Source organism: Coenobita brevimanus, unplaced genomic scaffold (genome assembly GCF_032717465.1).
Source record: "Coenobita brevimanus isolate Jiangsu-jjx unplaced genomic scaffold, ASM3271746v2 jjx.HiC_scaffold_475, whole genome shotgun sequence".
Lineage (NCBI taxonomy): Eukaryota > Metazoa > Arthropoda > Malacostraca > Decapoda > Coenobitidae > Coenobita > Coenobita brevimanus.
Genome location: NW_027644874.1, coordinates 94,774 through 166,862, shown reverse-complemented (window position 1 = coordinate 166,862; position 72,089 = coordinate 94,774). Strand labels below are relative to the sequence as shown.

The 72,089-nt window shown below is 35.1% G+C and overlaps 4 protein-coding genes and 1 pseudogene across 4 annotated transcripts; 1 reads left to right on the top strand and 4 right to left on the bottom strand.

Annotated features, from left to right (window-relative positions):
- Window positions 1-11,832: 11,832 nt before the first annotated feature.
- Window positions 11,833-28,491, bottom strand: LOC145390310 (thymidylate kinase-like). The gene is made up of 6 exons (XM_080265281.1): window positions 28,359-28,491; window positions 28,189-28,285; window positions 28,003-28,105; window positions 27,692-27,880; window positions 27,074-27,177; window positions 11,833-11,890 (listed from the first exon to the last, which is right to left on the bottom strand). Exons 1-6 carry the CDS (start codon window positions 28,489-28,491, stop codon window positions 11,833-11,835), a joined length of 684 nt encoding a protein of 227 aa, XP_080121407.1.
- A 15,477-nt stretch (window positions 28,492-43,968) lies between these two features.
- LOC145390309 (dnaJ homolog subfamily A member 4 pseudogene) lies at window positions 43,969-45,075 on the top strand (annotated as a pseudogene).
- A 983-nt stretch (window positions 45,076-46,058) lies between these two features.
- Window positions 46,059-46,938, bottom strand: LOC145390308 (uncharacterized). Its single transcript, XM_080265280.1, has 2 exons — window positions 46,288-46,938; window positions 46,059-46,205 (listed from the first exon to the last, which is right to left on the bottom strand). The coding sequence occupies exons 1-2, from the start codon at window positions 46,936-46,938 to the stop codon at window positions 46,059-46,061; spliced, it is 798 nt and encodes a 265-aa protein (XP_080121406.1).
- A 776-nt stretch (window positions 46,939-47,714) lies between these two features.
- LOC145390307 (uncharacterized) lies at window positions 47,715-48,332 on the bottom strand. Its single transcript, XM_080265279.1, has one exon. The coding sequence runs from the start codon at window positions 48,330-48,332 to the stop codon at window positions 47,715-47,717; it is 618 nt and encodes a 205-aa protein (XP_080121405.1).
- Window positions 48,333-49,133: 801 nt separating this feature from the next.
- Window positions 49,134-50,064, bottom strand: LOC145390306 (uncharacterized). Its single transcript, XM_080265278.1, has 2 exons — window positions 49,849-50,064; window positions 49,134-49,688 (listed from the first exon to the last, which is right to left on the bottom strand). Exons 1-2 carry the CDS (start codon window positions 50,062-50,064, stop codon window positions 49,134-49,136), a joined length of 771 nt encoding a protein of 256 aa, XP_080121404.1.
- Window positions 50,065-72,089: the final 22,025 nt, after the last annotated feature.

The following is a 72,089-nucleotide window of genomic DNA, read 5'->3' as shown; positions in this document are numbered from 1 at the left end:
GGGAAGGTCTGTCTCATTTATGATCCCCCCCAAAAAGTCTACTGTATAGTAGTAAGATGTAAATATAAAATATTTAAAAATCAACTTTATTTATAATAACCTAATATAGCCACTTACCAGCTAAAGGATGCGAAAAATGATTATGAATTCTGGAAAGGAAATGAAAGAGGGGTTTTGGTTGATTTTTTTAATTATAATTTTGAATGTTTGGAATTTCATTTTATATTTTATGATTTCTATTTTGGTGGAAACTAAAAACTATATTTAATAACTATTTTTTTTTATTAATAGGTCATCTGAATCAAAATGGAAGAACATAGGAATCCGATGGTTTTAGGATTCTGCCAAACTGTTATTGAAGAAAAGAGTGACGAGGAAGGAAGTGTTGTTGGGAATTCGGCCGGAGATCTCCGCTTCTGTGATCAATGTGGTTATCTCTTTAAAACTAAATGTTTATTGAAGATTCATAAAAAGAGAGACCACTTGGGTAAAGAAGTGCACTCCTGCCGCTATTGTAATAAGTCGTTCTTTTCTAACACAGGGCTTAAAAGACACATTAGAATACATACAGGTGAAAAGCCATTCCAATGTAAGGAGTGTCTTAAATGTTTTAACCGTTTGACGACTTTAAAAGATCATATGACCACACATTGTGACGAGAAGCCCTATAAATGTGACCAGTGTGATAAATGTTTCAGAATAAGAAAATATCTAACATATCACCAAAAAAAAAAAAAAAAACAAGGTTTTATCAGAAAACAAGAAATCTCCACCTCTGTGATAAATGCGGTCTTCTCTTCAACACTCGATCTTCATTCCAAATTCATAAGAAGAGAGTGCATTTGGGTAAAGAGTTGGACTACTGCCACTACTGTGCTAAACCATTCTTGAACAAGTATTCAATGAAAGATCATCTCAGGACACATACAGGTGAAAAACCGTACCAATGTGAAAAATGTTTGAAGTGTTTTAAGTCTTCTTCAAATCTAGCACAACATAGGTTCATACATTGTGACGAGAGGCCCTATAAATGTGACCAATGTGATATGTGCTTCAAAAATAAGAAAAGCCTCAACACCCACTTTAGGAGGAGACATGTAAATGAAAAGCCGTACCAATGTGAAAAATGTTTTGGATGTTTTAAATTTTCTTGGAATTTAAAAAATCATATGATTACACACGATGACGAGAGACCCTATAAATGTGACCAATGTGATATGTGCTTCAAAAAAAAAGGAGCCCTCAAGAATCATATTAGGATCGTGCATTTAAAGGAAAGGCCGTACCAATGTGAAAAATGTTTTGAGCGTTTTAAAACTTCTTGGAATTTAAAAGATCATATGATTACACACGGTGACGAGAGACCCTATAAATGTGACCAATGTGATATGTGCTTCAAAAGAAAAGGATCCCTCAAGAATCATATTAGGATCGTGCATTTAAATGAAAGGCCGTACCAATGTGAAAAATGTTTTGAGTGTTTTAAAGCTTTAAGGACTTTAAAAAATCATATGATTACACACAGGCCTTAACTCAGTGTTATATACGACTAAACCTTTGTTTTTTGTTTTACAATAATATTTCAACCAAAACGGACTAAAGTGGACGGTGCCGTTTTTGAGCAATATCCAGAAAGGCTCCACCAATTGGACAAAAAAGTAGTTGTTGTTGCTGGTGCTGATGGAATAGAATATATAGAAATAAAAAATATTCAAAAACCAACTTTATTGATAATAACCTGATATAGCCTAAAGGGCTAATTGTAGAAACATTCTATACATAATGGACAACATAATTCTTTTCGGATTGTCCCAATTTTTTTACAAATTGAATTCATTATGATTTGATGTTTTAATTTATCTGTGAAAGCGTATTTATTTTTTATATCTCCTATAATAATAATAGGATAATATTTTATTTCCATATTATTATCAAAAAGTGAGAAATTTTCACCTAGACTACATTTGATTATATATTGATATATATAAATAAATATCAGAGATTTAAAATGTCTGTTAAAGGCATTGCAGTTGTGAGTAATATTGGCTAAAATTGTGTTGAGCTCTCGATCCTGTAATGCCATTTTATCTAATATCATATGAATGTGATTACACGCATACTGATAGTCTAGAAAAGAGTATCCCGAGTGAAAGGTCCGATGAATGAGTTCGGCGACTGAAATGTTACTGGTACCACCATTTGATATAAAAAAGGGAATAAAAATGATCTCCTCAAATGAGTTGTTATTACCCTCTCTCAAATTTAGCTTAAGTATACTGGGATCGATTAAGTCTTGCCTAATACACTCAACGTTTTTATATTTATAACTCATAAGAAAAAATACATTATTCATAATTTTCTCCACATCCTTCGAAAAGTTCATAAAATTGTTAGCTATTCCAACCCTCATTGATTCTATCTCCTTAGCATTAGTTAAGCAGTACTTATAGCCGTCCTTATCACCTCTCAGCATAACTGTGGCGTAGACTGTAAAAAACGTCTTCATGGAATAGCCCACAAGAGATTCGTTGACTGAAAGTTTGGGGAACATGGCGTTGCTCCTTATAATTTGCACCAACCTTTCCAAATAATTACCATGTTTTTCATCGAGCATAGTGTTGGAAATTTCTTGCAGTTTCACCAAATCATCTTCCTCACCTATTAAAACATTGATAAGAGCTCTCATATATTTATGAAGATTTTCACTGAAAGATTTTGAATCATTCTCGGTATTAAAACTGAAATTCATAATTCTCTTCTGAAGGGCATTATCGATATCGAATTCTTGTTCAAAACTATTGGAAGATAAATAAGGCGTGCAAGTTACGGATATATCCTGCGAATTTTCGTACAGATTTCGCACATTCATTTTACTGTCATGGGAGGCCACCATTTTCATTATTTGTGGGGTAAATTTCTTTTTCTTGCCTTCTTTAACAAATAATGGAGATGTATCTAAATCGTTAATTAAATGAGGGCAGTCCTTCGTGAAGGAATTCACTATAATACTGTAAGCGCCATCATTTTTACATTTACCTTTAGGAATCAATTCTGGCTGAGATGTTAGTCCCAATACGACTTCTTTCAATCTATCACCCCTTCCTACGAATTTCAAAACATTGATCTTTTCTCTCGCAGATCTCTCTAAATCCGCCCTCTCTTCAAAATCATATCCCTTATCTTCTTCTTCTTTTTCTTCCATATTTACCTGTTCGAAATCTAAATATATTTCGCTTTTATCATTTGTAATATAAACAAAATTCGTGCTTAGATTTCGAAGCTGATTTATGGTTAGGTAACTCCTATCATCTCCGGTGGCGTCGCACTCAAAACTTGAAAACCTCGGAGAGAAAGACAAACCTATTGAATCGTTCAATAACGTTTTCGAGTCGAAAAATATATTAGAAAGTGAATAATCTCGAAAACCCAGCCACTTCATAAAGGAAGTTACATGTACATGACGAATTTTCACGCCATTCTCCCACAGTAACAAAGACCGCAGACAAAGAAGTTTGGAGGTATTTCTAAAAGTTTTTTTCGCCTCATCCTTTTTCATTTTCTTCCTTTTAATTTCTCTGTTTTCATTTTTTTTCTTAGAGATTAAACTCTGAAGAGTTCTTTCGCAGGAACGCAAGAAGAGGTGGTTGGCATTTTGCTGGTTATTCGCCTCATCCACAAAAACACCTATACATGTACCCAGAAAATGTAGATTGGGCGTGGCAGCACTCGATCCATCACCACTCATGTTGAAAACGCTAATGTTGGTATTGGCAAAACTGTCTCCAAAAAGGTATTTTTTCAATAGGGATATGAAAAAAGATTTCCCTTCATTTCCCATTATCCCTACGAAGGAGACGATGGTTTTGCGAATGAGATTGAAAGCCGTCTGAAATATGACAAAATGTAAGTGAGCCGTAAACTCATTATCGCAGGTCGAAAGGACTGCCGTATATCCGGTATAATAAAGTAAATGGTGGAGGAGTTTAAGACAGTTTCTTTTCTTTTGGATAAGAAGAGACAATTTCTCTAATTTTGGCTCCCTCTTCAGACATTTTTCTAAAAGCGACGGAGATAGTAGATTTTCCAATCCCGGACAGTGACTCAAATAGAAATGTAAAATAGCCAGTCCTAATAAGGTTTCGGGGGGGTTCAACAGATGCCTCAACATTATCAGTAAATCGGATGGTTGAAAATAATGCATAAGAAAGACAAACTGATCAAATTCTAATTCATTCTTTAAAAAAGTTTCTAGATGAACGTCGACGTTTCTCACAAAGCCCACCGAGGCATAATGTACACCATTACTTCCGTGCCCTAGAATAAGTCCTGGACTCAAAGAATGTAGCAGACTTTTAGAATTGTTACGGGACTTAAGGAGCGTATCTCCGAGAAAGCGGGCGTGGTGGCTGTTGAAGATGTCTTCTAATTCTGCGTTTTCTGTTAAAACGTTCAACTTGTCGATATTTCCACCTCGCATTTCGCGAATCTCCTTCCTCTTATTTCGATTGACGTTTTCCTTTTTTTTGGTAACTAAGCTGCTCATCACGATAATAACACTCTGGGAATATTCTCTCTGTGGTTGAGAAAATAAATCTAGAAAGAAAAACGTTTTCTTCGAGGGTAGGAAATCTGAACACTCTCCAATCTTAGCTCTGTGGCCAGATTTCACTCGCTCAGATCGAAAAATGTAAAAAAATTTCGGATGGAGGCAGGCGACCCACCTTTCACTGACCAAATCGTTGACAAGAGACTCGTATATTTGATTATTGTGGAGAGTCGAGACGTCATTATTATCGTTAGCGGTATCTCTTCGGACGAGAGTTTCTCTCTTACCACGACGCCATTCATTTTTCGAAATGAGCCACCCAAAATGAGAACTCTCCGACATTTCCAAGACTAGCTTCCCGAAATAACCATTCACACATCTTTCCAGGGTGTCCGTATCAACGTAAACCATTAGTTTGAAAAGTTCAACCACTTCCGCGGGATTATACAGATGATCATAGAAACCGGGAACGGTAAATCCGTTACCGGACTCGGGGGTGTGAACGATGTTTGCCTTAGGATGCAGTATTCTACCGGCGATAATATTCTCAACTCCGAATATGTCTATGTATTTGGGATTGTACAACCCCTGACCAAAATTTTTACACACTCTGATTCCCGGAAGTCGATCACCTCCACAACTGGTGGTGTTGTCAATATTCTTGTTGAATTTCGATAACGGTGATACCGTATACATATCCATTGAGCAGTCGTCACCTCCTGTTATAGATTTCTTCTTTGCTGTCTATAGCTAAATAACCTTTCAGAAATTCCCGAAACAGAATAATTATCATAATATTGTTCGATGTATAGACTCAACCATCTTTTGTTCTCTAATGCAGATATTCCTCTGCTCTCGATCTTTCCAATTTCACCGCTTAACAATCCGGTGCAATAGAGTTCGGCGTCTAAAAGAAACACGTTCCATTCGTCGCACCCCTCGATTCTCAGTAAATTTCTCAGAATGGCGAGCTGCTCGCGGGGTGCTCTGCAGTGGATGTTCTCAGAGGCCACAGCTGCTGGACGAACGTTACCTACAAAGTCTCTGCTGGTATTGCAATTCTTACTGTAATTATCATCGGAAAATATAGCTTGGACTCTCTCCTTTTCAGATTCACCACCTTTTTGAAACAAGTATTCGAACACCAACTTGACAAAAAGTAACCTTACAAATCTGGTTTTTATAAACTTTCCAATATATATATCAATTATGTTATTTTTAACGAATCCCAGCCAAATATCCCTCATTTCGGGGACGGCAAGCATTTCAAGATCTAGCCTATTTTTAAAACTAGATATATTTCCTGTACTATAGAAAATGTAGCCAAAAAAGCGAGCTTTGAACTTGTCCGTTATACGAGGAAGAAGTGTATAGTCTTTATAGTTAGTAAATTCTCGAACAAAAAGCCAGTTCGAAAAGAGAGCAAAGCTCAATTTGCCAAATTGGTGTTGACATTCCTCACTCTCAAAATTTTTGACATAACCAAAGGCATACAACCAATGCATACTAAACCAATAAAATTCTATAATATCGTTTTCCTCATCCTCTTCCATTTCTAAATCTTCCCGTTGTGTTTTTTTGAATAAAACTTCTATATTCTGCTTAAATAAACAATCCATGTTTAGAAACGTCTTATTTTCATGGTCGTACTCCTTTTCGGACGTCTTCTTTTGAAGAATGTTTTTTTTGATAATTTTACAAGCCCAGTCAGGTGGCTTATTTTTTTTTTTCCTCTTTCCTGACATCCAAGTTAGAACCAATAGTGCTGAGAGGGTTAGGAAAGAATTGTGATCTAAATATGGAACACTGGAAGTGAGAAGAAATAAATCTTGCCAATCGAAACAGACAACAGATATGGGAAGGAATTTCTGAATGATATATAACTTTAACTCAATCACTGAACTCTTATAATAATTATTATTAATAACAGTATAATTGTTACATTTAAGTATATATTCTTTTATCGAAGAATCTATATTGATTAGCATCTCGCCAAAATTTATGGGTTTAATCAAATTACTCTCTGTAAGTATTTCAGTGAGAGAAACTACAAACATCTTTTCAAATCTTTCTAAATGGTAAGATTTAGACGCTCTTTTGTATTCTCTAACGTTTTGACATATATCATTGAGAGGATTAGACAAACCGTTGTGAAATATTAAATACCACATAGAACACTTTCGATAGAAATTTAAACATTTACCACCCTTGTGTTGATGAGGAACGGGTGAGGATAAAATCAGTTCATCAACCCTATTGTTATATTTTTCTAAAATATTATCTTCTTCATAAAACTTCCAGTCGATTTCTTCAAAATTATCATTATTATTATTATTTCTAAATCCTAAAGAATGTGAGACATCACTAAGTACAAGCACATCAGAATAAAGCTGTTGATAATTGATTGCTCTCATAAATTCGAGTATAAAATGATTCGTTTTTATGGTTAGGTATAGATCTGAGATTTTATGGTTGCACTGTCTGGGTAAAAGCGTATTTTTTTCTTGAAAATATATAGCGAGATTAAAGGGTATAATATACTTATCTGTAATGGCTGCTGATTTTTTATCAAAGATAAAAGGTATATTTTTAAAGTTTTTGGCAAATTCTTGCCAAAAAATCTCATTGTGTTGTCTCTTACTGTGAGAAGTTAAAAGTGGGTGAACATAATCGCCACTATTTATCTCATTCCGAAAAGACTCCATGATGCATGATTTACACATATATTTGGTCGACGTATGGATGAGAATTTTTTCTTCCAGAAATTTTTTTTCAAAATGGCATTTCAATAAAAAAAATTTAAACTCATCTTTCAGATTTTCTATATTCCTATCACAGAGCACCATTTCCCTGAAGTATTCTAAAGGGCGGGAAACTATATTATATCTGGCAACAAATCTGTTGGCCAGTATAAAAGCATAATAAAAGAAGACGGTACTTCCCCTATCGTAGTATCTAGGATCACAAAAAGATGCTGTTTCTTCTTCCTCTTCTTTTTCTTTTTTTTTTTGTCATCTTTTCCAGAGTTAACAAAATATTACAGTCTTGGTTCATTACGTAAAAAGAAACGATGCAGGCATATAAATCAAAACTCAATTTTTCTGAAAAAAAAAAATCTTTCCCGAGTATTTGTTTTATCATTAGAAAATTTTCCGTTTTTCTAATTTCATTAATTAGGTAAAAGGTTTGATCGTCTTCTAGGAAAAGGTATTGCCCTCTTAAAATGAATTCCATTTTCAAAAATAGTTTCTGGCAGTCGTTCACCAGAGCGAGACCTATATTTGTGTATACTATATGTGGGTATAGAAGTATTGTAGAATCTTTTTTTTCCAGTAAAGTAGGCATATAAATTTTCGAAGCTAAACTCTTTCCAGAGAAGGGGAGATTTATGTTTTGAGTCCCATACAAATCTAATTCAAAACCCTCAACTTTTAAAGAAGATATGAATTGGTGTATTTTTTGTCGATGCTCATTAAATTTTTCTAGACTGTTGAGATAATCTTCAAAATCTTTACCTTTAATATAAAAAAATATTTTCAAACCCTGTAAATTAACCTTTGATAAGAAGAAATATCCAAAATAACAGTTTCCCCCTTGTTCATATTGTGAAAACGAAGAATCAACATCTGATGCATAAACTAATTTTTCCAGTTCGCTACAATAACTTTCACAAAGTTCGTCTAAACCCTCGATGAGAAGACTCATGAGTTTGATAATCGTCAGGTATTGATTTATTTCGTCGATTCCTTTATATTTACAATCAAATTCCCAACAGAAATATCCATTGAGTATAGTACTGACCTCATTCGACAAAACAGCTTTAGTATCCATTGCTCGAAATTCGTGTCGATTAACAATGTCATTTAATTTATTATAAATTTTCTGAACGGTATTAGTATAATCGACTTCCTTGCAGATCAGTGTCCTATTTTCTTTGGAATAATTTATTTTAACGGTATGTAATGTTGCAGAATCCATTATAAAATACTCTAGTCTTTGCTTTACACACTCTTCTATTATTTCCTTGATAGATTTTATTTCTTTCCCGCCGGTTATATTCAATAAGTGCACTAAATCGGGTTCATGGTGATACTCTTTCTGGAAATCATCTTCATCTTCTCGTGTTATTTTCTTTAAATATTCACTAAGTAAATCCTCTTCCATATTTTCCTCCTTATTGATTTTATGTTTTTCTAAAAAAAAGGGCAATAAATAACTTTAAAAATGTTAAGAGATTTGTCGAAAATGAAAGCAATAGTTTTCCATATTAAAAATATAAATATTCTTATGGCATTAATAACGACAATATTTGAAAACTCTGATGTGAAATATCATTTATTTTTCTATGGTATGTCAAACGAAGAGATTCATGTTTTGAATAATATCTGGGATTTAATGAATAAAAATTCTTATAAGAATGTTTCACTTCTGATATTTAACCGAGATTTAAGTAGACTCTACACGGATTATTTTACGAGAATAACTGTGATTACAAATAGAGCAACGGGTTGTGAGGAGATATTGACCTCAATCAAGAATAAAGTACATTCTTTTAAAAGGGATGGGCCGAATGTAAAAATGATCATCTTAAGTGATGTTCATGGAGAAGACATTTTGTGTAATTTTGATCAGGCGTTGTCCAAATTTTTATTATCAACTAATACATCAGAAAGTGATATTATAATATATAAATAATTATTAACCTAAGAATATTATAAAAAATGGGCGTTATAAATGGACGTTACATACTTGGAAAAGTTGATACATTCTCAAATTCTTCATCTATTAAGCATGTCATAAATAACGATCCTATACTCGGCAAATCTCTTTGCCTATTTGATTTCACTGGGATTGTATATTCTGTGAAATGTAGTAGTTATCATAAGTCCTTAAACCATTACATCGAACAACTTTCTATAGTTCAACCATTGGTATCGATAGAGGAAACACCTTCACTCCATCCCAATCTACCGCCTTATGAGGAACTTGAAATGTTTATAAAAAACCACCTATACTGGGAAAAAAATAATTTTGAATTTGCCCGAAAATTTGTCTATAATGAAAAAAAAACATGAGAACTTGATATTAAAACCGTTTTTATTATTAATTATGAAAGAAATTATTTTTAAAATCAGAACATATCTTAAAAATGTAGATGACATCAGCAAAATAATCCTTTTCATAGACAAAGGGGAAATTGGGCTGAAACAGAAGGAGAGAGAGCGAAGGAAAAATACCAAAAGGGAAGTTCAATCTCTCAGTCCAGATGACTCTATCGATATGGAGCATGCTCTTAGGGCAATCCACGAAAAAATTCCCATATCTACCTTGTTGAGTTTTCTTTTAAACGAAAACAATATTAAATTGATCTGTTCAGAACTAAACTTAAAAGAAATATCGTTGGCAAAATATAAGAATAATGAGGCAGATGTTGATATGAATAGATTTGCTATCTATTTAAACAGATATAATTAATAATGAAGTTATAATTAAAGAAATTTATACCTATATATTTAATTATGATAAAACTATTAATATATCAAGAAATTCCTGGATAAAAATTATTACTGCCACATCTGCTCTATCTTTAGATAATATTGTTATGTTTGGAATTGATATTGATATACCCTTTTTTTTCTTAATGAATTTACCAGCGTCAAAAAAATATAAATTTTACGTTATTCAGTCGATTAAAGCCCACACAGATCCTGTTACCAAAAAAAAATATAATATAGTTTTGTATGATTTAAATAAATTAAGTTTAACATTAAATAGCTTAACGGCAACCTGTCTTATGCTAGCAGCCGGATCAGATTATTCTGATCCGTTTTTCTCCACCAGCAATTCTCAACACTTTCAAAATTATATTAAAGCCATTTTATTTTTAACCCAGTATTGTTGTATGTGCTACAGAAACATAGGTCTAATTCAAAACGATAAAAAATGTACTCTTTGTGGTAAAAACATTCCAGAACTTATAATGAAGATGGCTTATAAAATTTTAACGTATATGGATGGAGTGAATTATGGGGTTCTACCGAGGTTTCACTTACATACTTCTTCCGATCTATTCAGGAATATTGCTTTAATAACAGCATGTATGATTTCAACTAATATCTATAAATTTTTAAGGAAAGATCGGAAATATTTGTGCAAAAAGAATATTAAGCCAGATGTTAATAATATGTATATGTGGTTTGAATTAATTTATTTTATAAATTGTTATATAAACAGAAGTGAAAATTATTTCAGTTTATTAGATAAAATACCAATAGCACATCTCAGCAAGATTCCAACAAAAATACTATTTTACCACACTTCTCTTCTTGTCAATGGGCCTGTATCAGAAAATTGTCCAAAAAAGTAATTTTTGTATATCAGATCACTATATAACCTCCGGTGGTTGCTGCACATCGCTCAGAAACTTTTTCTCCAAGAAGTCTTTTGGTTGAATAAATTAAAAAAAAAAATAATTTCACCTATCTGGTTGGCGGTTGGTTGCCCACCGAAGGGTTGTGTTAAAATAAATAGTTTTTTTAGTGAGTGAACAATTTAAAGGAAAAATGCAAATTTTTATAAAAACACTTACAGGAAAAACCATTACAATAGATGTAGAGACTTCAGACACTATTGAAAGTGTAAAAAAAAAAATCTGTGAGAAGGAAGGCATACCACCAGATCAACAAAGATTAATTTTTGCTGGGAAACAATTACAAGATATAAATACGCTACAGGATTATATTATTCAAAAAGAATCTACAATTCATTTAGTCTTAAGATTGCGTGGTGGTTTTGAATAAATTTAGATGATTTATTAAACTTTTTCCAATGTTTTTTTTTTATTGTAAGAATAATTTTCATCATCATTGTATTTTAAAATAGAATAAATAAAGGTTGATAATTTTTTATATTTTGGTACATATATTTCAAGTTCACTATTCCAAACAAAATTTCTATTCACAAAATATAGACACCCATTTTTATCTATGATGATAAAATTGCAATTTTTAAATTTGGTATATTTTTGTAAGAGAATCTGTGTTTAGAAATAAAATGTTTATCACTGGATTCTATTCTTTCACTACAAATCCAACAGTACCAAACATTACACACTGGGCATATTATGATCATCCAACCAAAGTCTTTATTTTTAAAGGGTGAAGGCCATCCACATCCCGGGCAAAACACCCTTCTAGTATTTGGATAATTACTTTCAATAGTCATACTCCATAAATGTTCAGTTTCAATACACGACTGACAATGAAATCTATTTCCATTGAGTAGGGCTAAGATTCTCCTCGTTTTTGAATCTTCATCTTGTAGTTCCTCTTCGTCTTCTTGTTCCTGTTGATATTCATATAGAACATCTGGAGGTGGTACATCACGTAAAAGCTCCTCAACCAGCTCATGGTTGGATGACCCAACAGACATTGCATAACAGTATTTACAGAAGGTAACCGCATCATGATTTTTGGATGGGTTTTTATCTGGAAATATAATAGATTTCCATATCTTTCTAAAACATCCTACGAGTCCTAACCATAACAAACGATAGATTCCAATAAATTTCTCATTAGAAATTAATCTTTTTTTAGGATACCTCTGCATCATTTTATTTATGTTATCAATCTCCATGCAACTGTTCTTACAAAAAACACATTTCAGAAAACTATTTATGAGGCAAACAGAAGAGATATTAATCTGATACAAAAAATTCTTTGTATACTCCATAGCAAACTTGGGGATGCATTCGTGGCAAATTCGGGCTGAACAAATCGATCGAGACAGAGGAGCTTCCAAGTTAAAAGTTCTCGAATGGAGTGGGATGATCTCATCCAGTCTGAATTCTTCTCTGAGACAGTAGCAACATCTGTATTTTTCTATATTATATCTATCAACTTCTTCCTGAATCAAAGAGAAAATTTCCTCGGAATTCTTGACAAGACTAGTGGTTTCTTCACACAGCAGTTTTTTAATAGGTCGTATTTTCGTTTCATAAATTATAATATTTTGAAAAGTTTTCTTACTCATAAGTATGTCATCATCGCCGAAAATTATTTCTTTTAATCTGTCTAATTTATGATTATCTTCCAGTAACATCTCTCCGTATTCGAAGAGAAAATTAATCATTTTTTTATTTTTTAAAACATGTTCAATTATTCCAAAATCTTGAGAATCCAATGGATAATTCTGAAAAAGAAAAGATAACGTGCTGATTGTTCTATCTATTTTTGAGAGATACCATTGATTACTTGAATCGAAATCAATGATTATATCGTTAGTTTCTTGTATATATAAAAAACTTGTTTTATCTCTCTCCTCTTTTAGTTTATGAATATTAGTGAGCAGGAAGAATAAACTTTCAAATGGGTGTAATGGACTTTCGAGCTTATAGAGACTAAAAAGTTTAACAAATATATTTAAATCTCCTATAAGTGAAATCATTATATTACCTCTGTCTAATAATTCTTCACAAAAATTCGATATGAAAGTGGATCCACTTTCGAGCAGCGTCCCCTTATCTATAAAAAAGTCTATGAAACTATAATTGGAGAATGAAGGGTGACCCTCTACGAATGCAGTTTTAAGATCTTGTGTGTCTCTATCGATTAAAGCGAGATACGTAACAGGAATCTTTAAGGGATCATTTTCCTTGAAATGCATTAAATAGTCTTTTAGATATCCCCCCCCAATAGTATTCTGAAAATTATTATCATTACAATATACTGGAAAAATAAATTTCCATAAAATATTCAATCCTATTTCAAAAGTTTTCACATCCGCCATTAATGCTCTGAGTATATCACCTATCAGTATTGTGAGCATTTCTCTTGTTGTGTAAGAACCATTCCAAAAATAAAGGTATAGATAAATATCAAAAGTAGTCTAATTGATTGGCTAATAACATATTTCCTGGGGTCTTCTTTAGTAAATTAATTAACAAATTCAAAAAATATTCAGAATATCCATTATTGTAAATAAAGGATCTTGATAATTTATGAAACAATTCTTCCTCGCTCTGAATCAAAACACCATCGAATTTTATGGAAATGGAGCTATCGTGTAGAATAAGGAAGAAATTTATACACCAACCCTCTTCCCTTGTTGCATGACTCTTCATATAATTAATAGCTGATTGTGGTCCCGTTTCGTCCATTACCGTTATTTTCCCTCTATACCATGCATTGAAAGTTTTAAAATTATTTTTTCCTTTTTTCATTATAGGAGTTTCATATACATATATATCATTTTCAGAATAAATAATTATAAAATTTTTGTATATTACATTATTTGTCAATATGTTGAAACATTTGATTAAAATGGGGATAATTCGATTTTGGAGAGGGCTATTTTCCTCCAGAATAAAATAATTTTTAAATTTTTGGCATAAAAAAGAATGCTGAGACATAGTTTTTGATATGAACATCAACCATTAAAAATATTTATTTTATTGAAATAAACTAAAAATACTCAATTATGAAGGGTGGAAGAAAACAAAAGAATTAAGATTTTTTTTATTTTATTATCCAGAAAGAAAAAAAACTTACATTTGGATTCTAAATAAATTTTTTTTTTTTTTTTAACTATAGATAGAATTTAGATTCATTATATCCTGAGCAGAATTATTATTATTCCTTATATTTAAAACGCTGGAACTATTTCTATCAATGTACATTACTAGATATTTTAGTAAAAATTTTTGAATTTTCTGTCTAATAAATAATAAAAAAACGCTGGCAATGTTTTTATATTTGAATTATTGTTACCAAATATATCACTCAGTTTTTCAATAAGTTTTTTCCTTTCATAAGAATTTTTCTGTGGGTTATCTTTTGAAAAATGGAAACTATCTCTGAGGGGAAAATTGAAGCTAGTCGATTCAATATCAAGGGGATAAAGAAGGAAAGTTGAGAAGAAGTTATCTTCTGGACGGTATAGGGATTCTATAGATGTAGAAGAGGGAGCCAGAGACCGAAAGGTAGATCCAGAGATATTATAATTCCATTTCTGATACTGAGTGTAATATTCATTGATCCGTTCAACCTCTTGTTTCATTTTTTTTGACCAAAACCAAGGATTTATTGTCTCGATCCTCGATTTTTTTTTCTGTCTCCCAAAGTTTCATAAGAATCGCTAATGAAGCTTTGAAACTTTCTACTTTTAGGAGTAGAAGATTTAGCGAGGACATTCAGAAATATTGTGGCTTAACCCGTTAAGATTATTATCTTTTCTGATTAAATCGTCAATAAAAAATTTCTTTTTCATTGCAATAAACCCCTTCTCTTCTCGAGGGGGTACTCATATCTAAACTGTTTTCAAAGGAGGCGAAAAGAGGTGATTTTTCCACTTTAATACTCATGCGATGTATTGTAGCGTCTGTGTGCGATAAGGTTTGAAGTGTGGGCGCAATACCATCTGACCATAGGTACACCACTCCCTCCTCTAACTTTTTCTGGAACTGGGAATTTACAACTAGTCCAGAAGCCATAGTTGGCATAGATACCAACAATTTAGCTTGTTTTGGTATAGTTAGAATCGGAGTCTTATTTGAATGCACGGCAGATTCCCCATTAAGTTCTTCATTTGGAAGGAGGGAGGAAAGAAGATGATGGTCACCATCTAGATTGATGGAGTATAGTGCGCTTAGTGACTGTATTAATGTGGATAGAGGAAGTCCAAGATTTCCTGAACCCCCCTTGCCTATTATGTACTCAGCATTTTCGGTAATAATTGTAGTATCGGGATGAGCAATAAACTCGGCCAGAGATTTATGTTTTTCGATGAGATAATTTCTAAATTCTATCTCTCGAAGTATAATAGCCGTAACTGCTTGGTTATAGACGAAAATAATTAAGGGGTGTAGGATTCTGAAAATACAAGAATCGTCTACTGTCATTTTCTTTTTCGCACCCAGATGTGATAAATCAAACGATCTCGAATTTGAGAGACCAAATCTCAGGAAAAGCTCTAGGTGTGTTATAGCATTTCCATAATGAATTATCTCTTTAATTTCACTTTTTCTCTTTTTGAAAAAGGGAATGATGCTATTCTCCAAAATACTTACAAAAACGGTAAATCTTGAACAGAAATCGTTCACCTGTTTAACTGTAATGTTACCATATTCACCAATAAATGGGTCTTCTTCTTCTTCTTCTTCCGTGACCATCGCATTTTCGCTCATATCTTTCATGATTTTTTGAAGAGTCTCTTCATCGACATTATCCTTAACCAATGCAAATACATTTTTTACCAAATTTTTTAGTTGTGAGTTATTATCCGAATCGATGCGAGCCTCCTTCAGATGGAAATCATCTGCTGCTTTCTCGATCAGTTCATCCAGAGTACCTTTTGGTTTGGTTAAATGATGAATGTAGTTCTGACCTTTAACTCTCAACATTTTCTCCACAAAACTATCATTTTCAGTATAATATTGTTCAATAATTGTTTTAAGATTTTCGTTCATACTAGTCATCTTTTTCAATGCGTCCTCACCTAGAATATCTATAAATTCACTCCCTTTCATCTCCTCTTGAAGGTCGATCATGATTTTATTTTGGAGTCTCAGAAATTCCGAGTAGATTTCGTTACATGTCTTTAAAAGGTTAGGATTAAGACATCCCTTAAAGATAAGGGTGGACGGCTCGATGGAGTTGGTGGATGCATCCAAACCCCGCATGTTAAGCACGGCAGCTACGGTAGCCTTGTAGTCGGAGGCACAGAAGGGATGATGAAAGCAAGTGAGCGATGTGAGGGGCTCATGCTCTGTCACAATGGATGATAGATTAACCCCCGCGGGGGAATACAATAGAGAATCTAAAGTTGCTCTCTGAGGTACAAAACACTTGATATAAGATCTCCCATAGCCGCAGTTGAGTAAGGTAGTCATATATTTCTTAATAGATATTGGAGACATCTCTTTATCCACCATGGAAGAGACTCTTAAAAAATCGTGAAATGCTATTATCTTTTGAGATATGTAAGGCCCGTACTCCCTTATATCCTTATCGGCGATAACTCTCGTACGAGTAGAAATCGCTGCCTCCCTTTCCTCGTGGTGGTAGACGAACGGACAGGAACATTTAACTCTGCCGGAAATTAACCGGAGAATATCGAGAGGTTTGGCATAGATTTTTTCGAAACGTCCTATGTTCCTTGCAAGTGACTGTTTGTCACTCACCGAGATTAGGAGAGAATCGCAGAGGGCAGAATTTGTCTGAATCTTGCAATCTCTATTCACAATTCCCTGTGATAACAAGATAAAGTTAGTGAGCATATGAGGTATATCTTTTGGAATGTTAGTGCAACATTTCAGTTGTTTGACCAGATACTGAGTTCCCAAGACTCTATCTTGGGCAATCTCTTTATAGTGATCTTCCACAACAAGGGCATGACAGAGACAGAGAAATTCGTTTCTCTTCTCGAAAACACTCATTCTGTCTGATGAGCCCAATTTTTCTCTAACCAACTGATTAATATTTCGAGGAAAAGTTTGGCCAGAAATCTCTTCTAACTTATAGGCAATCATAAACTGAGAGAGAAAAGGAGTGTGGGTGAGTCTGTTAATTACATCCCTTTTCAGTCTGTCGTAATTGGAAATTTCGCCATTAGTTTTCTTAAACAGAGAAGAAAACTTGGGTTCATCATTAGGACAATAAAAAATCTCTCTTGTTGATAAGATAAAATTATCTAATAAACTTCCACATCCTATCTTGCAGTAAGATGCAAGGGCATCTGTATTACTAAAATGATTTAGAAACCTCTTAAGATGTGGTTCTTTTTCGTCATAATTGATAAGGTATTTTTTACCCAAGTCATCGATATGATTTTTTACCTTTTCCAGGTTTAAATTTAAAGAAGAGAAGGGGTTTTTCGCTTTTCCCGTTGAAGAGGATGATAGAGAATCGATCATTAATGTATTGACGGCTCCTCCGACAAAGATTCCGAGTGGTACCCCTCCCTCATCATCTTCATCTTTACGTTTATGGACCGTTTTCTCGAGATATTTAGTCAGTTGGTATTGGGGGGTTGTATTATCTAGATTAAATCTCATTGTATTTAATGACTTTTTGGTAATTTTTTCCATTATAGAGCACGGTTTTGAGGTCCATATATTGAATTGCTTCAAATGCGTCGATTCTTTACTACAGTCGGCTAAACCCATGTACCTTTTGATGGCCTTTGTCGTTTCATTTTGAATTATACCTACTACAATAGGATCGACTTTTCTATTTCCTCCTGTGAGGGAGTTAAGGGCTTTTTGAAGAGACTGAGAGAAGGTGGATGCGGTCTCCTCTATTCTCATTTTTTGATTTCTGAATAATTTTTTGTTAATATTAGAAAGTTGTTGATTGATAAAGGTAGGTGTTAAAGAAGTATTGAGATTGCAGTTGGGATAACAGATTAAAGTGACATCAGTATTTAATTGGGAATAATTACTCCTATTATCTTCTCTCTTTCTAATAATCTCACCTAATCTCCTCTTTTGGGTGATGTCGACAATTTGTTCTTCATTGTTCTTCCTCAACATTAGGATATCGTCCCTGACACTTGCAAAACTGGAATTCTCATCCTTACAAGTAAAAAATAAATAATCTCTATTCGGTTCGAGTCTGGCTAGAGAAGCCGTCAATGTATTGAGTTGATTTACGTTGTTGTAAGTATTGGTATCAAAAGATTTGGCAATTAATTTACGAAATTCTAAAAAATCTTCTCCACGACAGTGTAAAAGTTCTGAAGTTGGTAGGAGAATAGTTCCTTGTTTAATCATTTTTAAATGCGGTTTATAAACCAAAACTGTTTGTTTCATGTCAAAGGTTAAATTTGTGATTCTGGAATTTGGTACCTGATGAAGGAGAAGCTCGCTGTTATTGCTGTCGTGTTTACAGTGCTGAATGAGAGACCTCAGAAATTCTCCGGGTTCCTTCAAACCCACAACATCTGCAAAGTCAAATTCGTTTTTCGTTTTCTGAACACGAGTTTCCAGACCAAATACTTTACTGACACATCCATCGCAAAGGCCGGAGATAATTTTGCTGGGTGACGCCATGTCTTTTGAAATCTCGGGATAGAGATAGTGCAAGGGTTCTAAAAAGCAAGAGGAAATTTTTCTTTGTTTTTTCAACATTTTATTTTCTTCAATATCTCTTATCATCTCATGTATATTTAAAATATCCTTGTTTGGTATCATCATCTTATTTTTTACAATTTTTATATAGATTTCTAATTCTTCTTTACTTTTATGAATATAATTATCTCTTACATTCAATATAACACTCTCCGTTTCTCTTTCTGTTTTTTGTCTTTCCTCCTTATATTTTAAATACGTTTCTTCGATATTGTTTTTTTCTTCTTCCAATCTCTCTATTTCTTTATTAATTTTTATTTTTTCTTGTGATGATATATTGGTAATTTTTATAAGGTCTGTTTTTTTATTTTCTATTAGGTTCAAAATTTCCCTCTTTCTCTGATCTAATTCTTCTTTTTTTTTTTTTTATATTCTATATCAATATTTATGTTATTTTCTTTAATTTTTTTGGAAGCCGTTTGCGTAGACTCTTGAATTGTTCGTTCATATAATTCATTTATTTTTTGGATTAAACTGGATTTATTCTCTTCAAATTTTTCAAATAATTTTAGATAATCTATTAAAATATCCTTTGGTAGATTATACGGTTCCGATATGGATAAAATAATTCTTTCTAATTCGTTCATAAACATATCTATATCAATAATTATATTGAAATCTCCTAAGAAAGATTCAGAAGAGCAATTTATATTTTTTATTTTATTAATGTGATTATCAATATTTTCCAGTTGATCATCCAGTAATCTTGTATCTAAATAATCTGAGGTATCTATCTGGTTTCCTTGGTCACCATCCTCCTCTTCCTCCTTCTTTTCCTCTTCCTCCCCCTCCTTTTTAGATATATTATCCAATAAATTACGACTATTATGATTAGTATAACAAAATAAACTTTTTAATTCCATTAACGAAGATGCGGTTGAAAATTCAACATTTTCCACCCTAAACTGAGAGATTTAAAGGAGAGTCGATGCTTTGCTTTGGCTCTCTACTGTAATGTTCTGAGGCGAGGAGGAAAGATAGAAAAAGGGGGGATTTATTGGTCGACCTCGAGGATATATCATTCCTGTATATTATATCATTTACGAAATTATTTAAATTCTCAATTAACGTTTCGGAATATTTTGGGGAAACGTTTACGCTAAAGGTAGTACCATCTAACCCATATTGCATAGCTCTTTGGATGGTGTTTTCCAAAAGAATTTCTTTCAATAATTTGAGACTTTCATGTTGTTGAAAATGGTTTAATAAATTTTGGTAACATTTATCAAGATTCTGCTTAATATACTCGGTATAACTAATGACATCCTTTAAGGACCCTTCCAAATGAGAGAAATTCTGATCTTTTAATTTGTTCCACCATTCCTCCCAAGCACCTCCAATGTTATTTTGTTTCCATATAAATTCTAATATTTTAGGATTCTCATTATAGAAATTTTCATATTTTTTAATTTTTGATAGTCTATTTGAGAGGTAGTTCTCAAAATACTTCAATGTCTGTAATCCCATGAAATTTATCCTAATAATAGATAAATAGCTTATTAAATTTTCTTTATTAACTATTTCTGAAATGGTTTGAAAAATATTAGTACTCCTGGTGGATTCCTCATATATTTTTTTTAAAATTTTATCATATTCTATCTTCTCTTTTAATGGATCAGCTTCTCTCATATCATTTAATTCTTTTAAATCTATAATAATATTATATTTAACATTCTAAGATGAAAGAATGAGGTGAAATAATATTATTAATAATAGGATGTTCAGGATTAAATAAAGGTAATAATCTCTCATCCATTAAATTTTGATGATTTTGTAAAAACATTTCTACCTTTTCATTTACTCCCTGGTAGGGATTATTTAACATATAGTTATCAGGAAGTGAGTGTTCACTAGATAAGTCCATAGCTCCACTAAAGGGAATAGAGGGAATTTCCGTACTGACATTCATTACTCTTCTTTTGATATTGTTAATGATTTCGTTCTCTTCATAATCAATCATAGGAGGAGATGAAAGCACTTTACCCTTATTTAAAACCAAACTGGTTAACTCAGTATCTGAACCACAAAAATATTTAACGGCGCTGATTTGATCTTGTTCTGTAAACTTCCTCCCTTGTATAGTTCAAAGTCTTAGCAAGCAAGAGGCAAGAGATTATTCCACTTGTATTATTATTCCACCGTATCTACAAATGCAGTTGGTGAAACCATATCACATATGCTTTCGGTAAACTTTAAACGCGCTTTGAGTAGAGTGTCAAATGATGGTACCCTTCGACCTTCACCATGTTCAATTTCTTCTTGAATTTCTTTTAAAATTTCAAATAACCTTTCTTTTCTTTGAAGAAGATTTTCCATCCTTTTTTTCATATTCTGAGTGTATGATATGTTATAATTAAAGGCTAATATAAGTAAAAAATCTAAATAAGAAACAGGATCTTGATCATAACAAAATTTATAATCAATAATATCACTATAAAAAGGAATAAGGTTATCCTTACCCCATTTCACTCGATCAGGAGAGACGATATTCAGAATTTTTTCGCCATCACTTTTACAAACAATAGATAGATTGATTAAATTATCTAAACTTGGTTCTTTTATATTTCTTCTACTATTATTTATCCCATTGTATAAATGATCAAAAAGTATATTATATGATTCTATATTTGTTTTAATCTTTTCATTTTCAACATTGTCATCATTTTCATCACCACTACTACTGCTACTACTGCTGCTACTAATTGGAGCAGAAATAGTATTATAAACCTGATATTCACTCCCCTGAAGAAATCGTCTTAAAAATTTATCGGGATTTATTTGAGAGGGGATTATAAAGTTATCACCGGCGGGATGAACAGCAAGTTGATTTCTCTCTCTATTAACGATATCAGTTATCGTATCCATCTTTGATATGAATTTTCTGTATTTTTTTTCCCAACATGACTTTGGACCTCCATTTAATAAAAGTCTGCCTTTTATGAGATTTGGAATCTGGATAAGGTTTTTCCCTAGTATAGAAATAATCGTATCTTCACTATAGAAGGGAGAAATTAGGTAAGTGTTCATACATATTTTGTCTCCTAGTAAGGCCAAAAATTTTTCTATTAGGACATTACATCTCTGATCAATATTGGATGCTTTAATTTGTAACAAAAATTTCAGAGTATAAAGACAAGGCCAATCTTTAAAATTATTCACCTCATAATCGAGGGATCTCCTAAGATATCTCATATAATCTTTATAATTTTTACCCATTATTAAATTATGACTCGCTAAATGAGTTTCAACTAAATCTATTCTATTAATCAGATCAGAAAGATATTCTTCTGTAATTGCTCTTGTGGATATTTTTTTCTTATCTCTGGGAAAAAAAGATAAATGATTCTTCAATCTCTTTCGCTTAATAAAAGTGCTATTCTCATCTTCATATTCATCATAATCGTAATCATCAATCATAAAATTAGGGATTTTTCCTATATTTGTAATCAATTGTCTTGCCAATTCTCTCTTTCCAACATTATCATCATTTTTAAACACTAAAATGGCCATTTCATAACCTAAAGAACATAAATCATGAAGAAGGTTTTGCATGCGTTCTAATTGATTTTTCGTATTATTAAATATTTTTTCAATCATTAGGTCAATAAGATTTTGATCTTTCTTTCCAGAAAATGTAAAACCGTTATCCAACTTCGTTTTCCTAAAATTCCAAGGTGTTAACTTCTCTACCTTTTCCATATCAATATTTAAATGGGTTGATTCATGAATATAATTATAGGCATACTTGTGAATATAACCAAGAATCTGAGTCGGATACTCATTGTCCTTTTTATTAATCAATTGATTCCTAACTGATAATCCCTCAAATAAATTTATAAAACGAGAAGGATCATTTGTAAAGTTTTGAATGAACGATTTTTCCATAAGTAGAGTATTACCAGAAAAGTTTGTGATATTTTGCATCGCGTTCATCCTTTTAGCTTTCAAAAGAGATCCCATAAGGCATTGATTCTTAGGACTAAAAACAGATAATATAGACAATTCGCTAGGTATGAAATCGACCTCTCTACTACCGGGAATAACTCCAAACTCTTCTTGGGGGGATTCTTGAATCGATGTTATATTATATAAATCTAAATCTTCAGTAGAATATCTGGAAAGATCTAAGGGAGTTATCTCTAAAAATTTTCCAAAACTCATTAATGTCAACGGTAATGTGAATACTAGTTGAGATCCAACTATTAACTGTTTTGTAAAATCCGATACTATTACAATCATAGTGTCTAGAATTTTTTAAATATTTTCTCTTTCTTCTAATTTGATGCTAAATAAACGTTGATTGGATTGAGTGATAGTAGTACTTGCCTGAATAAATTTATAGGCTATGGAAGCCATAATTTTTGAATAGTTACCTAGAAATCTAGAACATTTTAGCTCTTCGTCAAAGATGATATCATCTCTCCATGGAGAATCATTTAATTTTTCTATAAGATTATTATAATTATAAATATTTATCAAATCTTCATCAAAAATATCATTATGGATGTCAGAATACTCACGCCGGTCTAAAATCCTTTTCAAAAAATTACTAATAATAATAGTATTAGTATCAACATCATTTAAAACTTTTTCCATATTAGAAAAATCAGATTCTAATGTTTCTATAGACCGGTCACTCAAATTTAATTCTTCTTTCAAAAATATCATAGCGTTGGTACCACCGTGTCTAAATATACTCAATAAGTATAATATATATTTCATTATAATCTTTTTTACATTAATATTTTGTTCTTTAAGTATATCTTTCAGAAAGATTCTTTTCTTGTCCAGATTTAGAATCCGGCACGACATTTTTTCCCGCTGCCAATTTAACCATAAATATTAGTTCACGTGGCATCCAATAATTACAGTTATGAGTATATACCAATCTATATGGATATAATTTTGATTTTTGTTTCTTCTTCTTAAGTCTCGTATATGTATTAATGGGGCTGGCTATATAATTATAGAAATACTCAATATCATGAAATAAATTTTCATCATCATCATCATTAACATTATCGTCATCAAAATCGCGAATACAATCACTTTTATTTAAATAATCTGTTATTATTGATGAAACTAAAACATTATTATCAATGAAACCAGAAGTTCTACTCCATAAAATTGCTTCAATTTTTTCTAGGGAATCTTGATCATTGTCTGCTCTTACAGAGTTTATTATTTTCTTAAAGTTAATTACTTGTTGAGAAGTATCGTTTGTTAATAATATAGTGTTTTCCTTTAATTTTCGTTTGAAGTATATTTCATCAAACCTTTCTGGTAAATAATAGTAAGGTGATCCTTGATTATTTTCATCTAATGTCATCTGTTTATCTTCATTTTTATAAATCAGTTTTAACATGGGTAAATAGTAGGTGTTTAGAAATATCGACAATTCGTGATTTGTAGATTCTGAGGCTCTCATGACAGTTTTCAGAAATCGTTTTACAATCGTGATATTATTATCTTCTGGTTCTATTTCTACTTGTATTCTATCCTTTATATTATCATTAGCGGTTGATGGGGATAATTTATAATTTATTAAATCTATAAAAGAATTTACATAAGTTGCCATAATTAAAAAAATTAAGAACGACATGTATTTCTTTTCTTTTTTCGCCTCCAAAGCTTGATACTCAATATTATAAAGTAAAATATTTAAACTTTTTTTAGTAACTGACCATTCCCTTTTTATATTTTTTATTCTTTTTTCTTCTAATTTATCTGGTAAAGGAATAATTTTTTTATTTTGCACTAATCTACATAAGTATAATTCTAATGCTCCAAATAAATTTTGTATATGTTGAACCAAATTTTTACTCATAATTAATGATTCTATTTCACTGAAGTCAATCAGCGAATAAATACCATCCTCTTCTTCATCTTCATCCACAACTACCACAGTCTCAAACTGAGGTGGTGGCTCCTGAGGAGGTGGTTGTTGACCAAAAAGGAAATTTCTAACATTCCCCATAAAACCGGCCTCAGGAGCGGGAGCTTGGGGTCGCTCTCGTTGTACATATTTAAATTGTAATGAAGAGGAAAATGGTTTGTTTATGTAACCCTCTTTTGAAAGGGATAAAATTACCTCTGTGGCTTTAGGCACATCTTCTGCTAAAGAAATAAATTTTTCTTTAACCTTTTGCATTTTACTTATAAATTATTTATTTAGAAAATTAAAAATATCTATAATCTATATTTAAGAAATATGTTTAATTCATCTCTTTTTTTATTCATTATATGTATAATGTTAATTATTATAGTGTATATTAAAGCACTTGGAGATAATTATTCCAAGATAGCCGTAGTAGATTTTTCTAGATCGGTTGTATACATTGACCCAAAGCTTTTCTCATATCTTCTTGATTTTAAGAAAACTGATGTAGTTCGTCTCAGTAAAATAAATATCGCTCCTGGAAATTTTTTATTTAGTGCATTTGGAAGATGTTTTGGAAATGGTGAAATGCGTACTAGAATACCCTACCAACTAACCCTTTAGCGGGCAGCCAACCACAGCAAGGGTTGGAATTATATATGACTATATAGTCATACGACTACACGTTTGTCATAAATGCACGGATGCCGCCGCTAGAAAGAGTTTTTGAGCAATATTGGCTGCCGCATTACAGTCTCTATCCATAAAGGCTCCACCGATTGGACAAAAAGTAGTTGTTGTTGCTGGTGCTGGGATGGAGCTGGAAGTTTGGAGAATGTTTTTGTGCTGGGGGACTTTGTCGTTGTAGGTAGTATCACTCTTAGCAGAGCAACGACGTAGACCCCGAAGGTACACCACCTCCTTCTTCTTCCCCTCATCATCTTTCTTATTAAACCCTACGATATTCAGAGGTCCCTTGCATCTGTGGCAGACTTTCGACGTGTTCCATAGGAATGAGAGAAATATGAATAGGAATGATACACCAGACTTCCCAGATCCAGAAAAAAAAATTTTGAATAAAATATTTTCAATAATAACCTACACTTGATTATAAATCATATAAAGCAAACACGGTTTTCTCTTGGAACTTTAGGGTGCCAAGAAAAATCTTCAATTTGTATTTTTTTTTAATTCTGAAATGGAGAAATGATATTTAAGAAAGTTAGACTAAAAACTATTTTCTGATATATTATTTTACAAAAATATATTAATCTCTCGAACATATGTATTATTACCCTTTAACCCTTTAGTAGACAAGCAATTACCAACTAGTCAGGAATGAGAGAAATATGAATAAGAATGATACACCAGACTTCCCAGATCCAGAAAAAATATTTTTGAATAAAATATTTTCAATAATAACCTACACTTGATTATAAATCATATAAACCAAACACGGTTTTCTCTTGGAACTTTAGGGTGCAAAGAAAAATCTTCAATTTGTATTTTTTTTAAAGCAAAATACTGTACTGCTATTGTGTCAGTTATTATTATTGTTATTGTGTCACTGTTATTATTTTATGCACTGTGTATGTTAGTTATGTTGGTATATGTAGCCTACATACCAGAATGCTTTAGAATATCGGAATAATTGCCGGACAGTATTGGAGAATTCGGACAAAGGATGGTAATAGTCCAGGAATGTGGGGCCGGACTTTTGTGATTCCCAGACTGGTCTCCCCCCCTGTTAGTCCGGGAAATCCAGGGTTGAGTGTACTGCCATCTAGAGGCGAATCGCGCTACTACAATCCATTTAGGAGTCATGATCCCTGTCCTGAAAATTTTGGATAGCACCTCGTATGACTGAATCCAGTGCAGTTACCATTTTTAACATCCTATAATTCTAAAGGGATCTGATGGTGACAGAACATAGAATGTAAGTCCTATGATTCTAGAGGGTTTTGGTAAAGTGATGGTCTTTGAGAGAGGTGAAGTCAATGAATGACCTCGTCCCATGTCTTTCTCGGTCTACCCCTCATAACCCCACCCAAATATTAACACTTCTCACCTTCCTCACCCAATTATCATCCCCCATCCTCTCTACATGTCCAAACTACCTCAATCTATCTCTCCTCATCACAACATCAATACACTCCAGTCCCATCCTACCTCACAACTCTTCCATCATAAACCCGGCCCCTCCAGGCTTTGGACGCAGGGACGCACTGCACATCCACCTAATCATTGTCATTTCTGTACGTCTGAGCCGGCGAATATCTTCCTCCTTCACTGCCCAGGTCTCACTTTGTCCATAATAAATTTTTTTTTTTTGTTATTTATGAATTTTATTGTGTCCAAGCCTGCCACAAGCAATTACCAACTAGATAGATAGGTCAGGAATGAGAGAAATATGAATAAGAATGATACACCAGACTTCCCAGATCCAGAAATTTTTTTTTTGAATAAAATATAAAGGTTGATTAAAAGTAATATTTTGTTTTTTCATTTATTTATTTTTTTTTACCATAAAGTTTCCAACTCATTATCATCTACACTATCCACAGTCTTTACCACAGCAGCACAGAGAACCTTATGCACCTCTTCAATGCTTCTGCTGGCGTCTATAACCTGTTGGAGAAATAACAGTGTTATATATGACCATATGATCATACGACTACACCTTTGTCATAAATGCAATTTAGTGTCTCCCAAAACCTTGTTTACGAATGTGTCTAGAGTCTTTTTGATTAAAATAAAAAAAATCGCCCGCTAAAGGGTTGAAAGGCATTTACGATCAAAAAAAGTCTACTGTGTATTAATGATCTATAGTAATATATAAATTTTTTTTTTTCAAAAACCAACTTTATTGACAATAACCTAATATAGCCACTTGCCCGCTAAAGGATGCGAAATATAAAATATTCGAAAACCGACTTTATTGATAACAATCCGATATAGCCACTTGCCCGCTAAAGGATTGAAAGGAATTTATGATTCCCAGAAAAGTCTACTGTCTAAAATATAAAATATTCAAAAACCAACTTTATTGATAATAACCTGATATAGCCATTTGCCCGCTAAAGGGTTAATAGATATTTTCAAAAATTAAATTTATTAACAATATTTTAATTTTTAAACTTACCATCCAATTATCATCAACTAGTTGTAAATAGTTTTCTCTAACTCTGTCTTGGAACTCTTCAACCTCATAACGTTCGGTGCCATAACCATCTCTCTTCTCAGCCTGAGCAGGAGTTAAGTCCAGAAAGAGGACAAGATCAGGTCGTGGTAGTCCGGAATCACTATTTTTACACCATTGTAAATTCATCCCCTGTAAAAAAATATATAGATTTACAAATAAAATTCAACCAAAACATTTGAATCTTAATTTCTCAGACTAGAGTCATCAATCTAGAAATAATTTCTGACTATTGCATAAAAAAAATAGCTAACCTTTTTAGCGGCAGAGAAGGCGACCCCAGAGAATGCGTAACGATCGATGATAACATTAACCCCCTTCTGGATGTGAGATTGTATTAAAGGCAAGAATTCCCACCTAAAAGAAAAAAATATATATATAAATAAAAGACATTTTTTTTTAGATAAAAATTACTAGCAAAAATTTACCAGTTAACTAACCTATTGGCAGAAAAGAGAAGGTGAACAGCTCTATCGTCGAAGTTATAATATTTGTTCAAGTAGCCGTGGATGATGTCGCCGATACGGGTGCTGCATTCTGTAATCATATACCATAACTCTTTAGTTCAGCAAGGGTTCATCTATCTTTTTTTTTTTTCAAACTCACTTACCAGGAAAGTGCAGAAGAATAGAATATCTTCCGGTTTTTGATAAATAATCCACTAACTTCTTGGCCTGTGTACTTTTGCCTGTTCTATCACAACCCTCGACAACAATCAGTGCTCCTCTCCTCTTCCCCTCCATCTTTTCAAATCTTGATACCTGTCCGAGTACTCCCTTTTTATAGCCACAAGATTATTCTGAAAAACACGTTGCTGCCCTTCCTTATATTGCGATATTATTTTTTCTCTATTATTAGGGTTTATAGGATGAAAATAATGAATATAATCTAAAAAGCCTAACAACATATATTTTAAATTTTTAAGTCTTTTGGGTAAAGATATGAAATCTGTTTGGTTGAGACTAGGTATTAACTCCACTTCATTACTTTTCGACCTCAAACGTACATTTTTAATATATTTCTGTATTCCAGATATTTTATCAATTCCAACTAAAATGTAATGTGGATCTTCACCAGAATTATTGGGGTTATTAATCCTAGTTTGCAAAGAATCATAATAGATATTGTCTTTATTATTCTCTTTCATAAGTAAGGGACGAATCGGATAGGCTCTTATTGTCTGACCCATCAAAAGCCCGGTAGATATATTGATGAAGTAATGAGATGCAGAATCAACGGTGACATCAGTCAGAAATGCTATCCAATTTTTTCCCATAGCCGTTTGTTTAATTTTCAACGGATATTCACCGCCATATTGATATTTGAGAATATTTAGACTGAAAAATATTGGAAATAGGCTTCTTCCAAATCTTGTGTAAACCATGTTATTAAAATATTATCGTTACTACTAGTGTTTCCCTGTAAAAAAAATTCATCATTTATCTGATGATATCCTTCACTGGATGGTGTAAATGGCTGTCTCTTTTGAGGTTTATAAACCGTAATGTTATAAAAAGAACATGTGTCTGTCGGAATCCCGTAATGATATAACTTTTTAAGATAATATAAATTATTTTCAAATTCTGAAAAATGTGGTACATATGTATTTTCAATTTCTCGGGGATTAGAAAAAGTAAAAATATGAGTCTTCTCTGTATATATCGAAGCCTTTTTAATTTCCAGACTATTATCCTTGATATAGTCGAGATTGTATCTTCTTATAATTTTATGATCATCATCCATTTTCAACAGGCAAAAATTGGATTCGTTTGTACCATTTTCTGGAAAAGCGCCGGAGAATAATGATTTTGAACAAGTATCAGGATGAATTTCTTTACCGATTATTACCATACCTTTTTGGAGGGAGAGACCGATATAGGGATTCTCAATAAACCATTCCATATGTGGTGGATCAGAAGTCTCACGCCATTTAAAATCGCCCCTTTTCCCAATACCAATTGCATCTCTAGTGAGATATGCAAATACCTTTCCCGAAACCAAAGAAGTGTTCTTTAAATATTCTTCCAAGGTGCAATTAAGGATAAATATTTCGTGGTCTAAATTACAATATACAGCCTTTTGAAGGGAAAATACTTGTCTATATTTATTATCGTATTCAAGTACCCAACCCATTTCCCTCACATCGGGAACCTGTTTATCATCACGCGCTTTAATAAACGCGTATAATTCTGTCGGATTATTGTTATTTTGCAATACCTGAACACCGCCTTCAACGACATCCTTCTCATTAAATAAAAAATCTTGTGTTATTCGCGAAAGAAAATAACCTTTACTTAATATAATTTTTTTGGAGATGGGAGGAATGGGTAGTAAATTAGGGAACTGCCGGAAATATTCTCCTGATACAAATAACTCTGCAGGAATTTCTAAATGGCTGGGTGGATATAATGAAGCCTTCATGAGAATACAATCTTTTAAACAAAAAATTGGTTCAAAATTATTCACATTTTTTTCGTAGAACACCACATCCTTGAACAGTAGGTTTGTTTTATTATAAATTTCAATAATATATTCAATATTGGGAATAATCATTTGAACATTTTTAAGAGGAATTGGTTTTCTGAAAGTATCAAGTCGAATTTTGAGTTCGTTTTAATTCTGAAGTCTCCTTTTCAGTAATATTTATGGTTATATCAATTCCTTCTCTTCGATTCGCAGAACCCTCTATGTAAAGATGATCATCTTTCAAAATAATAAATTCAATTGATATCAAACTTGTGTCTTCTTTCCTATTTTCCTTTCCTTGGATTATAATTAAAACAAAAATAATTAATATATAAATAATAAAAATTTGTAAAATCATTATAATAATATTTTTTATAAGAATAATAATAATCTATTACTATTTCTTTGGTCTATATGGCAATATTTTACCTACTGGGTCAATTATATTATTTACTAGTGTAAAATCTTTCGGTTGTTTAGTAATTCTCTTTGCATGGTAAGTACCAAAATTTGCTTGGCTTAAAATCTTTGTTACTTCCATCTCGGCTATTTTATGAAGTGCTTGCACTGCATCTCTTCTCATTCTAAGAGGTCCTTTTCCATACTTTCGGACTATCTCTCTAATCAAATTTTCCATTGGTTTTTTAGGAATTACTAAATTAGTACTTCTCTGCAGCCTTATTATTTCAGGTAAAACTCTATCTTTTCTTCTCTTCTTATTCTGAGGCCTCTTCCTCGGTACTTTTGGTGGAGGAAACCTTTTTCGTCCCATCCCGTGTTGAAACATAGTAAGTCGATCAGAAATTGCAGAATCTGTCTTTAAAGTCTTCATGTTTATTCCATAAAAACGGTAATAATTTTTATTTACTCTTATTTAGTTATACCTACTTATATCTGATTAATTTTTTCTCTTCTTCAACCTTTGGATTAACTGCGTTTTGAGGATAATTTACAAAAAAATATCCAAAAAATGTTATTTTTTTTTAAATTTGATATTATATATAGGGTATTGTTTTTCTGATTTTCATAAAAATGAATGGACATGTTATTACAAGAATTACTGAATGATTTACCATCTCCTTTAATGAATCCCGAATTCTATCCTATTATACCTCCTACTACTGAGATTATTACTCTAGGAACAACAATAACTACTACTACAACAACAACCACCACTACTACTACTACAACTACTACTGATAATAATAAGAAATTAGAAAATGATTTTAAAGAAGTAGAATCTGAAGAATTTATTAAGAAATTGAATGGAATTGTAATTGATAAAACAAAAACTTTAGAATTATTAGAAAATACTATAACATTACTGAATGAATTTTTAGTAACATCTAATGCACATTTTGGGTTAGAAAATCTCTGAACCTTAAATATTGCTGCTCCTATTTTAAATAAAATAAATCCATGGAATAAAACTGTTTTAAAAACCGACTCTAGCTATATTGTTAAAGAATTTAAAGATCATATAATGAAACAAGAAAAAGAAAAGGAAGAGAAGGGTAGTAAACGATCAGAGAGGAAAAAAACGGAAAATATTTCCTATATAGTTAATGAAATTGAAAAAATAAAATCAAGCTTTACGGGAGAATTAAATAAAACTCGATATATTTATAAGTGAATGTTTAAATTCTGGGGTGTGTGTTGATTTCATTAATACTATGGGTAACAACTTAGCAAGGGGAATGTTTCATTGTGTTCAAACTAGTCTACAGATGAACAAATCCCATGATTTTAAGGTAAAAATGATTAAAAAATTCAGATATAATATTGATGAATCAAATATTGTCCCATTATTTACATGTATTATCAGTTGGGAATGTATTATTCGTAGCCATAGTATTCAATTGGCAAAAATATTAGGTTTAGATGACGATAATGTTGTCATTCTTGAAAATGGTGGATTGACAATGAGAGATGTGTTTGATTTACTATCATTTATTATAGAGAAATGTTATCATAATTTACATAACAGAAATAATATAGATAGTATTATAATTAAGGATAAAAGTAGTACTGAAGATGAGGAAGAGGAGAAAATAAAATCAGGAGGTAAAAGGAAGAAAGTATTCAAATATCCTACCAGTAAAAAATATGCAAAACAGATTAATGAGAAAGAAATAAAACAGTTTATTAAGAAAATTAAAACAGTTACAAGGGAAATTTCTGAAAATACAAAGAACAAATGTAATATAAGAAATTTTGTTGATACACTTCTCAAAACATCTAATAATATTAATTTTAACATAAATGATTTTGTAGACAAAAATAAAGAAACATTCGCTATATCAAATAGTGTCTCTCGTAAACTATTTTCTTGTGTTAATTTAATGAAAATAGATCAGTCTAATAAGAATAAAAATAAATCATATTTTTCTTCTCTTGAAAATATGGTAAATTATTCTGTATCTAATAAAGATATCATTTCACTTTTTACTATATTACATAGTTGGGATTATATTACTAGAGAGTACGCTAGTGCTGTACTATCTTTATTGTTTAATGATAAGGACATTTTTATGATAAAATCTCTAAGAGAAGTCGGATTCACAGTTGAGAATATTTTGCATATGTTTACCTTCCTTCTTGAACTTACCACAAGAAATTTCGAAAATAAAATTTAAAAATGTCAAATCCATTTGATGAAAAATTTTTGGTCTCTTTTGAAACAGAGTCCAGTTTACAAGACCAGTTTCCTCAATGGATAGAAACATTGCCGTGTCACTGTAATAAGAAAGAAATATTAAAATTATTTAACGCCTTTTTACAAAAGAAAAAAAAAAGATACTATCTTTCATGATTCAATTAAAAATTTCCTAGAAAATGTTGCTATTAGAGACTTTTTTAAGAATAAAAAAAATCTCCTTACTCTAATCGAAAATGGTTTGAATAATAAATTTTCTTATTGTTGTGAATTTTTCAAATGTAATGCGGAAGAAGGTTCCGAATATGACCACTCAGAATTCGATCATCTAAATTATAGTATTATAGGAATTTTTATGAACTGTAAATACAGAATTTTATGTTTTAAATGTGGTATTTGTAACAAATGCAACGAAAAACCATTAGCTCTATATAAATTTATAGATAATATGGTCATAAATCAAGAATTAAGTGGACGGTTTCTTTATATTAAATTATTATTAACAAATTCAATTTCAACAGATATTTTTAAATCTTTGAAAATTCTTGATGTAAGTGAAAATTATTTTCAGTATGAAGTTCAAGTTGTATTGAGAGGATTTGATGAAAATAATATTCGCTTTCACCATGGTCTAAATAATTTAGCTTGGGGAGGAAGTGGATCTATTTATCATTTAAGAGATAATATAGAACACCCTTGTTTTTGTAATGAATTAATTTATCTTTTTTCGATTAATAATAATCAAAATAACATACAAACATTGAAAAGCTTACATATAATAGGAAATTATATTATACTTTCAATTGATTATAAAATTATTTTGATTAATAAATTACTAACAGTTGAAATTGATGTCTCCTGAAGGTAAAAATGAGCCTGAAAATAAAAAAATAAAAAGGGAGAAAACTTTTTCGGATATACTTTCAATGATAGCGGTCAATGAGAGGGATAAGTCCTACAAACATATTAGAAAATTTAAACATATTAAAAATTCTTTTGAAATTGACTATTTTAATTTTGGTAATATGGACAAATTTGGATATAAAGAAAAAAATCATTTCGTTGTTAATATTACAAATCAATTTTTTTTTATTATGCAGAAAGGTTTCATTATATATTTCTACTACCTCCAATCATAATTAATTACCATAAAAATGAAGTATTATTTTTAACTAATATTCAAAACAAATACAATGTATTTATTTCAAGAGAAGATAGTAAACATTTAAATAGTCTCATATTATCCCATAATATATTAGATACATTTATTAATTTGAAATATGACAATAGAAGAGATGAAGAGGTATTAACAAAAGATAATCTAAATTACATTACTAATTTAATTTCTTCAATATGTGAAAAATAATGATAATTAACCGCCAACCAGATAGATAGGTCAGCAAAGTTTGAATTGGTCTGGTCATATGACTATATTCTTCAATCATGAGATAGGAAGATGAAATAATTTCATTAGATATATTTTTATTCGTCTTCTAAGTATATTGTTTGAGCATAAAATGTATATATATCATTATTCATAAGTAATGACAAATTATTTGTTTTGATAATCCTGTAAATAAAATTATGATAACTATTGTTATATTTCTCTTTAAATGTCCCACATATAAATGATTTAATTTTTAAATGTCCCACATATAAATGATTTAATTTTTATTTTATTTTTAGGGTTTGTGATTAATAATTGAATATTTTGTCTAAAATCAAGATCATAAGTATTTCGATAAGGATATTTATGAATACTCCATCTCCAATAAGGATGGTTAATTTTTATATAAAACCCATGATCTGTTCTACTGATTATATCATATTTCAATTTCTTTTTTCTTTTGAATAATTCTATCTGTTCATTGGAGCAAAATATAATCTTTCTACTAATTAAAAATTCACATATTTTCCTATCTACATCTTCTTTAATATAATGGCAGTGTAAACAATGATTAATACTTCTATGAATTTCACTACAAGTTATACAAAAAATAGATTTTTTCTCATATACTCTATCTCTCCAGTCTGTATATATTTTCAATGCCTCAGGATATATATATATTTTTTTTATTTCATCATTCCTAAAGTCATAACATAATAATTTAGAAAATGCATTATATATATTTTCTGTTAATATTAATGTTTTGACTACATCTATAAATATATTTACATGACGAGTAACAAAAATACTCATATGCATGATAATTGTTGAGTGATTTACTGAGCGATCAATAGAAGCACATCTAATTATAGTATATAATGAGAGACCATTATGTGATATTTTACATAAGAGATTATTCTTTTCTTCGTTTAATATACCATTGTTAATATTGTTGAAAATTATATCTATATTATCGTTATTTAATATAGATATATTTTTCTCAAAATTAAACCCCTCAATATCAGGACATAATAAAAATTCACAGTGTTTTCCAAATTTAGAAAATAGGAGACCTCTTTCTGATCGTGTCCATAGTTTATGTTTGAACCCAACTTGTATTGAAAACATTTTTTTTATTTATTGTTATTACCATTTGGCCATAATCTATGTTTCCAAATTTTAATTAATATTAGTCCAAATATAAATACAGTTATAAAAGATAGACACGTATTAGGGGATCACCAGTATTCATATTTTTTAAAATATTATTTATACTATTTAGAAGTGTTAATGTCTGATCCTCAGTTAATAGTTTTGGCCCATCGGGTGTATCACTGGAAAGTAGGGAAGGTTTGTTCTCATTTTCAGCAACAATGGTATTACTTATACAACCCAACAGAAGTATAATTATACTAGTCATTATGATTTAAAAACTAAAGATATATCCTCTTCCGTTGCAATTTTTTTCTCTACATTATTTATTTTATTTTTTATATTTATTAATTCCTCTACATAAATATTATTTAACTGTATAATATTCCCTTCATTTTTTTCTTTATTTGATGACAACCACGGATATTTTTTATATCGTCCTTTTGAAATATGAAAAGAATCTGCTATTTCTTTTCCTTTTCTTAGCCCATCGATAATTGTATTTGGTTGACTATAAACACGTAATATATCCCTTTGTAAAATATAAGAAAAGAAATCGGTACATTCCATCTGTTGATAATCGTTTCCAAATGCTTCTTCTAGCGATATACGAATTATGGTTACCCCTTCAGTATTAGAAAAATTTCTCTTTTGGATATGAAAACTTGGAGCACAATCATCTACCCAAGATTTTTCTATAAATCTATTTACAAGAGTATCATTTACCCCTGGGCATTTTGCTTGTCTTCTTTCCTGACTTATATTTCTTGGATAGTTATATATTACACCATTTTCTACAACACCTTTCATGTCATATGGATACACTTCAATACAACCATTCAAATGATCCTTCTTAGTTATTATTATCCCTTTAATATTTGACGGGAGGATAGAATCAAATGTACTCAATTTTTCTTGATATTCTTTTAATAAAGAATTTTGAAACATTTTAATGATTAGATAAATTTTTATTGATTTAACCCTTCAGTGGGCTATCAACCGCCAACTAGATAGATCAGCAAGGGTTGAAACTATTCTTCATCTCAGAGTTAATAACTCTTTGGCAGAGTAACGAAAGAGACCTTAGTAGCACAGATACACCTTCTTCTTCTTCTTTACCTCCTGTAGCAACCTAAACTTAATTGCAGCCTGGGTCATGCATTATCCTGGTTAGTAGTGGTATATAAACTTTTTAAAAAAATAATAATAAATGGGGAGAACAAGACCTAGAAATTTCTAGATAAATGAGACAGACCACATTCCTTCCCTTCTCAATTGTCAGCCAGGCTAGGCTATGAGGTCGAATCATCTTCCTCTTCATTTTCATCTTCAGATTCATCATTATTATCATTATGTATTACATTTATTTTGATTAACTACTAGATGAACTGTTTCTGCCCAGGAATGTGGAATTCCAGACACCTTTTCTCCAGGCAGTAAAAGCCGGCTGTCTTGGCGCTAGTAGTTTCGAATCACCCCCCCCCCCTCCTGTGCTCTCGTATGCCTGTTCATCCAGTAGTGCTGGCAGACGTAGGAATAGATATATTGGGATTATAATTTTCTTATTGTTGGTCTTCATTCAAACATAATGAAGTACTATAAACTATTTCTTTAACTTATTTGTTATTCATGAGTAGTTGTAGTTTTGGCACTGTATGATATGCTCAATGACCAAGGTGATGACGGCAAATTATACACTTGTGAGTTCAGTTCACCTCCGAGCTCTGACCTGACCTGACCTGCCTGTCATCACTGGTCTGCCTACCTTGTATTTGTGGTGCCTTGTGTAACTCTCTCTGTTTGATAAGTATAATCTGTTATCTTGTATGAGTAAGGGTGTAAATGTATAAAATGTAATTTATATGTAAATAATATCTATGATTTTATATTTTCTTTGAATTTATGAAAGCCTAAGCTATTAATTTGACTGCTGGTACCAAAAGAAAACTGAATTAAACCAATGACGTGATGATCTTCCTGGCTGTTGTATAGTTTTAGGGTTTCACTGAAAGATAATTTTAACCCTCCAGTATATTATTTTTGTAACTTCCGTTCTTGTTGTAATGTAGTAATTCTAGTTTTCTTGCCTTTTGATGGGAGTTGTTCATTATTATTTAATGTTACGGGTTTGAACCCTAGTCCGTAACATTAAGTGGGGGCCTGTCCGGGATACATTGCCTTTATACAGCAGCTAAGTACTGACGTAATTGGTCGATAATTGTGCGAACGTAATCGTGGCAAATCAGGACATTGGTATTTACGTGGCGTGAGATTTCTGATTTTGTGCTCTCTAACCTTCCCTCTTTTGCTAATACCTTTAGACCTGAATTAAGTTCAATATGGAATTTAACATTGATGAATTTGTTGAGAAACCGTGTTTAAGCACTTTGGCTGTTTCTCATATTAAGAAAACTGACTGGATGGCGTTAGCAGCCATATATGAAGTTCCTCATAAATCTAGCATGACTAAAGCGGAGATAAAGAAGAGTGTGATCGATAGAATGTTAAAAAATGAGTTGGTACCTCTTGAAGCATATAGTCTGTGTTATGGTGACGGAGGTAGTGCATCTTTACTTATGATTAAAAAGTTGGAACTTGAGGATAGAGAGAAACAAAGAGAGCATGAAAAGGAAATGAAAGCTCAAGAGCAGGAAATGAAAGCTCGAGAGCAGGAAATGAAAGCTCGAGAGCAGGAAATGAAAGCTCAAGAGCGTTTACATGAACTTCAAGTGTTGAAACTAAAGAATGAAGAAGGTATGAAAAACAGAGAAGCTAATGCAAATAAATCTATCTCTGATCTTGGAAACTCTTTAAAATTTGTGCCCGGATTTGATGAGACTGATGTGGAGAATTTCTTCAATCTCTTTGAGCGTGTGGCAAACCAACTTAAATGGCCAAAAGACCAATGGAGTTTCTTTGCCCAAACAGCTTTTGTAGGTAAGGCTAAGATGATTTACTCTAATTTGCCTAGTGATGAGTTGACTTATGATCATCTAAAAAAGACCATCTTGGAAGCATATGATCAAGTTCCCGAGACCCATAGACAGAATTTCCGTAATCTGAAGAAGGGAGAGAAACAAACATATCTAGAATTTATCAAAGAAAAAGAAAGGATTTTCAGTGCTTGGTTGAGGGCTAGTAAAGTAACAACTTTTGAGCAACTCTGTCAGCTGATTTTGCTTGAAGAGATTCTCCGCAAAGTTCCATATTCCTTGAAATTATACCTACAGGAGAGAGAAGTTACTACTGTAAACAAGGCAGCCACCTTAGCTGAAAATTACAGGTTGACTCATGGTGACTCGTATGTCAGGCAGAAACAGAAGGGGACAGACCTTGCAGGCAGTTCCCGAGGCGGTGGTGGAACTCTGGTAACAAGCGGTGGGAATGGTTCTGGTGGCTTCCAGCCATCTATTAGGTTAACTTATGGGAATACTGTAACTAGAAAGACTGAACCAGGTAAAATCCCAAACTCATCCACATCCACTTTGATTTGTGCTTACTGTAAACACCCCAGTCATCACATTAGGGACTGTCCTAAGCTTAAAGGTAAAGAAAAACGCTCTGAACAAGTTTTGGCTAGCTCTAGCATTTTCTCTCATTTGCCTACTAGTGAACCATCTAATTCTGATCCAAAGCAAAATTTTGAACAGTCAGTTCTGAGTGACTGTCCTATTAACCCAACACGGACTCGAGGTAGTGTTTCGGCTTGTAATGACCCTCCTAGATGTTCTGTTGATCAGTTTCAACCCTTTCGTTCTACAGGAACAGTTTCTTCTTCTGACACCTCCACTAAATATCCCATTCAAGTACTTAGAGACACAGGAGCCTCTCATAGCCTCATGTTAAAAGGTCTGATGCCTGATTTGGAGGACTGTTATTTGGCCCAGAGTGTTCTGATTCAGGGAGTTAGTGGGTGTATTGCTGTTCCTCTGGCTAGGGTTTATTTGAATACTGAATTAGCTAGTGGTTACTTCACTGTAGGAGTTCAAGAGTCTCTGCCTGTAAAGGGAGTGAACTTTTTATTAAGGAATGATATTGCAGGTGGAAAAGTTGTACCTGACCCCATTGTAGCTTTGGCACCCTCACAATGTAATAACACAGAGCAACTGGAAAAAGAGTATCCTCACTTATTCCCTTCGTGTGTAGTAACAAGGAACACGGCAGCTCAACAGGGTGACAGTAAAGATAGCACTGATTCTGTGGATGTTGACCTCTCCCACCTATTTCCTGATAATGACCCTTCTCAGGTGTTAACTTCTCCAGAGCATCTTAGTAATGTACCAATTGATTCAAACACTCTTAAAGACGCTCAGGTACAAGACTCTGAGTTAATGCAGTTCTTTGATAAGACTGTAGAGGATTCGGAGATAGTGAACTCTCCTATTTGCTTTTATACGAAGAACGGTATCCTAATGAGAAAATACAGACCTCCCAATGTACCAGCCAATGAAACCTGGCAAGAATGCCATCAGGTGGTGATACCTAGAAAGTTCAGATCTCTTGTCATGTCAGTAGCTCATGACCTCAGTGGTGGACACTTAGGCATTAACAAAACTTACAGTAAAATCTCCAAAGACTTCTTCTGGCCTAAAATGAAGCAGTCTGTTGCCTACTACTGTAAGACATGCCATGAGTGCCAAATGGCTGGAAAACCAAATCAGCCAATAAAACCTGCACCATTAAATCCTATTCCAGTGACTGAGGAACCTTTCAGTAAAGTGATAATTGATTGTGTTGGTCCTTTGCCTAAAACACGCAGTGGAAATGAGTACTTGCTAACGGTTATGTGTTCAACATCCAGATATCCAGAGGTTTTTCCACTGAAGAGAATAACTTCTCAGAACATAGTGAAAGCCCTTGGTAAATTCTTCACTCAGTATGGAATTCCTCGTGTTGTCCAATCTGACTTGGGTAGTAACTTCACTTCTAATCTCTTCAAACAAACTATGGATGAGTTGGGAGTGCGCCAGTACCATTCCACAGCCTGTAGACCAGAGTCCCAAGGAGCATTAGAAAGACTGCATCAAACTCTGAAATCAATGTTGACTAAGTATTGTGAGGAGAATAATGCAGACACGGGATGAAGGCATTCATTTCGTGTTGTATGCTGTAAAGAGTAGTGTACAAGATTCCCTTGGTTTTACACCTTTTGAGTTAGTGTATGGTCATGAGGTTAGAGGTCCTCTGAAAGTCCTGAACCCTCTAATAAACCTCTCCTTACCTATGTACAACAGCTTAAACAGAGATTAAAATCTGCTGTAGATCATGCTATGAAAAACTTAAGGGATTCTCAAGTAAAAATGAAAGACAATTTTGATAAAAAAGCTGTTGTAAGAGAGTTTAAGCCAGGTGATCTTGTGTTAGCATTTCTGCCAATCCCTAAGAAACCTTTACAAAGTAAGTTTCACGGTCCTTATGTGATTCAACGGAAGATCGGTGATGTAAATTATGTCCTTAAAACTCCTGATAGAAGAAAGGCAGAGAGACTGATACATGTGAACCTGATCAAGCCATATTTTACAAGAGGGCCTGACAATGAGACCCCTGTCCTGAACTTGGGTGTATCAGAAACTATTAATGCAGATGAAGAGGACGATATTTCGTTGGTTTCGGACCCTAAATTACAAAACTCGGATTTCTTGGCTAACCCTCATCTGAAATTCCAGCATTTGCCGCCTGACCACAGTGGTGACTTGGAACGCCTGTTAACTGAGTTTCCGCAGCTGTTTCGTGATGTCCCTCAGCAGTGCCCCCTGGTTGAGCATGACGTAGTGTTGGTCGAGGGTGCTCGGCCAATAAAGCAGCATCCTTACCGTGTCAGTCCATGGAAGCGGGAGGCCCTGAGGAAGGAGGTACAGTTCTTGATGGACAATGGCTTGGTGGAGATGAGTGACAGTGAGCGGGCTTCGCCATGCCTGTTGGTGGACAAGCCAGATGGATCGTTTCGCATGTGTACTGACTATCGCCAGGTGAACCAACTGACCTGTCAGGACTGTTATCCTCTCCCTCTAATAGATGACCTGATCGACCAACTGGGAGAAGCAAAATTCATCACAAAGATTGACTTATTGCGTGGATACTACCAGGTGCGGCTGACTGAGCGAGCCAAACGGATCTCTGCATTTGTTACCCCTGACGGTTTATACCAATACACTGTCATGCCCTTTGGTATGATCAACGCCCCAGCGACCTTCCAACGACTGATTCATAGGGTAACCGAGGGACTAGTCGGAGTGCAGTCTTACTTGGACGATCTGATTGTATACAGCAAATCCTGGGATGATCATCGTCTTCAACTGCGCGCCCTTTTCTACAACTTGGCTGACGCACGGCTAACAATAAACTTTGCCAAGAGAGAGTTTGGGCACGCCAAGGTGATATTCCTGGGTCATGTTGTTGGGCAAGGTGAAGTGAGCCCAGTAACCGCAAAAGTGGAGGCCATTACATCACTGCCTGTGCCTCATGATCGAAAGGCATTGATGCGCTTCCTAGGCATGGCTGGGTACTATAGGCGGTTTGTGCCCAATTTTGCTGATCTCTCGGCTCCTTTAACCGACCTTGTCAGTCCCAAGACAAAATTTGTGTGGACCCAGGAGTGCCAAGACTCTTTTGTTAAAATCAAAGCTCTTCTCACCAACGCACCCATATTGAGATCTCCGCAATTCAATAAGCCATTCGTCATGCATATAGACGCTAGTGATGTGGGAGCAGGAGCAGTGTTATTACAGTATAGTGATGATAATGTGCTACATCCTGTTTGTTATGCATCCACTAAGTTCAAAACTTACCAAAAGCATTACAGTACGATAGAGAAAGAATGCTATGCCATGTTGTTTGCTATTGAAAGGTTCAGTGTGTACTTGAATGGTTCTACTTTTCCTATTGATGTGTTCACTGATCATAACCCCCTTATATTTCTGCATAAAATGAAAAACTCTAACCAACGTCTCATGAGATGGACTCTGGCATTGCAACCATATAAACTGAACATTTTTCATATCAAAGGGAAGAATAATGTAATTGCAGACATGTTATCTTGGACTTAGACTTGATTTATAACGTTTCTTATAAATCTCTTGATGGGGGAGGTGTTATGTATTACATTTATTTTGATTAACTACTAGATGAACAGTGTTTCTGCCCAGGAATGTGGAATTCCAGACACCTTTTCTCCAGGCAGTAAAAGCCGGCTGTCTTGGCGCCAGTAGTTTCGAATCACCCCCCCCCCTCCTGTGCTCTCGTATGCCTGTTCATCCAGTAGTGCTGGCAGACGTAGGAATAGATATATTGGGATTATAATTTTCTTATTGTTGGTCTTCATTCAAACATAATGAAGTACTATAAACTATTTCTTTAACTTATTTGCTATTCATGAGTAGTTGTAGTTTTGGCACTGTATGATATGCTCAATGACCAAGGTGATGACGGCAAATTATACACTTGTGAGTTCAGTTCACCTCCGAGCTCTGACCTGACCTGACCTGCCTGTCATCACTGGTCTGCCTACCTTGTATTTGTGGTGCCTTGTGTAACTCTCTCTGTTTGATAAGTATAATCTGTTATCTTGTCTGAGTAAGGGTGTAAATGTATAAAATGTAATTTATATGTAAATAATATCTATGATTTTATATTTTCTTTGAATTTATGAAAGCCTAAGCTATTAATTTGACTGCTGGTACCAAAAGAAAACTGAATTAAACCAATGACGTGATGATCTTCCTGGCTGTTGTATAGTTTTAGGGTTTCACTGAAGGATAATTTTAACCCTTCAGTATATTATTTTTGTAACTTCCGTTCTTGTTGTAATGTAGTAATTCTAGTTTTCTTGCCTTTTGATGGGAGTTGTTCATTATTATTTAATGTTACGGGTTTGAACCCTAGTCCGTAACATCATCTTCTTCTTCTTCTTCTTCTTCTAGTTCTTCTTCATCTTCTTCCATATTATTAGTTTCATCATTTTGAATTTTATAAGTTGTTAGTTCATTTTCAGATAATATTTCTTTTATATACTTAACATCATTTCTTATATTATTTAAAATATTAAAAATATAGTTTTTTTCGTAAAAAATTTTAGTAATTTTTCCTTTTTGGTTAGACATTTTTAAATTTCACCTTATTATTCATAATGAATATGTTTTTATAGTTAAAAAAGAATAGAGAATGCATTTTTTCATATTTTTACTTTCACACTCAAAAAATTTGAACTTGAATCCGTTTACAATGACAAAAAATGAAGACAATTTCTATATAACTTCAACAGATAAAGAAGAAGATTTTAACGAAAAGATAGATTTTTATGTAAATAATATAAAACAACATAATATAAAACAACAAGAACAGATTCAGAAACTATATAATTTGACTCATGAAATAACAACCCATTCTACTAAAGTTTATGAATGGTTAATTAAAACTAATCTAAATTATCACCAATTTGCTACACAACCTAAAAAGGAAAAAAAAATTTAGAATTATATTTATATAAAGCATTTAAAAAAATTGATATATATATATAAGCATCAAGCTATTCATATCAATCATTATCATAAAGGAGCTAATATGGTTAAGGAGCTTGGTTTCTATGATATACTCGGAGTGAAACCCAGCGTTACCTCAGATGAGCTTAAAAAGGCTTATCATAAACTGGCTCTGAAATATCATCCTGATAAAAATCCCAATGAAGGAGATAAGTTCAAATTAATTTCACAAGCGTATGAGGTATTAAGTAATCCAGAGAAGCGAAGGGTTTATGATCAAGGTGGAGAACAATCATTGAAAGGGGGTGAATCTGAGACCTTTAGATCACCTATGGATATCTTTAATTTTTTCTTTGAAAATGTGAAGAAAACATCAACTTACACAAGAGATGTGAAGAAAACATCGATTTACACGATTTCAACATCCCTAGAAGAATTATATAATGGAACCATTAAAAAAATATCCCTAGAGAGGGACATTGTATGTTATAACTGTAAAGGCCAGGGAGGAAAGAAACCTCCAGAGAAATGTCTTTCATGTGGAGGTAGTGGTTTTCAAATTAGGATTCAACAGCTGAGACCCGGAATTTTATCACAAATACAAACTTTATGCGGACATTGTCGAGGTCAGAGAGAAGTGATTGATCTTAAGGATAAATGTAAAACATGCCAAGGAAAGAAGGTTATTAGAGAGAGTAAAAATATAGAGGTACATATAAATAAAGGGATGAAAACCGGACAGAAGATAATTTTTACAGGGGAAGGAGATCAAGAACCTGGTCGTGAGCCCGGTGATGTTCTTTTTATAATAAAAGAGGAAGCCCATCCTATATTTAAACGTATAAAAAATGATCTTCTTATGAAATGTAATTTATACCTCACAGAAGCTCTTTGTGGTTTTCAAAAGCCAATAAAAACCTTAGATAATAGAACCATAATTATTAAAAACAATCCTGGTACGATTATAAAAAATGGCCAAATGAAACGTATTATAGGTGAGGGTATGCCAAAATATAAGAAGTTTGAGAAAGGTAGTCTATGTATTCATTTTTCTATTGTTTTGCCATCGCATTTCTCTATTGAGCAAGTAAGGAAAATAGAATCTGTTTTACCACCGAGAAAAGAGGTAAAAATACCTGAAAATAGTGAAGAGAAAATATTAACAATTACACCACTCTCAAGACTATGAACAAATGGAAGTTGATTGAAGCTTGGAGCAGAGTGACAATGTCGTTATGAAAATCACCCTTTAGCAGAGCAATGCCCCCTCATAGATACACCTTCTTCTTCATCCTCTAGCAATTTTATTTTTCATTTTTGTATGTATATTATTTCGATGTTCTGGGATAAAAATAGATGAAAGCTTCATTTCTGAACTAGCAATTCGTCTATGGAACCTTTCTCTATCTCTTGCACATTGCTCCCATTGACCAACTCTAGCTTTTCTATAAGCATAGTCCCATTTTATCATATAATGCACTTTTATATCGCCAAATCGAACCCGCTTTTCCATCATTTATTTTTTTTATTTAATTATATAATCATATTTATAATGAAATTTAACCAAAACACCTCTTTAAAAAAAGTTTTTTCCGTTCTTCCTATACAAATAAAGAAAAGGTGGTAACCCCTTTGGTATGATATAAAAGCTTCTCGAACTCCTACCATTCTTTATTTGTGTTTGAAGGTGAGATATTAACTGTATTTTTTTAAAGAAAGAAAAAAATATTAAAGATAATGAATATATATATATATAAGTTTTTTAAAGTTTGTGTTGTGTGTGTATATTTACAGTTCTTCTGAGAAGGAAACTATCTGAATATATGTCCTGTTTTTTTAATTGAATTTTTGTTTTCCTTACAATAAAAATATTCACCCAAAAGAACTTTAATTCCACCCTGCTGATATGTCCAAAAGGGATTTATGAAAAAAAAAATACATCATATCCAAAAATCAACTTTATTGACGTCATACACATAACCTCAGTGTTATATACGACCATATGGTCATACGACTACACCTTTGTCATAAATGCACGGAGTAGTGGTAGTTAGTGTTGGATAATATTTCAACCAAAACACCTCTTTCATTTGAACCTTGTTGTTCTTGTTACTTTAACTGCTGGTGCTGGAAGTTTGCAGAATGTTTCTGTGCTGGGGGACTCTGGCAGACTTACGGTTTTTCTCCTGTATGAATCCATATATGTCTTATTAGATTTCCTTTTGTCGAGAAAGCCTTCTCACAGTATTCACAGGCAAACGGTTTTTCTCCTATATGAGTACGCATATGAATTGTCAGGTTTGACTTATCCGAGAAATTCTTCTTACAGTATTCACATGTAAATGGGCTTCCCCCTTTATGCGTGTATATGTTTCATTAGATTTCTTTTTGTCGAGAAAACCTTCTCACAGTATTCACAGGCAAACGGCTTTTCCCCGATATGAGTGCGTATATGTTTTATTAGGTTCGATTTATCCGAGAAATTCTTCTTACAGTATTCACATGTAAATGGCTTTTCCCCTGTATGAATGCGTTTATGACGTTCCATGTCTGCTTTTTGCCTAAATGTTTTATTACAATATCCACAGGTAAACGGTTTTTCTCCTGTATGAGTCCATATATGTCTTATTAGATTTCCTTTTATCGAGAAAGTCTTCTCACAGTATTCACAGGCAAACGGTTTTTCTCCTGTATGAGTCCATATATGTCTTATTAGATATCTTTTTGTCGAGAAAGCCTTCTCACAGTATTCACAGGCAAACGGTTTTTCTCCTGTATGAGTACGCATTTGAGTTATTAAGTTTGATTTATCCGAGAAAGTCTTCTTACAGTATTCACATGTAAATGGCTTTTCCCCCGTATGAGTGCGTATATGAATCATAAGGGTCCATCTATCTGAGAAACTCTTCTCACAGTATTGACAGACAAACGGCTTTTCTCCTGTATGAGTGCGTATGTGTCTTATTAGATTTCTTTTTGTCGAGAAAACCTTCTCACAGTATTCACAGAATAAAAGTTTTTCCCCTGTATGAATACGTTCATGAATTTTCATGTTTCCTTTTTCCCTAAATGTTTTATTACTATATCCACAGGTAAATGTTTTTTCTTCGGTGTGTATGATCTCGTGTCTTTTTAGAGCGGTTTTTTCTTTGAAGCACCGATCGCATTTGTTGCATTTATGCGGCCTGTCGTGGCAATGAGTAGCTACTGCTATCCACAGAATTATTTTTTTTTCATTTTTAACTTATAATACTTGCATATATTATTCTTATGCATCTCCAAAGAAGATTTTTCAATGCCGCATTCGTCCCAATTATAGTTTTTTTTTTTTGTACTGAGATTCAGGGGTTCCTCTTGGATGTTACTCCCACTGGCCTGTTCCAGAGAACCTTCCATGTCTATTAATTTCAGAAACAAAGAAAAACGATTATTACAAACAATTATTAAAAATTCTTCAGAAATATTTTTTTCAATCTTTAGTGACTGTATAAAGTTGATTTTTTAAATATTTACTTTTACATCTTAGACAATTATATATAATTACCTTTTCAGTTTGGAGGAAAAAGCTAGATCTCCAGAGTTGGTCACAATGCGCTCCACTGGTTGCCCACTAAAAATGAAAAAGAAATTCTAATAATAGTATTTTCTTCTTCCCTTATTTTCAACCAATTACAAAAGATAGGAACTAAAAATTATTTTATATTTACTACATTTTTTCTAAGAAGGTTAAATATTTTTTTTATAGACAAACAGGTTTTCTCCTATATGAGTTTGTATTCGAATCTTCTCTTATAAGTGTGTATATCGAGAAAGCTCCATGATTATTTTTTACAAATGAATTAATTCATGCTTTCTCATCTGCCTTTTTCTGGAGAAGGTATTGTTACAATATTTACAAGTATATGGTTTTTCCCCTGTATGGATGCGTTCATGAACGTTTGCTTGTGTTTTTTGCCTGAATGTTTTATTACAGTATCCACAGGAAAAGGGTTTTTCCCCCATATGAATGCGTATGTGACTTCTTAGGGTCGATTTATATGAGAATGTCTTCTCACAATGTCCACAGATAAACGGCCTTTCTCCTGTATGAGTGCGAATGTGTTTTATTAGGGTCGATTTTACCGAGAAAGTCTTCTCACAATATTCACAGACAAATGGCTTTTCCCCTGTATGAGTGCGAATGTGTCTTATTAGGCTCGCTTTTGTCGAGAAAGTCTTCTTACAGTATTCACATGTAAATGGCTTTTCCCCCGTATGAGTGCGTACATGAATTCTTAGGCTCAATTCATGTGAGAAACTCTTCTCACAGTATTGACAGACAAACGGCTTTTCTCCTGTATGAGTGCGTATGTGTCTTATTAGATTTCTTTTTCTCGAGAAAACCTTCTCACAGTATTCACAGACAAATGGTTTTTCCCCTGTATGAATACGTTCATGAATTTTCATGTTTCCTTTTTGCCTAAATGTTTTATTACAATATCCACAGGTAAATGGTTTTTCTTCGGTGTGTATCATCTCGTGTCTTTTTAGAGTGGTTTTTTCTTTGAAGCACCGATCGCATTTGTTGCATTTATGCGGCTTGTCGTGGCAATGAGTAGCTACTTCTAGGTCTACAGAATTATATTTTTTCATTTTTAACTTATGATACTTGAATATATTTTTCTTATGCATTTCCAAAGAAGATTTTTCAATACTGCATTCATCACAATTATAGTTTTTTTTTGTACTGAGATCTAGGGGTTCCTCTTGGATGTTACTCCCACTGCCCTGTTCCAGAGAAGCCTCCATGTCTATTAATTTCAGAAACAAAGAAAAACGATTATTACAAACAATTATTAAAAATTCTTCAGAAATATTTTTTTTCAATCTTTAGTGACTGTATAAAGTTGATTTTTTTAATATCACCTTAGACAATTATATATAATTACCTTTTCAGTTTGGAGGAAAAAGAAACCATCTGCTAGATCTCCAGAGTTGCTCACAATGCGCTCCACTGGTTGCCTACTAAAAATGAAAAAAATTCTAATAATAGTATTTTCTTCTTCCCTTATTTTCAACCAATTACAAAAGATAGGAACTAAAAATTATTTTATATTTAAATTTCTTACTACATTTTTTCTAAGAAGGTTAAATATTTTTTTTATGGACAAACAGGTTTTCTCCTATATAAGTTTATATTCGAGTCTTCTCTTATAAGTGTGTATATCGAGAAAGCTGAGTGCATTTATGGTTTTCCATGATTATTTTTTACAAATGAATTAATTCATGCTTTCTCATCTGCGTTTTTCTAGAGAAGGTATTGTTACAATATTTACAAGTATATGGTTTTTCCCCTGTATGGATGCGCTTATGAACGTTTGCTTGTGTTTTTTGCCTGAATGTTTTATTACAGTATCCACAGGAAAAGGGTTTTTCCCCCGTATGAATGCGTATGTGTGTTCTTAGGGTCGATTTATCTGAGAATGTCTTCTCACAATGTCCACAGATAAACGGCCTTTCTCCTGTATGAGTGCGAATGTGTTTTATTAGGCTCGATTTTAACGAGAAAGTCTTCTCGCAATATTCACAGACAAATGGCTTTTCCCCTGTATGAGTGCGTTTATGTTTTTCCATATGTACTTTCTGCCTGAATGCTTTACTACAGTATCCACAGGTAAATGGTTTTTCTCCCGTATGGGTGCGTATGTGTGTTCTTAGGATCAATTTATTTGAGAATGTCTTCTCACAATGTCCACAGGTAAACGACCTTTCCCCTGTATGAGTGCGAATGTGACTTATTAGGCTCGATTTTGCCGAGAAAGTCTTCTTACAGTATTCACATGTAAATGGCTTTTCCCCCGTATGAGTGCGTAAATGAATTCTTAGGCTCAATTGATGTGAGAAACTCTTTTCACAGTATTGACAGACAAACGGCTTTTCTCCTGTATATGTGTCTTATTAGATTTCTTTTTGTCGAGAAAACCTTCTCACAATATTCACAGACAAATGGTTTTTCCCCTGTATGAATACGTTCATGAATTTTCATGTTTCCTTTTTGCCTAAATGTTTTATTACAATATTCACAGGTAAATGGTTTTTCTTCGGTGTGTATCATCTCGTGTCTTTTTAGAGTGGTTTTTTCTTTGAAGCACCGATCGCATTTGTTGCATTTATGCGGCTTGTCTACTACTAGGTCCATAGTATATTTTTTCATTTTTAACTTATGATACTTGAATATATTTTTCTTATGCATCTCCAAAGAAGATTTTTCAATACTGCATTCATCACAATTATAGTTTTTTTTTGTACTGAGATCTAGGGGTTCCTCTTGGATGTTACTCCCACTGCCCTGTTCCAGAGAAGCCTCCATGTCTATTAATTTCAGAAACAAAAAAAATACAAACAATTATTAAAAATTCTTCAGAAATATTTTTTTTCAATCTTTAGTGACTGTATAAAGTTGATTTTTTTAATATTTACTTTCACAATTATATATAATTACCTTTTCAGTTTGGAGGAAAAAGAAACCATCTGCTAGATCTCCAGAGTTGCTCACAATGCGCTCCACTGGTTGCCCACAAAAAATGAAAACAATTCTAATAATAGTATTTTCTTCTTCCCTTATTTTCAACCAATTACAAAAGATGGGAACTAAAAATTATTTTATATTTAAATTTCTTACTACATTTTTTCTAAGATTAAATATTTTTTTTTATAGACAAACAGGTTTTCTCCTATATGAGTTTGTATTCGAATCTTCTCTTATAAGTATGTATATCGAGAATTTCCATGATTATTTTTTACCTACCACTCAAATGAATTAATTCATGCTTTCTCATCTGCCTTTTTCTGGAGAAGGTATTGTTACAATATTTACAAGTATATGGTTTTTCCCCTGTATGGATGCGCTTATGAACGTTTGCTTGTGTTTTTTGCCTGAATGTTTTACTACAGTATCCACAGGTAAATGGTTTTTCCCCCGTATGGGTGCGTATGTGTGTTCTTAGGATCGATTTCTCTGAGAATGTCTTCTCACAATGTCCACAGGTAAACGGCCTTTCTCCTGTATGAGTGCGAATGTGTTTTATTAGGCTCGATTTTACCGAGAAAGTCTTCTCGCAATATTCACAGACAAATGGCTTTTCCCCTGTATGAGTGCGTTTATGAACTTCCATATTTATTTTTCGGCTGAATGGTTTACTACAGTATCCACAGGTAAACGGTTTTTCTCCCGTATGGGTGCGTATGTGTGTTCTTAGGATCGATTTCTCTGAGAATGTCTTCTCACAATGTCCACAGGTAAACGGCCTTTCTCCTGTATGAGTGCGAATGTGTTTTATTAGGCTCGATTTTACCGAGAAAGTCTTCTCACAATATTTACAGACAAATGGTCTTTGAACTTCCATATTTATTTTTCGGCTGAATGGTTTACTACAGTATCCACAGGTAAACGGTTTTTCTAGTTTCAATTTAGTCAAGAAAATCCTCACAATATTCACAGGCAAACGGACTTTCTCCTGTATGAGTCTTTTTATGAATTTTCATGTTGTATTTCTGCCTAAAAGTTTTACTACAGTATCCACAGATAAACGGTTTTTCTTGAGTATGTATCATCTCGTGTCTTTTTAAACTAGATTTATTTTTGAAGCACCAATCACATTTATGCGGCTTGTCCTGGCAATGGGTGTCCACATAATTAGTAGAAACCTTCGGGCATTCCAGAAATTGTTTGTATCTTCAAAGAAGATTTTTCAATACCGTATTCGTCATAATTATAGTTTTTTTTTGTACTGAGATTAAGGGGTTCCTCTTGGATGTTACTCCCACTGGCCTGTTCCAGAGAACCTTCCATATCTATTAATTTCTGAAACAAAGAAAAGATAGTTATTACAAACAATTATTAAAAATTCTTTAGAAACTATTTTTAATCCTTTAGCTGGAAAGTGACTGTATAAAAATGTTGGCATCTCCATTGTTACTCACAACGACATTGTCGCTCCATTCCAAAGTTTCAATATTCCGGCGAAAAGGCCCTTGCTGACCTATCTGGTTGGCAGTTGGCTGCCCGCTAAAGGGTTAATCTTGCAGGACCGGCTTCCCTTCTAAAGCTGATGGTCAGTAGAGTTGCTACAGGTGGTGCGGGGGCTGTGTCGTTGCTATGCCAAAGAGTTATTTTTCAAAGGAACATTGTTGCTCCGCCCTAAACTTCCAACAACATTGGCAGCCACTTGTTCGATTGGTGGAAATTTTTTGGATAAACACTAGATGGTTGTATATAACCCTGTGGATGGTAAAAGATGGAAACCCCTCTGCTTTCTATGACGTGAAGCTTGATATATATAAACCTCTTAAACCCAGCCTTCACATTGAGTGCACACCTCTTCGTCCGTCAACTCCTACCCCTCCCCGCCATTCCTCACCTCGTCCGGATGTTTTCGTCTCTATTATTTTTTCTTCATTTAATTTTAGAGGTAAGATATTAACTTTTTAGTAGACAACTCTGATGGATTAAAAAAAAAAGCATTTAGATACGAAAAAATTAAAATAATAACACCCGCTGAGCGGTTTGTCAATTAATGTTGTCAACTTAGTTTTGTTTTTAGATTTGGAGACTTTTGATGTAGCTTAGCTACTTTTTTTTTTAGCAATTACCTATATTTTGGCGACTTTTTGTTGTAGTTGGCGACATTTTTAGATATTTTCTTGTAATCAAAGATCTAAATATTATTGTTTCTTTAACTAAAAAATATCAGTTGAATCTTACAATCCTTGCTCACTAACTTCAGCGTTCTCGTCCAGTTACCACTTTTGGCGCTGTTTCTCAATAACTTTGCGCCAAAAAACATTCTGAACTACCTATATGAAACAGTGTTTATCAGTAATTTTTTTTCTGTGTAGTGTTAAGTTTCAGTATATGAATGAAACATTACAAATCTCTTTTTTCTTTTCTCTTCAAGATTGTGTTATGTGTGTTGGTGATGAATATATTTGCTGTTCTTCTGGGATTTGTTATTTTTGGATGGAAATACATAGAAGAGTTGTCTTCCATCCCGGAAATCTCATCACAGCTGGTACCTTCCAATATGGCGAATCCACAGAAAGATGAATCGCCCTTGGCCTTCTTTATGCCAGATAAGGAAAGGAATATTCGTTTCCTTAGAGAAAATGACTTTCGCTGGAACTTCCCGAAATGCCAGCATTGTCAACATCTACGATCCGGAAACTTAACTAGTCGAAGAAACTACAAGAAAAAACAACGAAATCGTAGTCAGAAGAGTGAGGATAAAAACCTTGAGCCAATGGAAACTAATGTTATATCTCTCCCCCCACTTTCCATTTGTGTGTAGATGTATTTTTTTAATTTTATAGTATAATTTGTTTTTTTATAGATTGTAAGAATTAACCACTTGAGAAAGAAAGTCGGCCTAACTCAGTGTTTTATACGACCATATGGTCATACGACTACACCTTTGTCATAAATGCACGGAGTAGTAGTAGTAGTTAGTGTTGGATTGTTTTTTGTTTTACAATAATATTTCAACCAAAACACCTCTTTCATTTGAACCTTAACTCCTCGGACTAGAGTGGTGGTGGACGGTGCCGCCGCTAGAAAGAGTTTTTGAGTAGTATTGGCTGCAGCATTACAGTCTCTATGCAGAAAGGCTCCACCGATTGGACAAAAACTAGTAATTGTTGTTGTTGCTGGTGCTGGGATGGAGCTGGAAGTTTGGAGAATGTTTCTGTGCTGGGGGACTTTGTCGTTGTAGTAGGTAATATCACTCTTGGCAGAGCAACGACGTAGACCCCGAAGGTACACCACCTCCTTCTTCTTCCCCTCATCATCTTTCTTATTAAACCCTACGATATTCAGAGGTCCCTTGCATCTGTGGCAGGCTTTCGACGTGTTCCATTCGTCGACGAGAGTGAAATTTGTCGGACCGGCTCTCTCTCTCATCACTCTGACAAATTTAGTGTTAGGAGAGGCAAAATGTTCCCCCCTCCCGATACAGGAAAACTTGGCTGAACCGTACGCTACGTGGAATGGTTTCTTAGTGTCTCCCGGATCGACTCCGATGATCCTCTTCCCGTCCAGAGATGACGACGGGGTGGGAATCGATGGCGCCGCAGTCCCGTCGTTTCTCTTTTTCTTCTTCTTGGAAGAAAAAGTATTATCGACGTCGTGGTATCTGTAATACCTAACTGAACAAGCCACTCCGTCGGTTGACACGCAGCGGTCGAACGTCCACTTCTTACCTCCCATGCGAGCTAATAGTTTCGTGTCGAAGACGAAGTCCCATCCTTCTTGTTCCTTGGGTTCCAGGTTGATGCCCAGGTCGTGACATATACCCTTCACTCCGACCGTATCGAAATCTAAGTAATGTACCTTAATCGTGTTGGAGGGAGCCAGTGGAATATTTCTAAGTTTCGTCGACTCAGAGTACTCCCGTCTGAGAAAATAGTAGTAGCGGAGATACTCCACCGGGAATAACCTAAATGTCGGTTGTTGTTGTGGCAGGTGTTGTCTGTGTTGCTCGACGAACTCCGAGTGTCGGTCTTTCAATTCGTTTAACTGGTCCACGGAGTACGTTCTTCCGACGTACTTCCACCCGTTGATGAGAGTCTGAAGTGCATAGACGATGGGCGCTGTTACTGCAGTCTCGATCTTGGATAGGTAGAAGCGAATGGAACGTCGCTGACGAGATACGAAATTCAACTCCAAATTATTAAGGAAACACGTCTTGTAGGTCTTGGCGCAGTAGTTTATTAAATTGTAGTCCGAGTGGTATCGAAGAGCAGAAGGATAGGAGATACTTTCGAACCGTTTACTCCACGTCCCATCCATCGCCAAGCTGGGTTTCGTTCTCTTCCTCGCTTCGCATCCTTGGGTGAAGAGTTGTACAAACACATTCATCTTGGTAAAGTCTGGCCATTCGACCAGACCATCAAGTTCTCTTTGGAGTAGATCTTCTATCATCGCACTGCACAGCTGAGAAGCCTTGACGGCCAACCGAGAGATGGCCAGACATCTCTTTTTGAAGAGAGGAATGACATTCTCCGAGTCCAACAGTATTTTGCCCAGGGAACATTTAATATTCTTATAGTATCGTTTGGTCTTGGAGGACCTCATGGCCTAGCCTGGCTGATAATGGCCTTGCTTATTGAGAAGGGAAGGAATGTGGTATCTACTACGTTTAAAAGGCATTTGTAATGCAAAAAAAAAAAATCGCCCGCTAAAGTGTTGAAAGGCATTTATGATCCCAAAAAAGTCTACTGTATAATAGTGATCTACAGTAAGATGTAAAATATAAAATATTCAAAAACCAACTTTATTGATAATAACCTAATATAGCCACTTGCCAGCTAAAGGATGCGAAATATAAAATATTCAAAAACCAACTTTATTGATAACAATCCGATATAGCCACTTGCCCGCTAAAGGGTTGAAAGGCATTTATGATTCCCAAAAAAGTCTACTGTCTAATTGTCTATAGTAAGATGTAAAATAAAAAATATTCAAAAACCAACTTTATTGATAATAACCTGATATAGCCACTTGCCCACTAAAGGGTTAAATTACATTCATTCTTTTCCTTTACAAGCAAAGGGTCTCTTGAAAAAAATTCAGTACACACTTCTTCTAGAGGTTCCTCTTTCATATAGCCCTTCTCTTCTTCTAGAAGTTCTTCTTTTCTAATAACTCCGGTAGAATCCCAAAGTCGTCTCTTCTTTCGCTTCCATTTCTAGTAATGAAAAAAAAATTATTAGAGGACTCCTTTTTGCCAGATTCGACTCACTAATCACCTTTACCTAAAAATAAAACATTTTTGTATCTCTACCTAGTGGGTATGTAGTCGAAGCCTTGACGGCCGGCCAGACATCTGAGAGGACTGACTGTATTTAGTTTCTAGATTTTTTAACTCTTAGGTGGCATTTCAAAGCTGACTTCCTCTTATATTTTCTTTCACACTGATCACAGGTAAAGGGTCTCTTGTTGCTGTGTGACGGATAATGGCTTGAAAGAGCCGTCTGGGTTCGAAAACTGTAAATGCATTGAAAACACATAAATGGTTTTTCTTTTGTGTGTGATTTATCAAATGTACTTTCTGATGAAATGTTTTGTCACAGAATTTACAGGCAAATTGTTTTTTTTTTTTTTTTTCATGCCGCCTTAGCCCCTCTTTATTTTTGAAGAATTTATTACATCGGTCACATCTATGGAGCCTCTCATCGTCATGTCTTTTTTTGTGCCGCCTTAGCCCCTCTTTATTTTTGAAGAATTTATCACATCGGTCACATCTATGGAGCCTCTCATCGTCATGTCTTTTTTTGTGCCGCCTTAGCCCCTCTTTATTTTTGAAGAATTTATCACATCGGTCACATCTATTGGACCTCTCATCACAATGTGTGATTGTATCAACTGAATGGGCGTTGTTCTTATGAATATCTAATGAGGATTTGGTGATGAAGAAAAGATCACATTGATCGCAGATATGAAGATCTTCAACCAGTTTTCTTTTATCACTTTCATAGGTTTTACACCAAGCCCTATATAGTGCGGTGTATATAATTAGCACTTTACATTTGTGTTCTTTCTTCTCTTTCAGATGGTGCCGAATGCGACAGAACATCCGACAGATAGAGGAACACATTGGAGACGGACACGAAACGCTATGACCAAATAAATGAAGCAGATCCGATAGCTTATTCTCTCTCTTTTGATATAATACATATTGTGACACTTTATCAGCGGCTTCTTCACATTCCTTTATATAAATACTGTTATTTTTATCCTGAGAGGGAGACTCCTCTTCGATTTCTTGCAAAGGATTATAATATGATACCAGTATCTGATTATCACTTCTAGTTTCCATTTTTATTAGATCTATTGAAAAAAAAAAATAGTTATTAGAAAAATTCCAAATGATTATTAACCTCGGAGTTATAACTCTTTAGCGGGCAGCCAACTGCCAACCAGATAGGTCGCCCCAGTGTTATATACGACCATCTGGTCATACGACTTTGTCATAAGTGTTGGATTGTTTTTTGTTTTACAATAATATTTCAACCAAAACACCTCTTTCATTTGAACCTTAACTCCTCGGACTAGAGTGGTGGTGGACGGTGCCGCCGCTAGAAAGAGTTTTTGAGTAGTATTGGCTGCCACATTACAGTCTCTATCCAGAAAGGCTCCACCGATTGGACAAAAACTAGTAATTGTTGTTGTTGCTGGTGCTGGGATGGAGCTGGAAGTTTGGAGAATGTTTCTGTGCTGGGGGACTTTGTCATTGTAGGTAATATCACTCTTGGCATAGCAACGACGTAGACCCGAAGGTACACCTCCTTCTTCTTCCCCTCATCATCTTTCTTATTAAACCCTACGATATTCAGAGGTCCCTTGCATCTGTGGCAGACTTTCGACGTGTTCCATTCGTCGACGAGAGTGAAATTTGTCGGACCGGCTCTCTCTCTCATCACTCTGACAAATTTAGTGTTAGGAGAGGCAAAATGTTCCCCCCTCCCGGTACAGGAAAACTTGGCTGATCCGTACGCTACGTGGAATGGTTTCTTAGTGTCTCCCGGATCGACTCCGATGATCCTCTTCCCGTCCAAAGATGACGACGGGGTGGGAATCGATGGCGCCGCAGTCCCGTCGTTTCTCTTTTTCTTCTTCTTGGAAGAAAAAGTATTATCGACGTCGTGGTATCTGTAATACCTAACTGAACAAGCCACTCCGTCGGTTGACACGCAGCGGTCGAACGTCCACTTCTTACCTCCCATGCGAGCTAATAGTTTCGTGTCGAAGACGAAGTCCCATCCTTCTTGTTCCTTGGGTTCCAGGTTGATGCCCAGGTCGTGACATATACCCTTCACTCCGACCGTATCGAAATCTAAGTAATGTACCTTAATCGTGTTGGAGGGAGCCAGTGGAATATTTCTAAGTTTCGTCGACTCAGAGTACTCCCGTCTGAGAAAATAGTAGTAGCGGAGATACTCCACCGGTAATAACCTAAATGTCGGTTGTTGTTGTGGCAGGTGTTGTCTGTGTTGCTCGACGAACTCCGAGTGTCGGTCTTTCAATTCGTTTAACTGGTCCACGGAGTACGTTCTTCCGACGTACTTCCACCCGTTGATGAGAGTCTGAAGTGCATAGACGATGGGCGCTGTTACTGCAGTCTCGATCTTGGATAGGTAGAAGCGAATGGAACGTCGCTGACGAGATACGAAATTCAACTCCAAATTATTAAGGAAACACGTCTTGTAGGTCTTGGCGCAGTAGTTTATTAAATTGTAGTCCGAGTGGTATCGAAGAGCAGAAGGATAGGAGATACTTTCGAACCGTTTACTCCACGTCCCATCCATCGCCAAGCTGGATTTCGTTCTCTTCCTCGCTTCGCACCCTTGGGTGAAGAGTTGTACAAACACATTCATCTTGGTAAAGTCTGGCCATTCGACCAGACCATCAAGTTCTCTTTGGAGTAGATCTTCTATCATCGCACTGCACAGCTGAGAAGCCTTGACGGCCAACCGAGAGATGGCCAGACATCTCTTTTTGAAGAGAGGAATGACATTCTCCGAGTCCAACAGTATTTTGCCCAGGGAACATTTAATATTCTTATAGTATCGTTTGGTCTTGGAGGACCTCATGGCCTAGCCTGGCTGATAATGGCCTTGCTTATTGAGAAGGGAAGGAATGTGGTTTCTACTACGTTTAAAAGGCATTTGTAATCCAAAAAAAAAAAAGTCGCCCGCTAAAGTGTTGAAAGGCATTTATGATCCCAAAAAAGTCTACTGTATAATAGTGATCTACAGTAAGATGTAAAATATAAAATATTCAAAAACCAACTTTATTGATAATAACCTAATATAGCCACTTGCCAGCTAAAGGATGCGAAATATAAAATATTCAAAAACCAACTTTATTGATAACAATCCGATATAGCCACTTGCCCGCTAAAGAGTTGAAAGGCATTTATGATTCCCCAAAAGTCTACTGTCTAATTGTCTATAGTAAGATGTAAAATAAAAAATATTCAAAAACCAACTTTATTGATAATAACCTGATATAGCCACTTGCCCGCTAAAGGGTTAAATTACATTCATTCTTTTCCTTTACAAGCAAAGGGTCTCTTGAAAAAAATTCAGTACACACTTCTTCTAGAGGTTCCTCTTTCATATAGCCCTTCTCTTCTTCTAGAAGTTCTTCTTTTCTAATAACTCCGGTAGAATCCCAAAGTCGTCTCTTCTTTCGCTTCCATTTCTAGTAATGAAAAAAAATTATTAGAGGACTCCTTTTTGCCAGATTCGACTCACTAATCACCTTTACCTAAAAATAAAACATTTTTGTATCTCTACCTAGTGGGTATGTAGTCGAAGCCTTGACGGCCGGCCAGACATCTGAGAGGACTGACTGTATTTAGTTTCTAGATTTTTTACTCTTAGGTGGCATTTCAAAGCTGACTTCCTCTTATATTTTCTTTCACACTGATCACAGGTAAAGGGTCTCTTGTTGCTGTGTGACGGATAATGGCTTGAAAGAGCCGTCTGGGTTCGAAAACTGTAATTGCATTGAAAACACATAAATGGTTTTTCTTTTGTGTGTGATTTATCAAATGTACTTTCTGATGAAATGTTTTGTCACAGAATTTACAGGCAAATTGTTTTTTTTTTTTTTTTCATGCCGCCTTAGCCCCTCTTTATTTTTGAAGAATTTATTACATCGGTCACATCTATGGAGCCTCTCATCGTTATGTCTTTTTTTGTGCCGCCTTAGCCCCTCTTTATTTTTGAAGAATTTATCACCGGTCACATCTATGGAGCCTCTCATCGTCATGTCTTTTTTTGTGCCGCCTTAGCCCCTCTTTATTTTTGAAGAATTTATCACATCGGTCACATCTATTGGACCTCTCATCACAATGTGTGATTGTATCAACTGAATGGGCGTTGTTCTTATGAATATCTAATGAGGATTTGGTGATGAAGAAAAGATCACATTGATCGCAGATATGGAGATCTTCAACCAGTTTTCTTTTATCACTTTCATAGGTTTTACACCAAGCCCTATATAGTACGGTGTATATAATTAGCACTTTACATTTGTGTTCTTTCTTCTCTTTCAGATGGTGCCGAATGCGACAGAACATCCGACAGATAGAGGAACACATTGGAGACGGACACGAAACGCTATGACCAAGTAAATGAAGCAGATCCGATAGCTTATTCTCTCTCTTTTGATATAATACATATTGTGACACTTTATCAGCGGCTTCTTCACATTCCTTTATATAAATACTGTTATTTTTATCCTGAGAGGAGACTCATATTCGATTTCTTGCAAAGGATTATAATATGATACCAGTATCTGATTATCACTTCTAGTTTTCATTTTTATTAGATCTATTGAAAAAAAAAAATAGTTATTAGAAAAATTCCAAATGATTATTATCCTCGGAGTTATAACTCTTTAGCGGGCAGCCAACTGCCAACCAGATAGGTCGCCCCAGTGTTATATACGACCATCTGGTCATACGACTTTGTCATAAGTGTTGGATTGTTTTTTGTTTTACAATAATATTTCAACCAAAACACCTCTTTCATTTGAACCTTAACTCCTCGGACTAGAGTGGTGGTGGACGGTGCCGCCGCTAGAAAGAGTTTTTGAGTAATATTGGCTGCCACATTACAGTCTCTATCCAGAAAGGCTCCACCGATTGGACAAAAACTAGTAATTGTTGTTGTTGCTGGTGCTGGGATGGAGCTGGAAGTTTGGAGAATGTTTCTGTGCTGGGGGACTTTGTCGTTGTAGTAGGTAATATCACTCTTGGCAGAGCAACGACGTAGACCCCGAAGGTACACCACCTCCTTCTTCTTCCCCTCATCATCTTTCTTATTAAACCCTACGATATTCAGAGGTCCCTTGCATCTGTGGCAGACTTTCGACGTGTTCCATTCGTCGACGAGAGTGAAATTTGTCGGACCGGCTCTCTCTCTCATCACTCTGACAAATTTAGTGTTAGGAGAGGCAAAATGTTCCCCCCTCCCGGTACAGGAAAACTTGGCTGATCCGTACGCTACGTGGAATGGTTTCTTAGTGTCTCCCGGATCGACTCCGATGATCCTCTTCCCGTCCAAAGATGACGACGGGGTGGGAATCGATGGCGCCGCAGTCCCGTCGTTTCTCTTTTTCTTCTTCTTGGAAGAAAAAGTATTATCGACGTCGTGGTATCTGTAATACCTAACTGAACAAGCCACTCCGTCGGTTGACACGCAGCGGTCGAACGTCCACTTCTTACCTCCCATGCGAGCTAATAGTTTCGTGTCGAAGACGAAGTCCCATCCTTCTTGTTCCTTGGGTTCCAGGTTGATGCCCAGGTCGTGACATATACCCTTCACTCCGACCGTATCGAAATCTAAGTAATGTACCTTAATCGTGTTGGAGGGAGCCAGTGGAATATTTCTAAGTTTCGTCGACTCAGAGTACTCCCGTCTGAGAAAATAGTAGTAGCGGAGATACTCCACCGGTAATAACCTAAATGTCGGTTGTTGTTGTGGCAGGTGTTGTCTGTGTTGCTCGACGAACTCCGAGTGTCGGTCTTTCAATTCGTTTAACTGGTCCACGGAGTACGTTCTTCCGACGTACTTCCACCCGTTGATGAGAGTCTGAAGTGCATAGACGATGGGCGCTGTTACTGCAGTCTCGATCTTGGATAGGTAGAAGCGAATGGAACGTCGCTGACGAGATACGAAATTCAACTCCAAATTATTAAGGAAACACGTCTTGTAGGTCTTGGCGCAGTAGTTTATTAAATTGTAGTCCGAGTGGTATCGAAGAGCAGAAGGATAGGAGATACTTTCGAACCGTTTACTCCACGTCCCATCCATCGCCAAGCTGGATTTCGTTCTCTTCCTCGCTTCGCACCCTTGGGTGAAGAGTTGTACAAACACATTCATCTTGGTAAAGTCTGGCCATTCGACCAGACCATCAAGTTCTCTTTGGAGTAGATCTTCTATCATCGCACTGCACAGCTGAGAAGCCTTGACGGCCAACCGAGAGATGGCCAGACATCTCTTTTTGAAGAGAGGAATGACATTCTCCGAGTCCAACAGTATTTTGCCCAGGGAACATTTAATATTCTTATAGTATCGTTTGGTCTTGGAGGACCTCATGGTCTAGCCTGGCTGATAATGGCCTTGCTTATTGAGAAGGGAAGGAATGTGGTATCTACTACGTTTAAAAGGCATTTGTAATCCAAAAAAAAAAAGTCGCCCGCTAAAGTGTTGAAAGGCATTTATGATCCCAAAAAAAGTCTACTGTATAGTAGTGATCTACAGTAAGATGTAAAATATAAAATATTCAAAAACCAACTTTATTGATAATAACCTAATATAGCCACTTGCCAGCTAAAGGATGCGAAATATAAAATATTCAAAAACCAACTTTATTGATAACAATCCGATATAGCCACTTGCCCGCTAAAGAGTTGAAAGGCATTTATGATTCCCAAAAAGGTCTACTGTCTAATTGTCTATAGTAAGATGTAAAATAAAAAATATTCAAAAACCAACTTTATTGATAATAACCTGATATAGCCACTTGCCCGCTAAAGGGTTAAATTACATTCATTCTTTTCCTTTACAAGCAAAGGGTCTCTTGAAAAAAATTCAGTACACACTTCTTCTAGAGGTTCCTCTTTCATATAGCCCTTCTCTTCTTCTAGAAGTTCTTCTTTTCTAATAACTCCGGTAGAATCCCAAAGTCGTCTCTTCTTTCGCTTCCATTTCTAGTAATGAAAAAAAATTATTAGAGGACTCCTTTTTGCCAGATTCGACTCACTAATCACCTTTACCTAAAAATAAAACATTTTTGTATCTCTACCTAGTGGGTATGTAGTCGAAGCCTTGACGGCCGGCCAGACATCTGAGAGGACTGACTGTATTTAGTTTCTAGATTTTTTTACTCTTAGGTGGCATTTCAAAGCTGACTTCCTCTTATATTTTCTTTCACACTGATCACAGGTAAAGGGTCTCTTGTTGCTGTGTGACGGATAATGGCTTGAAAGAGCCGTCTGGGTTCGAAAACTGTAATTGCATTGAAAACACATAAATGGTTTTTCTTTTGTGTGTGATTTATCAAATGTACTTTCTGATGAAATGTTTTGTCACAGATTTAACAGGCAAATTGTTTTTTTTTTTTTTTTTTTTTTTTCATCGGTGTGTGTTTTTTAGATGCCGCCTTAGCCCCTCTTTATTTTTGAAGAATTTATTACATCGGTCACATCTATGGAGCCTCTCATCGTTATGTCTTTTTTTGTGCCGCCTTAGCCCCTCTTTATTTTTGAAGAATTTATCACATCGGTCACATCTATGGAGCCTCTCATCGTCATGTCTTTTTTCGTGCCGCCTTAGCCCCTCTTTATTTTTGAAGAATTTATCACATCGGTCACATCTATTGGACCTCTCATCACAATGTGTGATTGTATCAACTGAATGGGCGTTGTTCTTATGAATATCTAATGAGGATTTGGTGATGAAGAAAAGATCACATTGATCGCAGATATGGAGATCTTCAACCAATTTTCTTTTATCACTTTCATAGGTTTTACACCAAGCCCTATATAGTGCGGTGTATATAATTAGCACTTTACATTTGTGTTCTTTCTTCTCTTTCAGATGGTGCCGAATGCGACAGAACATCCGACAGATAGAGGAACACATTGGAGACGGACACGAAACGCTATGACCAAATAAATGAAGCAGATCCGATAGCTTATGCTCTCTCTTTTGATATAATACATATTGTGACACTTTATCAGCGGCTTCTTCACATTCCTTTATATAAATACTGTTATTTTTATCCTGAGAGGGAGACTCCTCTTCGATTTCTTGCAAAGGATTATAATATGATACCAGTATCTGATTATCACTTCTAGTTTCCATTTTTATTAGATCTATTGAAAAAAAAATAGTTATTAGAAAAATTCCAAATGATTATTAACCTCGGAGTTATAACTCTTTAGCGGGCAGCCAACTGCCAACCAGATAGGTCGCCCCAGTGTTATATACGACCATCTGGTCATACGACTTTGTCATAAGTGTTGGATTGTTTTTTGTTTTACAATAATATTTCAACCAAAACACCTCTTTCATTTGAACCTTAACTCCTCGGACTAGAGTGGTGGTGGACGGTGCCGCCGCTAGAAAGAGTTTTTGAGTAGTATTGGCTGCCACATTACAGTCTCTATCCAGAAAGGCTCCACCGATTGGACAAAAACTAGTAATTGTTGTTGTTGCTGGTGCTGGGATGGAGCTGGAAGTTTGGAGAATGTTTCTGTGCTGGGGGACTTTGTCGTTGTAGTAGGTAATATCACTCTTGGCAGAGCAACGACGTAGACCCCGAAGGTACACCACCTCCTTCTTCTTCCCCTCATCATCTTTCTTATTAAACCCTACGATATTCAGAGGTCCCTTGCATCTGTGGCAGACTTTCGACGTGTTCCATTCGTCGACGAGAGTGAAATTTGTCGGACCGGCTCTCTCTCTCATCACTCTGACAAATTTAGTGTTAGGAGAGGCAAAATGTTCCCCCCTCCCGGTACAGGAAAACTTGGCTGAACCGTACGCTACGTGGAATGGTTTCTTAGTGTCTCCCGGATTGAATCCGATGATCCTCTTCCCGTCCAAAGATGACGACGGGGTGGGAATCGATGGCGCCGCAGTCCCGTCGTTTCTCTTTTTCTTCTTCTTGGAAGAAAAAGTATTATCGACGTCGTGGTATCTGTAATACCTAACTGAACAAGCCACTCCGTCGGTTGACACGCAGCGGTCGAACGTCCACTTCTTACCTCCCATGCGAGCTAATAGTTTCGTGTCGAAGACGAAGTCCCATCCTTCTTGTTCCTTGGGTTCCAGGTTGATGCCCAGGTCGTGACATATACCCTTCACTCCGACCGTATCGAAATCTAAGTAATGTACCTTAATCGTGTTGGAGGGAGCCAGTGGAATATTTCTAAGTTTCGTCGACTCAGAGTACTCCCGTCTGAGAAAATAGTAGTAGCGGAGATACTCCACCGGTAATAACCTAAATGTCGGTTGTTGTTGTGGCAGGTGTTGTCTGTGTTGCTCGACGAACTCCGAGTGTCGGTCTTTCAATTCGTTTAACTGGTCCACGGAGTACGTTCTTCCGACGTACTTCCACCCGTTGATGAGAGTCTGAAGTGCATAGACGATGGGCGCTGTTACTGCAGTCTCGATCTTGGATAGGTAGAAGCGAATGGAACGTCGCTGACGAGATACGAAATTCAACTCCAAATTATTAAGGAAACACGTCTTGTAGGTCTTGGCGCAGTAGTTTATTAAATTGTAGTCCGAGTGGTATCGAAGAGCAGAAGGATAGGAGATACTTTCGAACCGTTTACTCCACGTCCCATCCATCGCCAAGCTGGATTTCGTTCTCTTCCTCGCTTCGCACCCTTGGGTGAAGAGTTGTACAAACACATTCATCTTGGTAAAGTCTGGCCATTCAACCAGACCATCAAGTTCTCTTTGGAGTAGATCTTCTATCATCGCACTGCACAGCTGAGAAGCCTTGACGGCCAACCGAGAGATGGCCAGACATCTCTTTTTGAAGAGAGGAATGACATTCTCCGAGTCCAACAGTATTTTGCCCAGGGAACATTTAATATTCTTATAGTATCGTTTGGTCTTGGAGGACCTCATGGCCTAGCCTGGCTGATAATGGCCTTGCTTATTGAGAAGGGAAGGAATGTGGTATCTACTACGTTTAAAAGGCATTTGTAATCCAAAAAAAAAAAGTCGCCCGCTAAAGTGTTGAAAGGCATTTATGATCCCAAAAAAGTCTACAGTATAATAGTGATCTACAGTAAGATGTAAAATATAAAATATTCAAAAACCAACTTTATTGATAATAACCTAATATAGCCACTTGCCAGCTAAAGGATGCGAAATATAAAATATTCAAAAACCAACTTTATTGATAACAATCCGATATAGCCACTTGCCCGCTAAAGAGTTGAAAGGCATTTATGATTCCCCAAAAAGTCTACTGTCTAATTGTCTATAGTAAGATGTAAAATAAAAAATATTCAAAAACCAACTTTATTGATAATAACCTGATATAGCCACTTGCCCGCTAAAGGGTTAAATTACATTCATTCTTTTCCTTTACAAGCAAAGGGTCTCTTGAAAAAAATTCAGTACACACTTCTTCTAGAGGTTCCTCTTTCATATAGCCCTTCTCTTCTTCTAGAGGTTCTTCTTTCCTAATAACTCCGGTAGAATCCCAAAGTCGTCTCTTCTTTCGCTTCCATTTCTAGTAATGAAAAAAATTATTAGAGGACTCCTTTTTGCCAGATTCGACTCACTAATCACCTTTACCTAAAAATAAAACATTTTTGTATCTCTACCTAGTGGGTATGTAGTCGAAGCCTTGACGGCCGGCCAGACATCTGAGAGGACTGACTGTATTTAGTTTCTAGATTTTTTTACTCTTAGGTGGCATTTCAAAGCTGACTTCCTCTTATATTTTCTTTCACACTGATCACAGGTAAAGGGTCTCTTGTTGCTGTGTGACGGATAATGGCTTGAAAGAGCCGTCTGGGTTCGAAAACTGTAATTGCATTGAAAACACATAAATGGTTTTTCTTTTGTGTGTGATTTATCAAATGTACTTTCTGATGAAATGTTTTGTCACAGAATTTACAGGCAAATTGTTTTTTTTTTTTTTTTTCATGCCGCCTTAGCCCCTCTTTATTTTTGAAGAATTTATTACATCGGTCACATCTATGGAGCCTCTCATCGTTATGTCTTTTTTTGTGCCGCCTTAGCCCCTCTTTATTTTTGAAGAATTTATCACCGGTCACATCTATGGAGCCTCTCATCGTCATGTCTTTTTTTGTGCCGCCTTAGCCCCTCTTTATTTTTGAAGAATTTATCACATCGGTCACATCTATTGGACCTCTCATCACAATGTGTGATTGTATCAACTGAATGGGCGTTGTTCTTATGAATATCTAATGAGGATTTGGTGATGAAGAAAAGATCACATTGATCGCAGATATGGAGATCTTCAACCAGTTTTCTTTTATCACTTTCATAGGTTTTACACCAAGCCCTATATAGTACGGTGTATATAATTAGCACTTTACATTTGTGTTCTTTCTTCTCTTTCAGATGGTGCCGAATGCGACAGAACATCCGACAGATAGAGGAACACATTGGAGACGGACACGAAACGCTATGACCAAATAAATGAAGCAGATCCGATAGCTTATTCTCTCTCTTTTGATATAATACATATTGTGACACTTTATCAGCGGCTTCTTCACATTCCTTTATATAAATACTGTTATTTTTATCCTGAGAGGGAGACTCCTCTTCGATTTCTTGCAAAGGATTATAATATGATACCAGTATCTGATTATCACTTCTAGTTTTCATTTTTATTAGATCTATTGAAAAAAAAAAATAGTTATTAGAAAAATTCCAAATGATTATTATCCTCGGAGTTATAACTCTTTAGCGGGCAGCCAACTGCCAACCAGATAGGTCGCCCCAGTGTTATATACGACCATCTGGTCATACGACTTTGTCATAAGTGTTGGATTGTTTTTTGTTTTACAATAATATTTCAACCAAAACACCTCTTTCATTTGAACCTTAACTCCTCGGACTAGAGTGGTGGTGGACGGTGCCGCCGCTAGAAAGAGTTTTTGAGTAATATTGGCTGCCACATTACAGTCTCTATCCAGAAAGGCTCCACCGATTGGACAAAAACTAGTAATTGTTGTTGTTGCTGGTGCTGGGATGGAGCTGGAAGTTTGGAGAATGTTTCTGTGCTGGGGGACTTTGTCGTTGTAGTAGGTAATATCACTCTTGGCAGAGCAACGACGTAGACCCCGAAGGTACACCACCTCCTTCTTCTTCCCCTCATCATCTTTCTTATTAAACCCTACGATATTCAGAGGTCCCTTGCATCTGTGGCAGACTTTCGACGTGTTCCATTCGTCGACGAGAGTGAAATTTGTCGGACCGGCTCTCTCTCTCATCACTCTGACAAATTTAGTGTTAGGAGAGGCAAAATGTTCCCCCCTCCCGGTACAGGAAAACTTGGCTGATCCGTACGCTACGTGGAATGGTTTCTTAGTGTCTCCCGGATCGACTCCGATGATCCTCTTCCCGTCCAAAGATGACGACGGGGTGGGAATCGATGGCGCCGCAGTCCCGTCGTTTCTCTTTTTCTTCTTCTTGGAAGAAAAAGTATTATCGACGTCGTGGTATCTGTAATACCTAACTGAACAAGCCACTCCGTCGGTTGACACGCAGCGGTCGAACGTCCACTTCTTACCTCCCATGCGAGCTAATAGTTTCGTGTCGAAGACGAAGTCCCATCCTTCTTGTTCCTTGGGTTCCAGGTTGATGCCCAGGTCGTGACATATACCCTTCACTCCGACCGTATCGAAATCTAAGTAATGTACCTTAATCGTGTTGGAGGGAGCCAGTGGAATATTTCTAAGTTTCGTCGACTCAGAGTACTCCCGTCTGAGAAAATAGTAGTAGCGGAGATACTCCACCGGTAATAACCTAAATGTCGGTTGTTGTTGTGGCAGGTGTTGTCTGTGTTGCTCGACGAACTCCGAGTGTCAGTCTTTCAATTCGTTTAACTGGTCCACGGAGTACGTTCTTCCGACGTACTTCCACCCGTTGATGAGAGTCTGAAGTGCATAGACGATGGGCGCTGTTACTGCAGTCTCGATCTTGGATAGGTAGAAGCGAATGGAACGTCGCTGACGAGATACGAAATTCAACTCCAAATTATTAAGGAAACACGTCTTGTAGGTCTTGGCGCAGTAGTTTATTAAATTGTAGTGGTTTATTAAATTGTCCGAGTGGTATCGAAGAGCAGAAGGATAGGAGATACTTTCGAACCGTTTACTCCACGTCCCATCCATCGCCAAGCTGGATTTCGTTCTCTTCCTCGCTTCGCACCCTTGGGTGAAGAGTTGTACAAACACATTCATCTTGGTAAAGTCTGGCCATTCGACCAGACCATCAAGTTCTCTTTGGAGTAGATCTTCTATCATCGCACTGCACAGCTGAGAAGCCTTGACGGCCAACCGAGAGATGGCCAGACATCTCTTTTTGAAGAGAGGAATGACATTCTCCGAGTCCAACAGTATTTTGCCCAGGGAACATTTAATATTCTTATAGTATCGTTTGGTCTTGGAGGACCTCATGGTCTAGCCTGGCTGATAATGGCCTTGCTTATTGAGAAGGGAAGGAATGTGGTATCTACTACGTTTAAAAGGCATTTATGATCCAAAAAATAAAAAAAGTCGGCCACTAAAGGGTTGAAAGGCATTTATGATCCCAAAAAAAGTCTACTGTATAGTAGTGATCTACAGTAAGATGTAAAATATAAAATATTCAAAAACCAACTTTATTGATAATAACCTAATATAGCCACTTGCCAGCTAAAGGATGCGAAATATAAAATATTCAAAAACCAACTTTATTGATAACAATCCGATATAGCCACTTGCCCGCTAAAGAGTTGAAAGGCATTTATGATTCCCAAAAAGGTCTACTGTCTAATTGTCTATAGTAAGATGTAAAATAAAAAATATTAAAAAACCAACTTTATTGATAATAACCTGATATAGCCACTTGCCCGCTAAAGGGTTAAATTACATTCATTCTTTTCCTTTACAAGCAAAGGGTCTCTTGAAAAAAATTCAGTACTCACTTCTTCTAGAGGTTCCTCTTTCATATAGCCCTTCTCTTCTTCTAGAAGTTCTTCTTTTCTAATAACTCCGGTAGAATCCCAAAGTCGTCTCTTCTTTCGCTTCCATTTCTAGTAATGAAAAAAAATTATTAGAGGACTCCTTTTTGCCAGATTCGACTCACTAATCACCTTTACCTAAAAATAAAACATTTTTGTATCTCTACCTAGTGGGTATGTAGTCGAAGCCTTGACGGCCGGCCAGACATCTGAGAGGACTGACTGTATTTAGTTTCTAGATTTTTTACTCTTAGGTGGCATTTCAAAGCTGACTTCCTCTTATATTTTCTTTCACACTGATCACAGGTAAAGGGTCTCTTGTTGCTGTGTGACGGATAATGGCTTGAAAGAGCCGTCTGGGTTCGAAAACTGTAATTGCATTGAAAACACATAAATGGTTTTTCTTTTGTGTGTGATTTATCAAATGTACTTTCTGATGAAATGTTTTGTCACAGATTTAACAGGCAAATTTTTTTTTTTTTTTTTTTTTTTTTTTCATCGGTGTGTGTTTTTTAGATGCCGCCTTAGCCCCTCTTTATTTTTGAAGAATTTATTACATCGGTCACATCTATGGAGCCTCTCATCGTTATGTCTTTTTTTGTGCCGCCTTAGCCCCTCTTTATTTTTGAAGAATTTATCACATCGGTCACATCTATGGAGCCTCTCATCGTCATGTCTTTTTTCGTGCCGCCTTAGCCCCTCTTTATTTTTGAAGAATTTATCACATCGGTCACATCTATTGGACCTCTCATCACAATGTGTGATTGTATCAACTGAATGGGCGTTGTTCTTATGAATATCTAATGAGGATTTGGTGATGAAGAAAAGATCACATTGATCGCAGATATGGAGATCTTCAACCAATTTTCTTTTATCACTTTCATAGGTTTTACACCAAGCCCTATATAGTGCGGTGTATATAATTAGCACTTTACATTTGTGTTCTTTCTTCTCTTTCAGATGGTGCCGAATGCGACAGAACATCCGACAGATAGAGGAACACATTGGAGACGGACACGAAACGCTATGACCAAATAAATGAAGCAGATCCGATAGCTTATGCTCTCTCTTTTGATATAATACATATTGTGACACTTTATCAGCGGCTTCTTCACATTCCTTTATATAAATACTGTTATTTTTATCCTGAGAGGGAGACTCCTCTTCGATTTCTTGCAAAGGATTATAATATGATACCAGTATCTGATTATCACTTCTAGTTTCCATTTTTATTAGATCTATTGAAAAAAATAGTTATTAGAAAAATTCCAAATGATTATTAACCTCGGAGTTATAACTCTTTAGCGGGCAGCCAACTGCCAACCAGATAGGTCGCCCCAGTGTTATATACGACCATCTGGTCATACGACTTTGTCATAAGTGTTGGATTGTTTTTTGTTTTACAATAATATTTCAACCAAAACACCTCTTTCATTTGAACCTTAACTCCTCGGACTAGAGTGGTGGTGGACGGTGCCGCCGCTAGAAAGAGTTTTTGAGTAGTATTGGCTGCCACATTACAGTCTCTATCCAGAAAGGCTCCACCGATTGGACAAAAACTAGTAATTGTTGTTGTTGCTGGTGCTGGGATGGAGCTGGAAGTTTGGAGAATGTTTCTGTGCTGGGGGACTTTGTCGTTGTAGTAGGTAATATCACTCTTGGCAGAGCAACGACGTAGACCCCGAAGGTACACCACCTCCTTCTTCTTCCCCTCATCATCTTTCTTATTAAACCCTACGATATTCAGAGGTCCCTTGCATCTGTGGCAGACTTTCGACGTGTTCCATTCGTCGACGAGAGTGAAATTTGTCGGACCGGCTCTCTCTCTCATCACTCTGACAAATTTAGTGTTAGGAGAGGCAAAATGTTCCCCCCTCCCGGTACAGGAAAACTTGGCTGAACCGTACGCTACGTGGAATGGTTTCTTAGTGTCTCCCGGATTGACTCCGATGATCCTCTTCCCGTCCAAAGATGACGACGGGGTGGGAATCGATGGCGCCGCAGTCCCGTCGTTTCTCTTTTTCTTCTTCTTGGAAGAAAAAGTATTATCGACGTCGTGGTATCTGTAATACCTAACTGAACAAGCCACTCCGTCGGTTGACACGCAGCGGTCGAACGTCCACTTCTTACCTCCCATGCGAGCTAATAGTTTCGTGTCGAAGACGAAGTCCCATCCTTCTTGTTCCTTGGGTTCCAGGTTGATGCCCAGGTCGTGACATATACCCTTCACTCCGACCGTATCGAAATCTAAGTAATGTACCTTAATCGTGTTGGAGGGAGCCAGTGGAATATTTCTAAGTTTCGTCGACTCAGAGTACTCCCGTCTGAGAAAATAGTAGTAGCGGAGATACTCCACCGGTAATAACCTAAATGTCGGTTGTTGTTGTGGCAGGTGTTGTCTGTGTTGCTCGACGAACTCCGAGTGTCGG

Excerpts from the sequence above, each read along its gene's own strand:
- LOC145390307 (XM_080265279.1), bottom strand. The coding sequence starts at position 48,332 with ATGAAAATTCATGAACGTATTCATACAGGGGAAAAACCATTTGTCTGT.
- LOC145390308 (XM_080265280.1), bottom strand. The coding sequence starts at position 46,938 with ATGAAAATTCATGAACGTATTCATACAGGGGAAAAACTTTTATTCTGT. Across the intron at positions 46,206-46,287 it reads CCTGTGAATACTGTGAGAAG|AATTTCTCGGATAAGTCAAA; the intron begins GTTTTCTCGACA and ends TACTGTAAGAAG.
- LOC145390306 (XM_080265278.1), bottom strand. The coding sequence starts at position 50,064 with ATGGACCTAGTAGTAGACAAGCCGCATAAATGCAACAAATGCGATCGG. Across the intron at positions 49,689-49,848 it reads TCTGTGAATATTGTGAGAAG|ACTTTCTCGGCAAAATCGAG; the intron begins GTTTTCTCGACA and ends TACTGTAAGAAG.
- LOC145390310 (XM_080265281.1), bottom strand. The coding sequence starts at position 28,491 with ATGGAGGGGAAGAGGAGAGGAGCACTGATTGTTGTCGAGGGTTGTGAT. Across the intron at positions 27,881-28,002 it reads CCTTCTCTGCCGCTAAAAAG|GGGATGAATTTACAATGGTG; the intron begins GTTAGCTATTTT and ends ATTTTTTTACAG. Across the intron at positions 27,178-27,691 it reads TAGTTGATGATAATTGGATG|GTTATAGACGCCAGCAGAAG; the intron begins GTAAGTTTAAAA and ends TTTCTCCAACAG.